Source organism: Zosterops lateralis (assembly GCF_965231275.1).
Source record: "Zosterops lateralis genome assembly, contig: HAP1_HAP1_SCAFFOLD_52, whole genome shotgun sequence".
In the NCBI taxonomy this organism is placed as follows: domain Eukaryota; kingdom Metazoa; phylum Chordata; class Aves; order Passeriformes; family Zosteropidae; genus Zosterops; species Zosterops lateralis.
The window spans coordinates 991,407-1,063,495 of NW_028154612.1; the positions used below are offsets into that span (position 1 = coordinate 991,407).

Here is a 72,089-nt window from a genome sequence, read left to right on the forward strand (position 1 = left end):
AAAACTTCACCTTGCATGTTAGTTGAAGTAGAGCCTTTTTTTTTTGCAGCTCTGTAAGGGCTCATTGCAGTGGGCCAGGATTTTTCTAATTCCTTTTAACTTATCTAAAATGTAATATTCCATTCCAGTGATAAAAAGCTTAGTAAATCAATATAGACCAAGTGTTCATCCAAAAACACCCACACCCTGGAAGCTATTATTTTGGCATTATTTTTTTTTAACCTAGCCTTGACAATTTTGGAAATACCTCCCCAAAAACATTTCACAACTGATGTCTCACAAAAGCCCATGAGAAATTTGCATGTTGTGACTTTGGAATTAACAATGGATATAAATAGTACATGTCCATCACCTCTACATCTGCAGTATCCTGGCATGCCCAACTTGTCACTCAGAATGCCTTCACTTCTAATTAATTTTACTCAGACACAAAGCAAACTCATCTGGTCAAGTTCATAGAAGAAAAATACATGCATTTTTAAACAACCACCATATTGCTGGGCATGTAGAATATTTCTGTTAGAAATATTCTTTTAGAGGTTTAGAAACTTCAAATGAACTGTTACAACATGGGCTTCCACCTAATACAGAAAACAACAGAATACAGACGTTTCACAGAATTCAACCAGGGAATGTTGTCAGAGAGAGATTTTGAAAGCTCTGTCATGTCCTAATGCTGAAAAATGTGGATTTTCTCTCATTAGCCATTCAGGGGCTTCTTCCAGCCATCGGAGGTGCAATTAAAAGAAGGCTCTAGGGGGTAGGAGCAGGAGCAGGCAAACGGATGTGGCACATCTTTGAGGGCGTGGCACAACAGTCTGCAGAGACAGGGCAAGCAGGCAGGGTTGCAACCATCCTCCTGCTACCAGGGTATGTATTTTGTGTTGGAGCTTTGTTTGTTTTTAAGTTATTTTTTATTTTATTTTTTTCAGCAATGGTCTCCAAACAATCAAAAGCCATACCTTATAAAAGTATCAACCCAAACAGAACGCCCTAAGAAGGATGCATCTATCCAGATCCGTTCCTGTAAGGAGTGTTTGAGCCTGTCAGCAGCACCAGGGACAATGCAAAATATGCCTGCCTGGAGTGCAAGGTGAATGATTTTTCTGTTGGCTGAGCTTAAGGAGGAAGTAGAAAGACTAAGGGGAGTAGGGAAAGTGAAAGAGAAATAGACTGGTAGAGTTTCACCCTTCAATCCCTGAGAGAAGCCCACTAGGAGTCAGAGGACTCCCATGCCTCCTACTATCAGGCAGAAGGACGTGACCTAGTAGATGAAGGGGAGTAGAAATGGCTCCCTACTCACAGAGGTAACAAAAACTCCTCCTAGCCCCCATCACCTACCCAGGTGCACTTCAGAATATGTATAAGGCCCTGGATCCTGAGGGTCAGACAGATGACATTGAAGAAAATAATGGAGAGCCTCCCAATTACACTTCATCTGTCAGATGGATCACTACCTCTATAACTAACCTAACTGACTCCCTTCTGAGGGGAACAAAGGACCCTATATGCTGCCCAGACCCATCCCACAGGAAGGTCTGCTGCCTCCCTGGGGCCCAGGTACAGGATATTACTGAGAAACTTCCTGGGCTGATTTAGCCCTCTGATTATTACCAACTGCTGAAACTCCAGGCTGACAGCGATGAGACTGAAAAGAAGAGCACTAGGGCAATTAAAAGGGACTTTTGGGCACTGGGTTGAGCGGTTGATGGGGCAGGACCACAGGTGGTGTTCTGCTCCATTCCTTCAGTGGCAGGGAGAAATGACGAAAGGAACAAGAGAACCCACATTATCATCAAGTGGCTTAAGGGCTGGTGCCATCAGCAGAATTTGGGGTCTTTTGATCATGGGGCAATTTTTATAGCACCTAGCCTGAAGCTAGATGGGCTCCATCTATCTATCTAGCTAGCTAGCTATCTAGCTAGCTAGCTATCTATCCAGGGCAAAAGGATTCTAGCCCAAGAATTGGAAGGACAGGTTTAATTTAGGTTTAAGAGAGGACTTTAAACAAGGTTCAAAGGGGGAAGGATATGCAACTAGGTTCTCCAGAAACAAGCCCAAGGGTGGTAAGCCAGAGGCAGGGGTGAAATCAGCAGCCCAGCTGAAGTGCATGTACACTAATGCATGCAGTGTGGGTAACAAAGAAAAAGAGCTGGAAGCCATGGTACAGCAAGAAAGCTATGACACAGTCATCATCACAGGAACGGGGTGGGACAACTCACATAACTGGAGTGCTGCACTGGATGGCTGCAAGCTCTTCAGAAGAGACAGGAGAGGGGAAGAGGTGGAGGGGTGGCTCTTTTTATTAGGGAAGCTCTCAATGCCATGAAAATTAAGATTAATGATGATGAGGTCAAGTGCCTATGGGTAAGAATTAAGGGGAAGGCCAACAAGGCTGACATCCTGGTGGGAATCTGTTACAGACCACCCAACCATGATGAAGAGGTGGATGACTTATTCTACAAACAGCTGGAGGATGATTCAAGATCACCTTATTCTTGTAGGTGACCTTAACCTGCCAAATAGCTGCTGGGAACCCAACACAGAGAGAAGAGGCAGTCCAGGCGGTTCTTAGAGTGTGTGGAGGAGACCTTCTTGTCACAGTTGGTGAGCGAGCCTGCCGGGAGGGACTGCACCAGACCTGCTGTTTACAAACAGAGATGGACTGGTGGGACATGTGGTGGTTGGAGGCCATCTGGGGCACAGGAATCATGAAATTCTAGAACATTCAATATATGGTGAAACAAGGAGGGGCATCAATAAAACTTAGACACTGGACTTCTGGAGGGCAGACTTTGGCCTGTTCAAGAGACTTATTTGGAGAGTACCTTGGGAAGTAGCCCTTAAAAACAAAGGACTCCAGAAGAGATGGGTGTGCTTCAAAACAGAAATCTTGAAGGCACAGGAACAGACTGTTCCTATGAGGTGAAAGATGAACCAATGAGGAACCAACTGGCCTGGATGGGCAAGGAGCTTTTGAAGGAACTAAGGAAAAGAAAGAGGGTGTATCACCTTTGGAAGGAGGGTCAGGTATCTCAGGAAATGCTTAAGAGAGTTGCTAGGTCACATAGGAAAAAAGAGAGGCAAAAGCCCAGTTAGAACTCAGCCTGGCCACTTCTGTGAAGGACAATAAAAAAATATTATTTTAAATACATTAATGAAAAAAGGAAGAGCAAGGACAACCTCCATTCTCTATTAGATGCAGGAGGGAATTTAGTAACCAAAGATGAGGAAAAGGAAGAGGTACTTAACACCTTCTTTGCCTCAATTTTCAACAGAGGCAGGTTGTCCCCAGGACAGGTGTCCACCTCGGCCGGTAGATGATGTCAGGGAGCAGAACAGTTCCCCTGTTACCCAGGAGAAGGCAGTCAGAGAACTGCTGAGCTGCTTGAGTGTTCATGAATCTAGGGGGCCAGATGGGATCTATCCTAGGGTGATGAGGGAGCTGGCAGATGAGCTGGCAAAGCCTCTTTCCATCATTTATCATCAGTCCTGGCTCACCAGGGAGGACCCAGATGACCAGAAGCTGGCCAGTGTGACACCCATCCACAAGAAGGGCCAGAAGGAGGATCCAGGAAACTACACACTTGTCGGCCTGACCTCGGTGCCCAGGAAGATTATGGAACAGATCATCTTGAGTGCCATCACATGGCACCTACAGGATGGCCAGGTGTCATGTGCCAATTATTAAAGTTATTAGAAATGCCTCTGCCCAAATTAAGGTGAAAATGAGACCATATGCCAGTGACAATAGTATGGATTTTATTTAATAGGAAATATGAGAGAGAGAGAGAAAAAGCAAGAGAAAAAAAATAGAAAAGAGGTGGGGGGGGGGGGGGCGGGATAGAAAGAGAGTGACAAAGACAGAATAAGGAAAATATCACCACTCTGTAGATCCAACGATTTTCCATTAATCCTCTCCAGATGGTCTTCCCCTTGGTGAAGATCCCCCCAAGAAGCATAGAATTAGATGGGTATATATACACTCAGGCCAGGTAGGAAAACCCAGGCACCACGCTGGGAAGGGGGAGTTTGTCATTGTCTCTTACAACAGACTCTGAGTTTGTTGTATCACACGCAGTTCTGTGGCACAAGGCTTCAGGAATGATTCTGGGGAAAGCTTTGGGGGGCCTCTGATGGATCATGATACCCCCTCAGCTGCTTCTCACATGAATGTCCCATGGATGTGGCCTTCCTGGGGTGGGGGTTTTACAGTAAGGGAGGATGGGTCATTGACTCTAACCAGAAGTTACACCCGCAACCTCTTCCCCCCATGCCTGTTTCAGGGGGAGGCAGTGTAAACCTGCCTTTTGTGGGCTGCGGTTTCCCCCACCCTAAACCAGACAGGAGAGAGTTTCTGTTGCATTTGGCTCTCTTGCAGATGCATTCCTTTCCCTCAGCCATGTTCATTTCTCCCCAAGCCTGAGATGAAGAGAAAACTCTTCATCTAATCTCAATAGTTTGACTTACAGTCCAAAGTTCTTCAAGGAGGTTTCTGTGGTTGTAGATTCTTTATACAGTTTTTGCTATAATGAGCAAAATTTTCTACCAATGTTTAAGGCATGAACTATTTCAGTCTCTGACACCGAGGGAATCAGACTCAGCCAGCATGGATTTAGGAGGGGGATATCATGCTTTAACCAACCTGATCTCCTTTTATGACCAGGTGGTCTGGATGTGGGAAAGGCTGTGGATGTTGTCTACCTGGACTCAAGCAAATCCTTTGACGCTGTCTCCCACAGCATACTCCTAGAAAAGCTGGCAGCCCACAGCTTGGACAGGAGCACTCTTTGCTGGGTTAAGAACTGGCTGGAGGGCCGGGCCCAGAGAGTGGTGGTGAATGGTGCTGCATCCAGCTGGGGACAGTCACCAGGGGTGTTCCTCAGGGGTCTGTGCTGGGGCCAGTTCTGTTTAATATCTTCACTGATGACCTGGATAAGAGGATTGAGTCCACCATCAGTAAATTTGCAGATGACACCAAGCTGAGAGCATGTGTCAATCTGTTGGAGGGCAAGAGGGCTCTTGTAAAGGGACCTGGACAGGCTGGAGAGATGTGCAGAGTCCAGTAAAATTAAGTTTAACAAGTCCAAGTGCCGAGTCCTGCACTTTGGCCACAACAACCCCTGCAGTGCTACACTGGGACAGCGTGACTGGATAGTGCCCAGGAGGAAAGGGACCTGGGGGTACTAGTGATAGCAGCTGAACATGAGCAGCAGTGTGCCCTGGTGGCCAGGAAGGCCAATGGCATCCTGGCCTGGATCAGGAATAGTGTGGCCAGCAGGAGCAGGGAGGTCATTCTTTCACTGTACTCGGCACTGGTGAGGCCACACCTTGAGTGCTGTGTCCAGTTCTGGCCCCTCAGTTTAGGAAGGACGTTGAGATGCTTGAAAGTGTCCAGAGGAGGCAACGAGGCTGGTGAGGGGCTTGGAACACAAACCCTGTGAGGAACGACTGAGGGAGCTGGGGGTGTTTAGCCTGGAGAAAAGGAGATTCAGAGATGACCTTATCACTCTGTACAACTCCCTGAAAGGTGGCTGTAATCAGGTGGGGGTTGGTCTCTTCTCACAGGCAACAGCTGACAGAACGAGAGGACACAGCCTTAAGCTGTGGGAAGCTTACCCACGGGAAGTTTAGATTGGACATCAGGAAAAAAATTCCTCAGTGAAAGAGTAATTGGGCACTGGAATCATCTACCCTAGGAGGTGGTGGAGTCACCATCCCTGGACACATTTAGAACAAGACTGGACACGGCACTCAGTGCCATGGTTTAGTTGATCAGGAGGTGTCAGGTCTTAGGTTGGATCTGATGATCTCAAATGCCTTTTTGCAATGAAGTTCATTCTGTGATCACCAAAGAAAAGACAAAGCTTGTCATACTCACATTATAAAGTATGAGAGATTATAGTCAAAGTAACAAATAGTTAAATAGCAGCTACAGTATATTGCTTTGAGCAAAACTTTATAGAAAACAGGAAGTCTGTAAGAAAGTCTAGCTCTGCTAATATTCTCATTTAAAAATCAAAATTCGTTCCACTTTCCTCAGAGTAAAGTTTAGTATTTTCTTGAGGATACTTGGTGTTTATTTCCCACTCCAACTTTGTTAATGAGCTATATCTGATAAGACCAAAGTAAGCAACTGTAGCTTCTATATTATCAGCTGTGACTGGACTCAGATGTTTATAGAATCTGATTCAATAGGAATGTGCAAATACTATGGCACTGCAGAGCCTGGTTGCAGTACAGCTTTTTTTCTTTTGCCAAAGACTGGGTCTCCAGTGAACCTCAGGTCCAGCTTAAAGCTTTCAAATACTCCCAGAAGTGACTACAGATTAAAATACAACACAGACAAGCACTATCCAATGAACTGTGCAGATCATGGCTGTAATTTCAGTCTGAAGGACAATTTAGCATGTGTAACATCAGTACTTTTGTGCAGTACAAGAACTCAAGAATACAGTGGCCTAGCACTTCATTTCCCTGACACACTGAGACTACTATATTATCAACATAATCTACATTGTCCTAAGTAACGATATACCAGTGCCACCTTAAAACATTTATACACAAATTACTGTATTTTTAGTATAAACTAAGAATTATTGAAGGAAAAAGTCATGATGCCTAAATTATGAATCTGCTCAGAAATCAAAACTTCTAGAATTAGCACAGCATTTTTGAGACTAAAATACTGGTTTGTGCTAGAAGATTTTAAGTCCTAAACTACAACAATTTTATTTTGCTTGTTTTGTTAAAGACAAACTTTAAGCAGACCTTCACTCCTTGCTTATCAAGAACTTTTATTTGTTAAACATCAAAGCTTCTGTCAGTCTCAGTGGTGTGAGCAAGGGAATAGTACCAGAAATTGAAAGAACTGAAAAAAAAAGTAGTTCCTACTAAAAACACTAAAGAAACTCCATTTGCATAAAAATAGGATAATGTAGGAACACATATCAATATTGAGATCAAAATTCTAATTCTGCAGAAATATTCTGCTTAAACAATAAGATCTGACAGGAAAGGTCAAAGAGCTAATGAAATAATAGAGCCTCAGGATGGAAATAATAAATAATACACAATTTTATACATTATTATGCAGCTTTATACAACAAGGCACTTTGTAGAAGAATTGATCATGACACTACATGAGAAAGTCGTAAGCCATCAATCTGGCATCAAAATGAGGGATTATCATTTATTTGGAGAATATTCAGATGTGACCCACATAAGTGTTCTGGGAAATGTAGTATAAAATATCCTCCAGCTAAAGTATTAATGCTGAGGTGAAAGTCATAGAAGTCATTCTGAAAAGGTGAGTAATTGCCATAAAGAGGAAGAACTACTTTTAATCATTGCAGCTACTTTTAATATATTTACATTCTAAAAGGCTCTGCACAAAATACTGGACTAAAATATGTACCTCTTATCAACAAACATTTCCACAAGTTCACTCTTTTTCCTCAACTATCATAACATAAGAATGACAAACAGAAAAATACATGTCATCTGCCTGTCACTGCACAACTCCTGCAATTAGGTTCTAAAACCACAAGGTATTAAGCACTATGAGAAATCTACCTCAATACAAAGATGTTTTTTTCTTTGCCCATGCTAAAATACTCATTTTAATTGGAGAGAATTGTTGCCAATGCAAATAGAGGGTGACAAATACAAGCGCCAAGAAAAGATTAGTTGCACTGATGTCATGTACATTGTACTAGACATCAATATCTTTTTTTTTCTCCTCCAAGTCAGACTTCTCAGAATCTATTTATCTTAACAAGGCAGAATTGAATAGCTGAACAGGTTAAATTAAGTTGATCTACTTACATCAAAGTATTTTTTCATTCTGACCACCTATATTTTTAAAATGTCAAAAGCACCTGCATGACAACGGCTTTTTTTTTTTTTTTTTGGATAGGCAAAGGAGCAATTATGTTAGCCATTTTAGTGTAAAGCAGTACCTTGCAAAAACAAAAAGGTAGGGTTGAAAAATGTTAAATGAAACCCTGCAAGATAAAATTCTGTCTTGACATTTCAGAAAATGGCAAATTTTAAGACGTGACAACCATCACCCTCAACTACTCCTTACAAAGCTACTTATTTTAAAGATTCAGGATAACTCAAGTATTTTCTGTGAGGACTCCATAACATCTTGAAGGCATGAGCATCAGAAGCACAGTGACACAGGAAAAGTTAGCTTACAACAGAGCCTGGTCACTTGATAGGGTGACTGGATGTAAACACTGCAGTTATCACAGCCTTGAACCATGCTTATAACTACTTTCTTGGAGTTAACTTCAGATCAGCTTTTATAAAACAATTTCCAGTCACCTCCAGCTTCATCATTCCTCTTAAAGGGGTGGTTTTGTCCTGTGGATCCCAGAACAGAGATATACCTCAGGAAGTGGCAAAATAATCATCTGTACTCAATGTGTGATGTAACAGCATATTCCCTATGCTTTTAGAGGTAAACATGACTAAACACAGCTACCTAGGTAAATAAAGCTGTCCAGACAGTGGAAATGGGATATTATTAATATAAAACAAGAAAGCAATTCTTCTTCCCCTCTCTAGATTTTGCCAGACAGGGAAAAGATTACAAAGTAAACTGAGAAAGATGCACTACGCAGTCACATTCTGAAACACAATGACTGCATAAGAGACATTATTAGATTATCTCCTTTAGAGCTGTGATTTTTGGCTGACAGATGACTGTATTTTCATTGAGTCATCCCCCTAACTCTGATGCAGTTTTTTTGTTTTCTACAAATGCACCTTTTTCCTGCTGGCCAAAAGCAGTCTCTTTTGTGTTGCAGTTTTATCTTTATTCCCTGCAGTGCCTGACAATGGGTTTTTGAGACAATATTGTTTAAAACGTCTCACGTAGCGCAGTAATTATGAGTTTGCACAAGTCTATGTTGTCCATATCTATCCATTTATTCAAACACATACCAAAAGCAATAGGGTGCACTAACGAGATCCAACTGAGTGTGTAAGAATGTTATTATAATTCCCCTAGAATAAACATCTACTGCTGTGAACAATTCAAAGTCTTTAAATGCCATCAGCATGTGAGAAAATAGAAAATTACAAATCAATGTACACCACAGATTTCAGTGTATTTTCCAGCTGCCAAAATAAATTACTCTCATATGCACAACAGAGAACATCTGAAACAAATCAAGCCATGCAAATGCCTGATTGAGTGAAGTATACAGCATGGAGAGACTCCCTAACACTGGAACACTGAGTATGTCACTTTTTGGAAGCAGTGCAGCCAAACAACTATCATAATTCAGTACTGCTACTACAACTATGACTACTACTACTACTATTTACAGTAATATTTATAATCTATTCTTGAGCATTTTCTCTAGCACCATAATGATTTATGACGTTTCCATCTTATCAGAAATTTGCTGCTGCAGTGCACATCTCGCTTTTTATTTCAGAAAATAATTTATTTCTTACTACCTGTTAGAATCATCTTTAAGCTATCACAAGCATTGCATACTACTTAAGGTTAATCTGCTTACTGCAAGTTACATCCATTATGCCATATTATTGGGCTTCAACATAAACTGGACTATTCTTGTCCATCACATATATGAAATATTGTATAATTCTGTCACATTACTGCTGTGCCTCATTTAACCTCATCACATACATAATACCCTGTCCCTTGGCTACCTTCAGATGCTGCATATCAATTTCAGAATCAGTGTAGCCTGTAGATTTAATTCCTTTTTTTTTTTTTTTTTTTTTTTTTTAATTCTGGAGGAGGACTTTTTAATAACATCTCAGAATGTTTACAAATTTTCAGCCTTGGGGCTGCTTTTTCTTTTAATCCAATTATTTAACATTTCATTGTGCACTGTGCAGATCCATTAGAAGAATACCCAAATTAACATTTTGTTTCCAGTTCCTGAATTGTATCAACACAGTCCTATACCAACACATTAGCCCTGTGTTGCCACAGCTATACTTTTCCTTGAGGCTGCACACAGTTCTACAAATCCATACTAAGGAACCACTTTGCCAAAGGTTGCACTGCCAAAAGTTTAATACAAATTATGAGATTTTCCAAATCCATAATAAAAATAACACTTGGGATTACTCCCCCAAAACTTTGCCTTTTTGAGATTTTTAAGTGAAGCAGAACAATTCCTGAATCTATCCAGCTTCACGTGGTACAGAAAACTGAGCAGTTCTAAGGGTGAACGAGACAAAAAAAATGTTATGATATCAAAGACAAATATCTAAGTCATTTGCAGAGCATGGATGATGAAGAGTTTTAAAATTTATACAAATTGTTGGTTCACTTCAGATGAAGATCTGCTGGCAAAAGAAACATTTCAAAGCAATCGCTTGCTTCAAATTAGCTGAGCAACCATAATAATGAAACAATAGGAAGTGAAATACAAAACACTTTCTATGCAATACCTAGAAGCAAAGTTCAACTCTGACCTCTCTTAAACATTTTACAGTGGAACCACCTCAACTCTTCCACCCAAAGAAAGTTTCATTATATATCCCATAAAAATTAATGCAGCAGGATATAGAAACACTGGCATTGACTCAGGTATAATGAAAATAGGGAGCCTGGAATAGAGAGGAACTGCCAGAGGATAGATGGATTGCTATAAAAAAGCTGTTTAGAGCATGGCGCTGAGTAACACCAAAGTCACAGGCTCAATCACAGGTTCAATTCCAATAGAGGCCATTCACTTGAGTTGGACTTGATGATCATTGTGAGTCCCTTCCAACTCAGAATATTTACTGAAATCTGTGAAAACATTATTCAAGACAAAAATGCAAAATCCCCAGAGTCAACAATGAGTGTGCACTAGAACTGCACACTCAGTAAGTGGCTCTTCAATGAGTGACTCTAGGGCAGTGATAACCAAGCACATATCACCAAATAATCCTGACCTACAAACTAAAGATTGTTCACCAGTGCAACCCTACGGGGAGAGCATTTACGTAACCACATGGGGAGAGCAGAAAGGACATTTGCCTGACTACCCCTGGGTTTACTGCTGCAGTTTCAGGATACATTGGCTGAAAAAAAGAAAATGGAAAAGGACATTAACACTTTGCTTTGCCCAGCTAACCCAGAAAAATTGGAGCAGCAGTTCAGCTACTTTTAGAATTCCTCTCAGCATCAATTTCCAATCATTAAACTTCACTGCTCAGGGGAAAAGAAGTGTTTTTCAGAGATACTCCACAAAATTACCCTTCTCATAATAATCTGAGAAGGTAACCATTACAAGGAGATGTATTTTACCATTCATTGTATTACATGAACTGCAGGTGCTTTAAGACAAGATCAATGCATCCTACGTAATGCTACAAAGATAAAAAAAATTTCCAACGAACACAAGGATACACCTTCTCAAAAACTCAATGAGGGAAACGTGAACACGGAAAGTAAGTTATGTATTGACTGAACTTCAGACATTTCAAATGTGCGCTCACATATTTAACTATGCTTATCACTTAAGCCCTGCTGGGATCAAACCCTTTCCCACAGATATGCTTCTGTCAATATTCTCACTGAAAAAACCCCTGGGTCCTGAGGAAAAGCAGATGGTGAATTCATTCACAAAAATCTAAACGAGATGTATGCATAGATACTCAAAGAGATTTTGTAGAAAACACCTTTCAATTCACTGTTTAAAATTTAGTCAAAGAAATTCAATATAGATTTCTTTCATTATCAGATAAAATATGCTAAAATATATATAAAATACTTCTAAAATTTCAAGGCAGCAGAATAAGATAGGCCACATAACTGAAAAGCAGGCAACACAGGCATGAACTGCTTGCATGCCAAAACCTCTCTCCCGACAGTTAACTGAAGAAAGTAATGAACCTGCAGGTTTCTACTACTGTGGAGTGGAATTTCTGGATGATGATCTAATTTGATTCATCATCCTTACTATCTCTAAAAGCAAAGCTGAAAGGACATCACTGGGCAGCTACTTGCCTGTGTCTGAAGGTGACACTCCCAGGGTGAAGTTGCTGATACACCCCACACCATTCTTGACCCACTTAGAGTATCTCTGCCTAAAGGAAGTACTTTCCACAGCCTTACATTCACTCAAAATGCAAACTAAGAAAAGCATCACCTATAATATCAACAGGAGTTTTCTAAATCCAATGAATAAAATTAACCAATTTCAGTGTCAATTACAAAATTCCTTTTAAGCTAACTCATTAAACTCACTTATGTGCTCCCATTAAATTCCCCTTCATGCGAACCTTTTTTAGTGGCAGGAACACACAGACACAGACACAGAGAGTCTCAGAGAAGTTTCTTGACTGTTACCATGCATGACAAGCTTCAGTCTGACCAGGTTATATACACCCTGCCAGAAACCCACCCAGAGTGTGGTTTTTCCTGGGAGTAGTGGGTCTGTGAGAGGAAACCCATCCTGGCTGGGATGCCAGACAAGGTCACTTTCCCGGGACTGAGTGTCTTTGACATTCCTCTTGTGGAAATGATTTTCCTACTGGATACCTTTTAGTGATCCTTTGGGCAAAGCAAACCCAGGCACCCCCGAGTGAGAGGGGCTTGGGGAACAGAAGGGGGAATGTTACTGCTTTTGTGTACCTCCATGACAATCAGGAAGGTGCCACAGAAGCTAAATAGAACTTCTTCACAAAAGCATCCCATCTTTTATTCCTTCCCTATTTCTCTCTCTCCCCTGTTCTGCTAGATGAGATAAATCTCACATGCCTGTGTGACTTCTCTTGCTGCCTCTCAAAGTTATGGAGTACAATGTGAAAATGAGCATTAGTTGAAGTTTCAGGGGAAAAGTGATGGTTTATGATTTATGTTCTTTAGAGAACAGATGACTAGAAAGTTCACTGTGTCACTGTTGCCAGATTGCAGCTATATATTAAATTAATGTTTCAGTTCACATGTTCCTTACAAATGGTTGAAATCTGTTCCATAACCTGTCCAATTCCGCCAGTAGTAAGAAGATGCTACCCAAGTGACATACCCTGTATAAATTTTACTGTTTTAAAAGTTTATATTATACTGCAATCTTCCGTCTCTCAGTTGCTGTAATCTACTGGGCAGCTACCGTTGTTTTCATCAAGGACATCTGGAATTGCCCCCACAACTGCTTAAGACAGCTCCACGCTTGTGGGAAGAGATCAAACAAGATTTATGGTAGTTGCTATATGGCAAGACAATTTGCCTGACACTGATGAGGCTAAAAGAGATAAGGCAGCTCCCAGCAGCAAACCTGCCAAATAATTCAGCAGATAAACTAACCCCTCCATGAATCCCCTCTATGAATACCACCAGGATTATGATAAGACAAAGGCAGAATCTGATGTAAGTGTAGGAAGAAACAGGTAAAGAAGCAAAAGTAGTAGAACAAAATAAGAGAGAAGAGGTAGGGATTGAAGTGCAGAACTTTTTTCCACCTTCAGCTGCAGCCCTTATCCATGTTGTTACATACAGTGATCTGTATCTTGCAGAGTCCTGCTGCGGTTTCCAAGCTGCAAAGAGTAGCATATGTTGGCTACATTTGTTGTACCAGTCCTACATCACATTCCCTGAATTCTTATGAGTGGCTCACAGCAAAGGAGATGGGTTGTTAGCAACACAAATCACAGAAAGGCTTGTCAAAAAAATCCATCAAATTACTGCTCAGTAAACTGCTTCTCGGCAAACTTTGCATTCTGAGAGATATGCTGGAAATAAAAGAAATTCACCCCTCCATAAGGATTACAACAGACCAGTGTGTTCCATGGGCTATCCAAAATTACTTTCTGCTTCTACTCAAACTCCTTCACTCTTTTGGGACTTGTCCCACAACAAGCTCTTTACTCTACCTTGATCCAAGAAAGTTCATGTCTAAGGCTCAAAAACCTTAGATGTATCTCACCTGCTGCCATGAACCTTAGCGGAGTTCCCTGTTACTACAGTCGTTTGCCACCTTCATGGGAAAGAGATACCTGAAGGAAGCCAAGGCGGGGGGAAACATTCCTTTTCCTCCAAGAGCAAAACTTTGGAACTTGAGCTCTTCAGATGAAGTAAGTCTCAGCATACCACAGGAAACATTGGTAACCTGTGTCTAAAAGTTCTTAGGTTTTGCCTACACTATAACCCCTTAGTTACAAAGAAGGTCTTTGCATTCTCACACCATCTTTACAGGAAATAGGAGGAAATGAAAGTAGCAAGCAAGCATCTGCAAGACAAAGTCATTCAACAGAAAGAGATTACAGATGGCCAGACCATCTTATCTTAGACCAGCTATTTAGGTGTCTTACAAAGCACCCTAATAGTAGAAAAAATGAATGCTTAACCTGCAGGTGACCTTATACAGGTGCCAGCTGCTGCCTGTGACAGAAATAGAGTGAACCGTCATGGGCCATTTTCTATGAGCAAGGCTTTGTGTGCACACCAGTGTATGTTCTGCACCACATTGAAACAAGAAAAGGGGAATGAAAGGATTAGATTGCTCTACACTGACATGCCGGGAATGTCTAATGCTTGGTGCTTCCACAGGGCTAGAATAAAAAATCACAAAGGGAATAAACTAAGAATTGTTTGCTACAATGATGTGACATAGGCCTCCAGAGAGAGAACGAAAAAACCCCCAAAAAACCCAACAAACAAACAAACAAACAACGAAAAAAAACACACCAAAAAAACCCCCACCAAACAAACAAACAAAACAAAAGAGAGAGAGAAAATGTGGGAAGTAGGCAGGAGACATAGACATCTTGTAGCTTAAAATCACATTGGGGTTTTGAAAAAAAAAAAACAACTTCCAAAAACTCGGTCCTTAGAAAAAGATTCAAATTGAAGATTTAAAGGAGGCAGCAAATTATTTACAGAGAGAAAAAGTTAATATTACCTGTTCATCAGTTTTCACAAACAGATACACACATCTATGCTCTACCTAAATAAGAATGTCTACACTATGAGAATATTAATCTAACAAGTGCTTGACAGAAATACTTTATAATTATTCATTAGGGATAAATCAACTTCTGTTATTATTCTTTTTAGAACAGAATAAATTACTTTTTTGAAGAGGAATCTCAAAGAAAGCTACAGTAGCTGCTACAACATTTGGATGGTATACAATGCTTTCAGTAGACTAAGTAATAAATTTGAGGTAGTCTAGTAAGTTTCTACAGAGATTCTGGGCAAAAAAAAAAAAGCAAAAATCAAGACTGTTTTTATTTGGCTATCCATGTATTATTTGGAAACAAACCATTTGCTTAAATAGAATTTTCAACAGTCAAGACAAAACTATCAACAGAAATCAAAAATTTTAAGCTTCTTCTTCCTGAATGTAATTTTTCCAGCTTCACTTCAAGACAATTTATTTGAGCTCTCACAGAGATAGGCCATTATAAAGGGCATCTACACTGGAAATCCTTACTGCTGAATTAGTAGGAATAAACATAAAGAGCTAAGCTAAAGCTCCAACCAAGACTCCAGTTTTAATAAATCCTGGAATAAATGTCCCATGTAACACAAATATGGATGTGCAGTCTGACTTGCAGATGGGACTCTCTTTGGATTTCAAAATTTGCAGACATTTTCCTCTTTGCACTGTAATATCACAGTACACAATTTGCACAAAATCACTGCAGGTGCAAAATGAGGGACCAAGGCATAACAGAAGAAATAAAGGAGAGCTCTGTGACTGTAAATTTAAATTCCACATATAAGTGCACCGAGTAGCTAAAATGGAAAGCCCCACATACATCAGCAATTATGCTCTACTTGCAAACAGTGATTGTGGGGAGACGCCAGAAAAAAGCTTCTGCCTCTCGAAAGTGATAAACTTTGTGACAGTTTTTTTCCAGTTCTGCTTGCTGGCTAATGAGAATGAGGCAATGTACTTATCAGTAATGGATACATTCTGAATCCATGTTTTTTAGAAAGAATTCACTGCAGGTTGGCTCTTAACAGAACAGAGCTGCATAAAATAATGCAGCAAACTTGATCACATACTGTTTAACAACAAATAGGTTAACTACCACCTCAATCAAAAAGAATACCCTAAACCAACCCACAGACAGAGGTAACCAACCCACAGACAGAAGTCTCCAGCTGCATGAAACTGGAGTCCCAGTCCTTATGATTGGGACTCCAGTTATGATCCTTCAGAAATACTGAGGAATATGGGTAAGAATCCGTGTGCTCCACAAATTCCTACATAGTTACAAAAACTAGTGAAAATTGAAGGCTAAAATAACTGCCTTCTGCTTATGCTTTGAGTATGTAAGTTGTAAACACGAAATTCTGAGTTTCTAAAAAAGAGCACACTATCAATTACTTCTACTGTTTTTTAAAGACAGTCTTATTTCCAATTCAGTCTTTACCATGTGTCCTAAAATATGTGAAAGCAGGTGCAAAACTTGAAATTAAAAAATTACTAAGTAATTGTATTACACCATTACTTGTTCATTACATGTCTCTTCAGGATGGCAGAAGACTAGTCTTACAAAGTTCTGCCTTTCCTCACACACAAGTATTCCATTAATTACGCTGCAGTAGAATTAAAACTGAAATTTTAAGATCCTTATATACATGTCATTAGAACAAAGCATGGTGGACATGTGGTATAGTTGCGCTGATGAGGGTTTTTTCTCAAAAAATTTGTTTTATTTACCATCTCATCCAGGTAGCAAGCCCAGAATAAATTTTTTTTAGTTACAGAGTACTTTACTATTCTTTCAAAGTTTTTCTTGAACATTTTCACCAGGTACACATGTGCACCTGTCTTTGCACATTTCTATCAGAAAAGGTGAATTTGTAAACCAAGGTATCAAAAACAAATGAGAAAACAACGAACAAAGCAGCACTGACAATCACAAATAAGAATAGCTAACTTCATTATTTCCAGGTTTTTCCAAACATGGAGAGTTTTCAGTATACTAAGGCTTTGGGGGTTTTTTTGTTTTGGTTTGTTTTGGTTTTTTTGGTGGTTTGTTTTGTTTTGTTTTGTTTTAATCTATAATCTTTATTTTCAGATTCTTCCAAACATCAAGTGTTCTGAGAGGTAGAAGAACTATAAAAGAAAGGCTTCATAAAATCAGGCCTGCTCTATTAAATTAATAGCTAGCCTGTCATCTCTTCTAATCGTAATTAGGCAATTTTCAAGTTCCCACTAGAAAACAATCTTGGTATGAAAAGTTCTTTAACACGACTACGTATTATTGGGTTGCAAAGTAAGTGCATCTGTGTAAGCAATAAGATCTGTTCCATGAGGAAACAGATAAAGGAAAAAAGTAAACAACCTGAATCTTAGCATGTACACACAAATCACCTTCTGACCAAGAAATGTAGTAAGAAAACAACCAGCCAACAGGTGTTGCACACGAGGTCTGTGAAAACTGTATGAAATAAGTGATGTGAATAAAGAATTGTCCTTTCCCACATGAAGAAAATGGAGTCTCAGCTAACTTATTACAATAATCAAGAGGGGGTTTTCTGCCCTATTTCTAAGTATATTGTTTCTTTGGTACAGAGGAGATATTGATGATTCTGAGCTCTGATATGCTAAGCATTTGCATTAGCTTGAGGGGTTTAATGGTGGTATCTTTTGTTCAATGGTTAAATACTTTCCAATCCCTGCAGATTAAACTGTTTTATAGTATTTCAGTGAATAAACAGGGCATAACAGGATGATTACATATTTTTCTCTACCTTGCATTTTTAGGGTAACATTTCATCAAGACAGCTGAATTTAACTTTATGACTCATTCAGGATGGAAATAATTGTAAACACATATTCTAAGTGGCTTATATGCAGAACAAAAGTAATTCCACCTATCAAGAGATGATCAGTGTCTGACTCAGAAGCACATTTCCCTTCAATAGGTTCATCTCTCTTCAACTTAAACCCAGAAAAATAACTTCCATTTTAATTTTCTTCAATATATTTAAAAGCCTTACAGTTTTAAACTTCATTACAAACCCTTCTACAACTGGAGTGGCATTAATGCAAAGTGTCATTACTCCTTTTTCACTAACATTTTTAGAGGCACAGACTGAGAAAAAAAATTTAAGCCATTTTAGAGTCTGAGAAAGAATAGAATAAGCAGTGCTTTGACATTCAGAATGCTAAATTCCTCACCACACTCAACTCCCTAGTCATCCTTGTTGCCACCATTTCTCCCTCTAATTTATGATGGATGCAAGAGACAGGAATTAACTTTTCATACTAATGTCCTTCCAACTCACTACACACAAACAGACATTAAAACACATCACTTGTTCTCATTTTAACTTCTTGAAACACTATTTTTCTGTACAGTTTCTAATGCAATTACTTTTGAGCTCAGATCCAGTTATCAAAACTTAGATACAGCAGATCAACTGAGCCATAATAATACACAACAAAGGCAAAAGACCAAATGCTTTTACCTAAATCTCCTTCCAACTGTTTGAATACATTGAACAGTCTGGTAAATACAAGGTAGGCTACTACATAACTGTTGCCAGGCAGTAAATCATTCAAATATACCTAACATATAAAACTTGATCACTTGCCTAGGTTCTTAATGTGAAACAGAATTAAAGCATTTCAGCCGATGGTATCCTGTTCCAGAATTTCTGTTGAGCACCCAATCCCTAGTATCAGGTAGCCATGTACCTGGGGGGGAAAAAAAAAAAAAAAAAAAAAAAAAAAAAGGAAGATATGTACTTGCTTTTTGAGGCAAGAACTGACAATGAGAACAAAACATGGTGTTGATTTCAACAAAATCAAGACTATACCTAAACACGAAGTGAGATGAATGCAAATCAAAACACACTTGCTAAAGAGGGAGAGAGGCCAAGCAGGGAAAAGCAAAGTCAATGCAACTATCCACCATACAGTTGCTTTCCACATTAAATCAAAGGTACCAAAAAGCACATTGGAACTGAAATGTATTATAAAAGCAATTGCAAAAAAAGGGAAGAAAAAACAAAGCAACTGAAAGGCCAGTTGGAAGAAAAATACTGCGATTACTTGCCTATGCTACAAAGACTTCAGAATATACAGCTGCCATTAGCTTCCCACTATAGTAAGCCAACTGCAGTAAAGAACACTCTGATTCCAGAGTGGCACTCTTAAAATTAAAGACAATTGTTCAGATGATATAAACCAACAGTTCCAGCTTGTATCAATGGAAGATCACATTAAATGCCAAAAAATATTAATGAATTGCTCATTGAAGACATTTTCTCTTTAGAAACACCTCCTAAAAATATTTTTGTAAAAAAAAAGAATACAAAAGCATTTAGGTACACAGTAGACATCTGGCAAAACAAGGATAAATGGCAGGATTAACATTTAGATGTAACTCTATTAAATGACAACTCCTTTACTGTTACAATAATCTAATGAAAGCCCTTTCACTAAATCACTCTTTCACACTGATTCCTTTTCAATGCAATTTAAACTCCTTATGTTAAATGAGCACTATTATATTTGCACTAAAATAAACATAAGTACTGTTTATATGCTTGCCTACCATGCAAATCACCTTCTAAAAATATCACATTTCTATCTGTTGCAGAGTACTTAAACATACACATTTAGATGTTGGTAGGGGCTGCTCTATTTTTAATTGGATGAGTTGGTACCTGAAGTGTACAGATACAAGTAAAATCTTTAACTGCAGGTGTTCATACTTCCTCTCACAGAAATTGTCTTACTACTTGTATAAAGGATAAAACTACAACAAACACATTGTTCCGTCTTCAGTACGTAACACAAAATTATTAAAAGCAGCTGCAAGAAATCCTGAGGCATTAAAGAAAAAACGTGCTATAAGGCTTATTGTCACAACCAGTTGTGACATGACCAGATTTCAACTGGTGTTTCCATCTTTCCTGCTTGTTCTAATAATTGTCTTTTATACAACAAGAATCTTTTACTGTAGAGTGCAACTCACTCTTATCACCTTTTGTACCAGGTATATAAAAAGGAACTTAGAAGACTAGATGATTTTATCAAAGCATCAGTTTTTGGAAGAGATGCTTTCTTTCACGAAACGGACCACTGCAGTTGACCTAATGTAAACCCTTTCCTCTGTGGAGGTTCTTATCCTTTGTGGAGGTTGTGGAGTGTATATCCTTACATATATAATGAAAAGAAGATGCAAATTGAAGAAATGGAAGCTTCAGTTAAGGCATATGTAACTTACTAGGTTTGATCATACAGGTGGTACCTACTGAATTTGTGCAAGTTAAAACCAACTGAAATCAAAGAAGTGGCATAAATATGGTATCAAGTTTAGGTCCATCTGAGGCCTGTTTCAGGACACATCCTTCATCCTTCATATAATTATAGTCAGTGAAGATACAGGAGAATAGCTCTGCAACAGTTGGGTCCATTTTTTAAGATCTTGGAACAGTTTGCCTGGGTTTTGCTGAATACACGTTGTTGAACAGCAGAAATAAGCCAGCCCAGCAATAACCTGAGGAAACTGCTCTGCCTTGTATCACCTTTTAGGTTGACAGAGCTGCTAAAGACTTATTCTCATCCCAATCAATTCAGTTAGTAAGCTTTCAGGCTACTAGATTAGCCTGTCAGGGGTAGGGACAGCACATTCTCTTTTTTCACTTCCAATAGTGATGCCAGAATTTTCTATAAAACATTCAATTGTATAAAATACTCAAATACTTTATAAATTGAAATTGCTTATTAAAGGAAGTATTTTACTTTTATTAAAAGACCTCTAAACCCAGAAACATTGGCAATACAATAAAAATTCAGCTGGAATGAACAGTGACAGACCTCTCACCATTTGATGGCTGCTGGGTGCCCATTGACTTTGATAGCTTCACAGCAGGGAAGAGAACATACTTGCACATTTCAAAGGAACAATATAGCCAGAATAATTCTACATTTTTGTTTACAAGCTTAGCAGGAAGGCCAATGCCTAAGAAAACTTTAGGACTGAGCTACCATTTCCTTGCTAAAACTGGTATCTCAAACGTTAAATTTGGGCAAAACCAAATATCCAGACTGGCTGCTTGTCTGTGCAGATCACTTTCAGTGTCCGTTGTTCTGGCATTCATCACACCCAGCCCACATGTTAAAACCTTTATATCACTTCAAGGGATCCCTGTTCCCATCAGCATCCAGTAAGAAAGACGACAAAATGCAGCTGATCATTCTTGTTCTGGCTAATGACCAAAGGTAGAAACATTTCCACTGTCTCTTTGGGTAAAGTTAACAAGGTGAACTAGAACGGTAACAGCCTCAGCTTATTGCCTTTGAAAGTCAAATTAACATACAACTCTGTGGCTGTAACATCTATCTACCTCTGTAGCATGGAAGACATGCTTACATATAAACATTGTACAAACCAATTAACGTATGTAAACAAATAAAGAGTATTTATTTTTAAGGAAATCATTACCATAATAAAGTCAGAGCAGTCAGCTATGTAATTGTCCCTGACAGGTAATGACATTGGACTCTCAGTATCGTGTAATTTTTTGTTTTGTTTTGGGTTTTTTTTGTTTGTTTTTTTTTTGTTTGTTTGTTTGGTTGGTTGGTTGGTTGGTTTTTTTGTTTTTTAAATACAGGAAGTAGAAAATTTGATCCTAAACTTACTCCAAGGAACTGGAAAGACCAGGCACATATATTCAATTTTCAATTGTATTCATATTGTTAGATAAACTATCAGATATACATTGTTTCCAAAACAACTGGATGTTACATAAATTCAGTATGAACAAACACCAGCTGAGGTTAGCTTATAATTGGGACACTTACTCAGAGGCCAATATGTGAGGCAAGTATCTAGGCTCAAATCAGACAAGGTTAGAACATGGGAAAACAGAACAAACAGGAATTTAAAGAAACGTCATAAATAGGTTTTACACATTACTTCCTTAACAAATGCCTTGACTGACATATTTTTCAAACCTGACTTCCCATCTACCCTTTCAATCTTTTACTAAAATATATTTAAGTGACGTTTTTCTGGAAAAAGCATTTAACAAAGCCTGTAATTTACCAGTAATACTCCAACAAACCTGGAGCAAACAGCACACATGCTGTTTTATTACTAAGCATTAAAAGTCAACGTTCTCAAAACCAGTGCAGCTTATGTAAGGTAAGGCATCTCCACCGTATGGCTCTCAAAAGAAGCAATTCCTTAATGACAGTAACATGTGTCTATAAAGAAAAAAACTTCCTAAAAATAATTTAAATATAGCCAGCGAGAAACAGACTAATGTTCAACAGAGAAGAAAGCCTCTCACATAAATCAATATGTCTCTTTGATCCCTCAGTTGCCTATTAAAAAAATTTAGGCAATTGCGCTTATTACTGGAAAATTTGCAGTCTTGCTCGTTGGTGTCAATCTTAAATATCAGTTTGTGGTTTTTTTATTGTGGGAGGGTTGTTTGTTTGGTTTTTAAAGCAAGGAAATTAGTGACCTAATTAAGTCAGTAATTTGTTCCATACCAGCTATTTACCTTTTTGGTGCTTACATAAAGCACCAAACTGACCACAATATATTCCTTGGTTTCTTCCAACCACACAAACTCAACACAGACTTTACCCTCTGAATCTGCATAGTCTGCAGTATAAATATGACCCATGTAGTCATAAAGGCCAGATGACTTGGTAGACAATCCCATGTGGACTGGAGCACTAAAACACCAGAAGGGCTTTCCAGTTTCATCCAAGAGAGTCAGATCCATCACAAAGCAGTCCTACAAACACAAGCAGAAGAGATTATTTCCCCATGGCCCAGTAAGTAGATCTGTCCCTGATGTTAGAAGAAATATAAAGGGTTCAGAGGGTTTTGTACAAAGGTTAAAACCTCAAAATAAAATTGATAATGGTTCACTGACCTATTGCAAGAAATACTTACTTAGAGGTTTTCTACAGAAATCAAAATTGCAACCCACAGACATGAAACACTGCAGTACAGAAGGTACCACTGCCAAACCAAATCAGACATTATTTCTTGAACATTTTTCAGCCCTTAACATCTGTTTTTCTCAATTATTAGTTACTTTACCATTCAAATGATTATAGTCCCTTCAATATGAGTAAGCAACCTAAGCTTAATGTCAGTTGCTAAACTTGTGTGAATGTAGCAATGTTTGCAAAGATACTCAGGGACCACTCAAGGCAGAGCACGCAAAATTACCCTTCCAAGCCAGCTGTATACAGTACTTTTTGAAAGGCTCACAGCTTCAGTTCCCAAAAAGGTAATAGTAATAATCCTGATGTAATTCCTCCTCTTACAAATTCTTGAAAATATTTCTTTACAAGATTACACAACTAGATAATTTAAAAATGTTAATGCCAATTCTTTTGTCTTTGCAAACTGATAGTTTCCCATATCCCTTAGAAGCACAGGAGTTGTCTGTCATGGTTAGTATCAGCTGTTCCTTATTCTCTTGAGTTCTGAATCACTAAATGAATCAAATTATCTTAATTATGTTGTATCTGTGGTCCAAAAGCAGAAATAAACCAAAACCAACATATTCCATGCCAAAAAAATTCATTTGGAATGCTTTATTTCTCTGTACTACATAGTTGTGTTTCTGTTGCTCTAACATTGCTTTCACTATTACTTTACTTCAATCAAACAACATAAGGGCAGATGGCACAAACATGAGGCAGTATGATACACACAGTTTCCCTAAGCCTTTTAATGCAGACTATGCTGAAAATACAAAATTCAAACCAAACCTGATAATGATGGTATCATAAACTTATATGAGCTACAGAATCACTGGAAACCAGAAAGAATTACAATTTTCTGGTCTGACAACTTGCATATATAAGGCCAATTACAAAATGTAAAGTGGGATGGTGTTGGGTGGTGGGATGGTGAGGTTTCCATGCATTTCCTTCCTGGTTCTAGTCAGGATCAGGTTAATTTTTGCAGCAGCCAGGAGGTAGCGTGGCTAACACAGTGACATTGTTCTATACCACCTCATCTCATTTCCAGGAGCAAGGAAAAGGTTTTCTTCTCAGTCAGGCTATTGTGGCATGGTCAGGTTGAGTTCCTCCCTTCACATGCATGTTTGCATGTTAATCACTCGCCTCTCTTGTACCTTCTTATTATTAATTTTGTTGCTGCTACTCTCCATTTTCTTCTCCCATTGCTGTTTCCAGTAAACTGCTCTTATCTCAACCTTGACCTTTGTGCCTCCAGTTCTCCCCTCCAGCTCAGCACAGAGCAGAGGAAGGGGAGAGAGCCAGTAGAGAGTGTGATTTGGAGTGGTTACAGTGAGAACATTAAATTGGAGAATACCATTCCTAAGCCATGACAATTTCCAACTATCTGTACTTCAGCAATTAAATTTTTTACTAAAAAACCCAGAAGTGCCAAGAAAGCTTTTGGGTTTTTTGGTTTTCCTTAAGAGTATTAAACAAAATTCAAATAAATTCCAAGTACTGGAATGTCCTACTTCTGTGGCTGATGTTATTCGGCCTCCACACATTTTAAGAATTTTAGACACTTATGGTAAAGACCACAGTGAATTCAACCCATGGCTATATGCTGACAAATTCTATCTGTCACCCCAAAATGAGGCATTTAAAAAAATTGTATTCTTTATTTTGTCGTAGAAACAAACACTCAATATAATTTATGCCGTATGCACATAGGAGGGAGACTAAAACTGAAAAACTAAAGACTACAGCCACAGCTGTTTCCTCTGTCAGATAACTTCCTAAATTCTTATATACTACTCAGGAGTATTTTCATGGAAAAAAAAAATCCTGCCAAGCAGCTGAATCACAGATTAGACTCGGGTTAAAATCACAGAATGATTTGGGTTAGAAGGGACTTACATAAGTCATCTAATTCCAACTCCCCTGCCTCACCATGCTCATCATGGGCGAAAGAATTTTTTTGCCTTTTTTTGTCAATGTCCAATTTAAATCTACCCTCTTTCAGTTTAAAAATATTGTCCCTTGTTTTGTCAACACATGCCTCAGTAAAAAAGTCTCACCTTATCAAACAATATTTCATTCCACATCTATACATGATTGGCAGAAACAGCAGTTTTATTAATTTTGAGGGTCTTTTCAAAAGACGTGCCAAATTTGAAATCAAGTGTTGAACTAAGTGATTTTTCAGTAGTGCTTAAACTACATTCATCAGAATTTTTACAACTTCTGAAACATTCACGCCGATAAAGTACATTTAAAAATATGTGCCTTCACCACTATTGCAAAAGGTACAGAAATAATCTGAAGCTTTGTTTGAAGTAACTCTTTCAGGAATTTTATCCAACAGAATGTGTGAGCATTCCTCTAAAAAAATAAAAAGTTAATCCAGCTGACTGATGTACCTGACTGGAGCTAGGTGCTGACTGTGTGGATGTGGTCTGTAGTTTCTCCCTGTGGCCACTGGCATTTTAACATTCCCCAGCAGTTCCTAACTTTCACTGCATACACACCACAGAACTGCAGAGTATTTCCCCAGAGGTTCAAGGCTTATTGCTCACAAACAAACCCCAACCAACCAACCAACCCAAAACAAACAAAAAACCACAAAACAAAACAAAAAAAACCAACCCACCCTCACATCAAACCCAAAAAAAGCCCTCACAAAAAGTACATCTGCAGTATTTTTTCTTTTTTTTTTTTTTTTTTTTTTTTTTTTTTTGTCCAGCATTTACAAGCAAGGCTGGTCAGCCACAGCATCTTTGCTGAGTGGAAAGCACTGAAGTGATAACACACATTACATGAATGAGTCTAGCATGCAATCCACACACTATGAGAGAAAGCAGAAAATGTTTTTCCTCAAAATTCACTTATTTTTTAAAATATTGGAACACAGGTCTTTGTCTAGTAACAGACACCTTCTACATATCAAAAAATTGTTTTAAAATTAGCATATTTAAGATGCACAAACATAATTCTGTTTTGAGATAAGCATTTCCACAAACAAAAAAATATTTCTGACCTTTACATTGCCTTTAAACACATCTGTTTCCCAGCATATGCCAAGTGTCCCAGTAATAGGAAAGTGCTTCCTATTATCCTTCAAGTTTACAACTCTGAGCCTCAGGTATCCATTTTCAATGTCACCTGAAAATATAAACAATATACAACATTACAGCAGTATAAATCAAATTCAGTCCAAGTACGCTGTAAATGTTCTCCTTTTCATGTCTTTTTCATCTCACTCACCAATAAGAAACCCTGCCATACACCAACAGCTAAATATCAAGCACTTCATAGAGGAATTAAGTTGCAGTTCGAAGTTTGATTCTGTGATCCACAGCAGAAATAGCAGCTAAAAATTCTTTTGTATTTTTTAGCATAAAAATAGGAATGGCACCTAAAGAACTTACACAAGGATGCAAGGAGTAAATTTCATATTCAACACTTCCATCTCTAACTGGAAACTCAACCCAACAAAAAGGGTATACAGGTAACAATTTCTCCTTAGAAAGGATATTGCATCATTTAAATTGACATGCATTATGATTTGATTTGAATCAAGTTTTTAAATTATGAATTTAATTTTTTTTAAAGTAGCTTTCCAAAACTCCTGGTTCTTGGGGTTTTTTTGGCAGAACTACTATGATTTGTGATTTTTTTATTACTACGTATATCCATATTTCTTTGGTATCTCTTCTCTCAGAAGAGATTGACTTTTTTTTTTTTTTTCCTTTGCTATCAGAGGAGGAACCAGGGACTCCAACATTCTAATTATAAGTTTGGGAACATTATAATGAACACAATCTGACTACAAAGAAAAGTGAAAATAAAAGCATCACATGACACAAGCAGATTTCTTGGTAGGACATCCCTTAGACAAGTTTCCTTGAACAAGAGATTCTCTCTCAAAAGAGCAAAACAAAAGCACTAGAGACCTCAGTACAAAAAAGAAAATATCTAGGACTTGCAGGAGACAAATGAGAAGGGCGAGAAGGAATTCCCAGGAATATAATGCCTGTCAGGATCCAGTAGCAGGTCCTGGATGGTAAGGTAACAAGCTAAGGGACTTGCAGAGGTTTAAGATGGAAGTGACAGAGTGAAAAAGGAAGTGTTTTGCCTGTGATTCTCCTTTGATCAAGCTGAAGTAGCAGCATGAGGCCACAGACAGAAGAAGCAACATCAGAAAGGCTGGCTGTGAGTTAAATGGCTGCATCCAGCAGGCAGTGCCAGCAAAACCTCTGCTTGGTGGCTGCTTGAAGCAGATCGTTAGAGGCAGTGAAGGAGAAAGAAAGCCCACACTTCAACACAGAGGCCAAAAACTTCTCTGAACTGGTGCTGTAGAGCCAAGGCACAAACCAATGCTGGAAAGGCATCACTCACCAGTGGGGAGTCCAGAGAATACTTACTCTGGGGAGGAAGCAGCCCAGCACATGACAGAGAACAGCAGCTGCAGGTTTTTCAATACAGACACTGTCTGGAATAGGAGTGTGAATACAGTAACCAACGTGACCATGCCCAGGGAATATTTTGTAGGAAATACTTTGTATGGTTGAAGGAAAATGCAATCGTCCGGACCATGATACCCACTGTCTTTGCAGTGAAGTGCAAAAGAAATCAGTGAGAAAAATGTAAGCAGAATTCGTTTCCAGGACCCAGCTCAAAGTAGAAAAAGGGCATTAACTTGATACCTGTCCAAATGGTTCAGTTCCAAAACCTCAGTAAATCAAATTCAATGACAAAATGTCATTCAAGGTAAAAATATTTTACTTAGTTTACTAACTAACCACTGAAAGATCACATTTAAAGTTGAGTTTTTGAACAAGATTTGAAAACATCAGTCAACAAGCATTTTTTTCTAAGATGACTATTTGGTTATCCACAATTCCAGTCTGAATGGAAGTGGCCATTTCTCTTACTCATTCAAATCAAATGAAGTTTGAATGGATTAAAAATGGATTGAAAAAAGCATTCTGCTAATAAATTAATGAAGCCCAGGACATCACTGCCACTGCATGACATTAATACACCACTGCTAGATAGATCAGCTGGCTAAGGTGTATTATAGTTACTTCTTAACTTTAGCCAGAATGGAAATAGGCAACAGATCAAGAATCTGAAGGCTAATTATTCATGGGCTGGTTAATCCAGTCTTTATATATGGGTTTTTTTAATATAAAAGCTCCATTGCAGTCTTTATATTCCAGAGGAGGGAAAAGTCTGCCTAGAAACAAGCAAGGAACTGCAGGCTAAGTACTGAAGTCTTCCCTTCCTCACCCCAGTCACATAAGAAAATGAAATTAAAGGACAGAACAAGCTATGTTAAACATATGAAGAGAAACACAGAGAAAGCAAATTGGACAGGGCTTTCTTCAGCCTGATCCAGACTTTGTTTCATTGTCCCCTTATAACATCTCTAGTCCTTGGTTTATGCAAGACACGCATAGCAGCAAAGCAGCAGAGTAAGTTATAGGGAACAAATATTTCCAAGTAAAGGTAATAAAGAACATATATCATGTAGACAAACTTCAGGGGAAAGAAACAAATAGACCAATAGTTCCGGAGTACTTTTTTTAGCTAAAAGCCAAGGAAGTTTGTTTTGCTAACCAAGCCTTTGTTGCAAATTGTCATTTGATTGGTATTTTCAGAGGAAAAGCTGTGCTTAACACTAATTCTGGTGCCAACAACCAGCCTTAAGACACTGAAATGGTTATTTAAACTTGCAAATTCAAGTTTAAAAAAAACTTTCAACTTCAAGGTCAAGCAAAACATTTCAAAAGCTTGATATGAAATTTTACAAACAAATCTTAAAAGCTCTCTAAATACACAAAAATCAACTCTCACATTTTGCAAGCACATCACATCAGTTTACATCAACAAGAAATGACATTGAAAAGTCAAAGCTTAAACTACCATGTGGGTACAAAGCTGTGCTTAAAAAGTTGAAAACCTAGGTAAATACACTTCAAAAGTATTTATTAAGAAGCTGGATTCATAGCTTCTGGGAGTCTTCTGGGAGAAAAGCCTGTCATACCTTCCTGAAAACAAGGAAAGTTTTCTAAATATTTTCAATTCAGTTACAAAGTATTTAGCATATTCACCCTACACTATCTGCCAGTGAGACCATATTGCCAATTCTGTTTACATGAAAAGGAGAATAAAACAAAATGCTAAACCCCAGCCCAAACAGTGGCAAACCAGCTAATTACTGTAATGTAAGTATTAATAACAGAAAAAAAATCTGAAGCCATATACACTCCATCTACTTGGTTCAATGAAGTGTGACATAACTTTTTAAATTTAATATTAAGAATTCTGCAAAAAGAATTGCAAACAGAGTAGCAAAATGAAGCTCAATACTAATAGACACTAACAAAAAGCAGATAAATATTAATATTGAACAAATAAATCAGTTATTCTGCAAAATACAAATGGGCATTCTCTGGTAACCTAGGAAGGCCTAGAGCTCCCTAACGAAAACCAATAAATAAGTAAAAGAACAGTATAATAGCTGACAACTGATCTGTGCCTCAAGTTGTAGAAATTGCCATGGGCATGTCTATAATTTAAAATAAAACTGGACTCAGTAGAGAATTTTCAAAAATAGCAAGACAAGAACATTGCAGACTTCCATGCTTCAGAGTCCTCCCAGAGGAAGGGACAAAGAATATTATTAGAAGGGAGCCTAAAACCAAAACACAAACCAGCAAACACAACCAGTCTGGACAAACCTGGCCACCACATTCAGCAACACCATGTTCACCAAAATGAGAAAAATGAACAACAACTTAGAATGAAAAATGTGACAGCAGACAACCATATGCTGCATCACTACACCATTTCAGGAGGAAGTCAAGCATTTTCCACAAGGAATTATTGTGTGAGCACATGGAAGGGACAAGTTGACAAATGAGCTTATTGTCTGCAGAACCATGGCTTCAGCTGCCTGATGTCCTGTGAGACCAGAATCTGGTGGCTGTCACACTGCTGAAGGTCACAAAACCAGTAATTCAGAAAACACTTGTGAGCATAAAACAGATTCTGTAACTTGCAAAGTGAGATGGCATCACAACTGTAGCTCAGGGACATTTCCTAAAATTTGCATAAAGATCAGCTTATCAGCTTAATCTTTTGTGGAAGTAGCTTCTAAGCAGCAAGAAAGTGGTATCAAGAAAGGAAGTATGCCACATAATACTTTTTCTTGTGCAACTGTATTGCTAGGAGCATAACATTTTCATTTTAGAAAACAAAATATGACATTCAGCTAAACCAGAACAACCAACACAATTCCAAAAACTCAATCCTCTTGCCAATTTTGAGAAGTTTTGGGGTTTTTTCTGATAATATAAAGAGGATTCTTGTACTACACAACACTTCAGGTAAGATTTCTTGCTACATGCATAGACTTTCACTGAAGTTTTAGCCGTAGAATTATTCATTTAGTTTAAGCTTGCAACTTTTCTGGAATCTGAAAAATGTATTTCAGGTATATTTCAGGTTCAAGGACTACTACACTCCACACTGCACAAGGCTGCCATCTAAATGACAGCTCTTGGAATCACCAAACACCAACGAGAAAAACCAAACCAAATCACGGGGAAATTCTGTAGCCCGGTAAAAGCGCTCACGTCTGACAACAGTGCCCTCTACTGACCGAAAAACAACATGTTCTGCAATCCGCACTGCTCAGGAGTGTGGATAAAAAAAATTACTGCCGATACAAAAAAAAATTATTTGGGAGCAATAATTAATTTACAGTACTTAATTCTAAATTAAATTCATGACAATGTCTAATTTTAATATTTTAATCTGTCTCTGCTTACAGAAAGACAGCTATGTAGCTGTAGGAATTTATGCTGAAGTTATGTCAAAAGAGAGATCACACATGTATTTTTCAAAACCTCAGTACAATTATGAATTTGGGCTGTATGAGAATAACAGGGATGGTCAATCACGTCTCATGGAAAGAAGTGCTGAAAACAGAATGAAGCAGCAGTTAAAAAAAATGACTGAAATTGTTTACCACACAATGACGAGATGCCAGAACAGGCAACCTCAAGCTCACCAAAAAAAAAACTATAGATCTTAAAGTTCACAGTAACTTCTACAAATTTATCTATATTTTCAATCTGTCTGTGCATCCAAAGTATACTCAAGGAGAATTCTACAGAAATAAGCTTCCAAATTGTACGAGGACAAACTGTCTCTCCTTTATAAAATACAACTGAAAGAAACATCAGCCTGCACCAAGAGCTATGCCACCGCATTATTAATGCAGCAGAGAACTAAAAGAAAAGACCCTGACAATCTGAAGAATTCAGTCCCAGGCCTGACACTATAAAAATGTAACAATGGGCAGACTTCTTACAGAGCAGCCTTAGGATGCCACACAAAGCACCATGCAGATATAAAGAAACCACACAACTAACAGACATCTTACTCTTAAAATTCCATTTCAGTTTCACCCCTTAAAAGAGAGAAACTGGATACAAGAAGGAAAGACAGGGATCATTTCTAAAACAAACATTATTGTTCTGTCAACTTTACGTTTTCTGCAGAAGAGGCACTTGAATGATCCACACAGGTACATGCAGGTTCTGCCATGAAGGTCAAGATGCAGGTTGTACTCATGCAGTCCATACTCTGAGTCAATATCATCCAGTAAAGGTTGATTAGGTGGAGGAGTATATTGACTTGAAAAAAAGAAAAATAATAGAATTTAGCAAGGGGGAACATGACTTAATAGAGATGTAACATACAGCCCTACACTGAGACTGTCATCTTAAGACAGTTTTGAAATCAAACATCTCTAGTTCATCACACTTCTTTTAAACTAATACAGTGTCTAAAACTGCTGATCAGCTGTTCAGCCCAGCCAAAGGGAGAAAATATGGCAGTCAACTTTAAAAGGTACATCTGTTAAACTTCAAAACACGGATTTGTCTTCAACAAAGAAAAAAGCATCAGCTTAACTACAAATCTAAAAGCCCACTAGCTCTAGAGACTTCTCTGAAATAGCAAATATTGAAATTATTTTGCCTGTGCCTAACTAAATAACTACTGCACATAAATGACCTGAAGTGACCACATGCCAGAGGCAACTGAGCAACTTCTACACAGGATCCAATCTGGTACTAAGAGAGAAGGTGTTAAATCTTACATTCTGTGAGAGAAGAGCCACACTGAGTTATAGTGGGCATTTAAGACTACTGGTAGATACAAAAGTATCTGACTAGAAAGCGGAGTGGCAAATAAATTCCCCAAATACTGTTCTAAAGCTAAAAAAAAAAAAATTGTATTTTTAAACAGTTTATAATGTATAAACAGGTATTACATTATACACTGCAATATACACATATACAAACACTTAATAGGAAACCCTGCTACTCTCTGAATAGGACTAAAAGATAATTGCAAGCACCTCACCAGTTTACCAGAATTTTTCTCCCCTCTTACACAGCCAAAGATTACTTCTCTACTTCCTGAAATGTCTCCCTCTTTTCTATCACTGTTTCAGATAGGAAGAGGAAATAAAAAGACTGCTTATGAAAAGGGAGAAAGTATGGGCAGTGTATTTCTAACTTTCTCAATACAGCCAGTACTAGTACACTTTTTTAACTAAATTATCTCCACAATAGCATAATGATGGCAATATTTTAGTATGAAAATGCTTCTACATTTTTGTATTTACTGTAACTGTTGTTTATATTACACAAGAATAGTTAATTACTGCCTAAACATAAGCATCTTACCAGCAGGCAATTTTAATTGTAAAACTCAAAGCTTTATTCAAAAGGTTATCTTTACTTCCCACAAAGGAAAACCAAACTTACACAGTAGCAGAACCCAAAATGCTTCTCTCAAGAAGTTGATTATAATGAAGATTCGCCATAACAAAAGCAATTTCATTTTTCTCCTGAAAAGTTAATTAAAGTATATGTATTTTTATCTGGAAATTCTTTTTTTCACAAGGTCTTTCTGAGCATTAAAATTCATAGATAAATGCTGCCGCTTATTACTCTGCCAGTTACTGTAATAATGTTAGTAATGGCTTGCTTTAATACTTGGACTCCTAAAACCTTTACTGTTTTTTCACAAGAGTACAGAATATACATAAAAGATTACAGAATTTCTGTATTACAGGGAAAGAGAGGGAAACTACCTATGTCTAGGCAAAAATTATGAGAGCTCCAAGAATTGCCCCTAGCTTCTAATAACCACTTTTAAAAAGATACCTAAACAAAATCAAACTGCACTTACTCCCAACTGCTGAAACATCAAGATTATTTTCCCATGTAAAGAACTATTTCCAAAGAGGGCTAACATCAGTGAGGAATACAGAATTATTCAATAGAAACTGTGAATTTCAAAGTAAAAAACATGTCTTCACCAGACTATTTAGTCCTAGGAAAACATTAAAAACATAACCTTCTACAGATGTCTATACAGAGAAAACATCAATGCGAAAACTAGAGACAGAGGTATATATTTACTTCAAGAACACAATACTAGGATATCAAGTTTTTTTTCTCTTTAAATGCATTTTTTTAAATCCTGCATTTCCAAACACAGAAGTCAATAGGAAAATAATTCCCTGCCAGAAGTCTATTACTCTCCTGAAATGTGGGCAACTACTGTTTTCATCTCTCTGGGTTACCAGAAAATGACATCCTCTATTCAGACTTTTGGCTTTTTAACTGCTCCTGTATTTTCAAAGTGCAAAATTACAGCTATAAAAGATTTAACTAGGGAGATCTATCAATCTCATAATTTCTCAGTCTTTCTCTGTCCAAATACCAGAAGGCCCACGTAACCTGCCCTTGGTTTCTGTTATGCAGATATGTGCAAAAAACAAGATGTGTGGCATTTACAATTATTACACCCACTGACACTTAACTACCTCATATTACTCTGCCTACACAGAGAATAAGAACTGCTGTTCAGAAAAGCAAGCAGGGAAAATATACTGGAGTGAGGCACTCGATTCTTAACAATGATGTGAAACTTGGTTATGACTGAACCATTTCCAGGTGCTGAAAGATCTCTCTTTCTGAGCATGGATGGGGCCAATGCATGAGCAAGACCAGAGAGCCAACAATACAGGGGCACCCATCTACAAAATGTCTGAAGATAAGAGAGAAATGGCTGTTCACTTAGCAGAGATTTTCACAGACTGAAACAACCAATAATGGGTTTATGCCAGTCAGGTTTTCAAGTTTTCCAGGAAATGGATTTTCACTCTTACCTTTAAGTAGGAGTGAAAGAAATAGTCCTTCTGCACTTTTAAACATTGCCTCTGGCGATTGTGTACATTTGAGGCAGCATGTTTGCAGCTGGAGATTAGACACAACTTTGAGGAACTGCTCACAGCCTCCCTTAGGAAAGTTCCAAATAACCTAAGTCTACATCAAGAGCATGGCTGAGGGGAGGAAAAAAGGGCTACCACCTCTCAATTCAGACCAAGAGCAGAACACCTGAAACAGGCCTCCATAGCACCCAGACCTACATAGCCACAGGCAGACACAGAGGTGCCAGTGCATCCCATGCAAAGATGCAGATTCCTTCTGAAGTCGACTTCAGATGTTCGGCACTGCCCTCTAAAGACATTCACGTCTACACTTACCCTACAGAGGCTAACTGCTTAACCTAGACTCTTAATACCAAGAATTTAATACCTCCAAAAGGGCACCATTTACAGCATTCCTGCTGCTGGAGCAGGATACAGCTACCTGGTGATGTAGATTAAAATTAAGTTGCTATGTGGGAACTCATCACTTTGAGTGGCATGGGCAGGTAATGGCACGAATCAGAGGAAGAAGCACTTCTTTTCTCAAACCATTCCATTTAAAATTATTCTAGCATATCAAACTTGGGCATGTGAAGACTGTAAAATAAATAAAATTGAACACAGCATCTAATATGGAATGATAGATAACTGATCTCTTAATTAGAAGTGGATTTTTAAAAAAAGTATATATACTCCTGTGACAGCTCTTCAGGATACAATAAATCTTCCACTTACTGTCCCTACATGTGTTTTGTGGTTACTAGTTTAGACAAGATCTTTCAAAATCCAAAGGGGAAAAAAAAGGAAGATTAAAAAAAAAAAGCCCTCCTCAAACCCAAACTACAAGCCAATTTTTTTTTTTTTTTTCATTCAAATCATAATAAAATACAGAAACAAAATGTTATCTTACCTTCCAAATTCCTACTAAGAGTCCTGGACTCAGACTGAAGAGCTGGACAAGCTCATCAGCACCAACTGCGACACTACTTTCAGTCAGGTTGCCAAGAGGGTATTCAGCAATCAAGGAAAATCGACGAGGTCTTTGAAAAGAACATACAGAATGAAGTAAAAAGGCTGTGTCTCCTTATTCATGTAAAAGTTCAGTTTAATTTCATTTTTAACTGTAAAGTCTGACCAGCAGCACATGATGAAAATGGTTTTGAAAGCATTTGCCATGCAGAATCATAAACCATACATTTGAACAACCACAGTGTACTAGCAGGATCTCAACCCCTAACAAGAAAAGAAATAAAAAACACTATGATCTTCTAAAACATGCTTAAAAAAAGAACTTACGTACTTGCCCAATTTTTCAAGATACAGAATTACTTTATAACTTGTTTTTCATACTCTATTGATACTAGATGAAATCACTGAGAAGCAAAATTCAAAGGAAAGTATCAAACTGTACATATAATAAATTAAAAGTATGTGCTACAGGAAGCGTTCCTTTTTTAGATTTTTTTTCTATATTTTACCTATAATTAAAGCCATTAGCTCCAAAAAAATCTTAAATATAAGTTCATGAACACTCTTATTAACTAATGATGCATTTTAAAAAAGGGCAGTAAGTAAGAGTTTGCATTACCTACTCAGAATGAAGAAGTCTTCCTCAAATCCTTTTCAGACTCAGGCTCTTACTATATTCAAAACAGTTCCTAGACTTCCACATAGTATCACTGTAATACCACCTACAATCAAACACTGAACACTGTCTGGGATGGGGCATCCACAACCTCCCTGGACAACCCATTCCAGTGTCACACCACCCTTACAGTAAAACATTTCTTCTTGATCAACATCAACCTTTTCCATCTTTAAGTCAATCAGGCCTGTCCCTGCACTACTGCCTTATAGTCTAAACAATGACATACTGAAATTGGTGAAACCACTGACTTCATCTCTAGTCACAATTTCTAAAACTTGTAACTCTGTGAAATAAACACATCAACTGCCTGCAAGCTTTTTTATTTTCTACATATGAATCATCATCTCGGTAAAACAACTACATTTCCCACATAATTTGACTGCAAGACTTGTTCAGTTAACTTTATACAAAAGGCTTCTCTTGATTTATTTGTTTTATAAGTATATACTCTGCTCATGGTTGAAGAACCAGATGTTTTGTAGGTGACCAATTCCCTCTTTTCAGAGCTCTATGGCCAGGGGCTTTGTGTAAGAAGCAGGCAGCTGACTCTGTACCTACTATACACACAGGCTCAGATGTGGGCAAAACTCCTTGACAGCAACCAAATACCTCAAATAAACACTTTTCATTTATTTTTTAGAATATAATGACAAAAACCACTGTACACATGTAAATTAAAAAACAAGGGACATGCTGTGGACTGTGTGACTTCATATGCATGTACTGAAGACTGCACACATAGTTAAACATCAAGTTCCCTAAATTCATATACACACCTACCAGACAGAAAATAAATTTTAACAACATAGAATACCTGACTGTAGCCACATAAATACTGATTAACTCTTCCAAGCTAAATTTCTCACAATAAAGTCTTCTAGATTTACATTTTTCTTTCATGCTCTAGGGCTTAGATTCAGCTTTCCAAGTCAGGACCTATCAGCCTGCATATCACATGCCAATTAACCTATGAATTAATGCCATAGCTTGCTGGATTATACTATTTCTACTATTCCTCTCTAAAAAGCTCTACCAAAGAGAAGAACATAGAAAGAACTACTGCGGGGAGGCTTTCAAATGAAGGGTTAACTTATTGAATCAAACAAATGTCAGATAGGTCCTACAGACATATTATCAATCAGTTACACCCAAAAAATCCTCAAAAATCCTATATTAAAACTCACCCATTCTTGCTGGGAGGTCTGTTTTGGTCAGGAAGCAATGGTGTAACTCCAAACAGTTTTAGGGTTGACAGGATGTCCAAGCATGGCCAGTCTGTACCATACCAAAGTATGGTAACAGATGTGTCCTTAAATGATAGTTTTGGATTCTCTACTACATGTTCTTTTCCATTTTTGTCCTTTAGAACAATTATCCAACTCAAGCCAGAGACTCTGTTATTTAGGAATTGAGAGGGGAGAGGAGTGTTTAAAAACAAATTCTCAAAGTGATAAAATTTAAACTATGCTTTCAACAGAATTTTTACATTTCTACTAACTGCGACTCAGTTTCAGTCATTTATAGATTATCATTGTATCATTCCATTATGATATACATTTTATAGCTCTAATTCTATACTACTCCAAGCCATTAATGTTTTGTACATTGTTCTGAAGTAAATCTTTGTGACAAGGCATTGCTTACTTCATAGCTTCTTTGTTTTTACATGGAAGACCTGTGTAAGGATCTAGAAATTTAACGAGTCGCATTACTCTAGTCTTGAAGGCACACGTTTGTTTGAAGATGTATTCTTTTTTCCAGTACCCAGGCTTTTTATCATGTAGAGCAGCACGGCCCAAAGAAACAGCTTCTGTTTGTTTAGACTTCATTTTCCATTTTGGTTGCAAATAATTGGAATAAAGTTTCAGCCAAATTCCACTGAAAATAAAAATAGAATAAAGAGGAGTAAATTTCAAGAATAGTCACTTCATTTTTACATGCACATCTCAGCTACCACTGAGCACAGTGTTAGCAAAAAACCAGTCTTGTCTGTCTTCTCAAAAATATGGGATCCAGGATGAAGCTCTGTGACAGCACAGTCAGTCAGCAAGTAAGTGAAAACTGATAAAGGTTAAGCAGAAATTTTTGAAAATTCCACCCTAAAACAATGATGTGTCCTCCTCATAGAAAATCAGCTAGTGGAAAAAGTGGTTTAATATCTCCTATTCAAGAAAGACCATCTGTAGACTTCAAGTTTCTCAGTTCAGCTGAGGAGGACAATTAGAATCACCTTTGTTTGGTGGTACTAATGTAATTTCAATCCTTTCTGCACTCTCTTTGGAAAAGCCCAGAGAAGACATGACTTTCTGAAGTCAAAGAAATATGTGACTGTAATGATGGGTTCATCTCTTTCATGCCAGGAAAACTATTAGTTCACATTTCAGCCCCTCACACCCCAGTATCTCTAGCACACCCCAGTATCTCTAGGACAATTCACAGAACATTGAGTCCAGGAACCTACAAAAATTCAATCAATAATCTGTGAATATAGGTTGCCAATAAGTTTTCTAATTTTGAAATGCTAGACACACAGTGTACATAACTGCACTGAAGAAAATTACTAGTGAGGGCAACAAATAGTTGAGACATTTTCTACCATTTATCAGCAAGGCTACCAGTTCTCACTTATCCTCAGGCAAACTTACACTAGCATGTATGGTATGGCATCTTCCCTTCTCCTTAAAGTATTCAAGGACTAGATCCATCCCACACTGCCTCCTACCCATCAAAAGCATTCTCAATTCATTAGCTACTGAGAATAACTCCCCACATATTGAGAGCCAGCTCTGGTTATTGATGCAAGCAGACCCAGGAATTTCGCAAAAACCTTCCAGCCTGCTGCTCTGCAGATATAGACAGAATTCCCCACTGCCATTTTTTAAGACAAAAGTGTCTAAAACACACAGACCAATAAGTTACCATAACTGGTAAAGGTGGGTTCACAGTCAACATGAGTTTTCAACCTTCCATTCACCAAAAGCAGAGTGGGAAGGGTAACATAAAGAACAATCCCCATAACTGAAACAAAGTTTTAAAATCCTTCTACTTTAAGACCATAAAGGGTAGCCAAGTTACCAGACAGTATAAAAACATTTCTGATGGAGGGGGAAAGTTCTTTTTTTAACTCCAAAGCAGTTTAGAACTGTCCAGTCATGAAAAAAGGAGAGATGTCCTTAACATAACATCACATGGGGAATTTGAGCTGTGTATCATCCAATTGGTCTTCACCAGCCTAAAACACCCAGTAAAATAACCTCCTATAAAACTTTCCTGATAACTAGAAACTCCTTCCCAAAAAAAGATATCCTTTGATGGAGAGAGATACTCTGCACCTTACTGTATGATGCTGAAAAGACAGGGCTTAGTACTAGGCATTTCCTGCATTTTGAAGTTGCAGGCTCAGGCAATTTAGTTGACTGAAGATAGACTAAGGACAAATACCTACCATGTTCATCCTCACTCTCAGAAACATATTGCATCTTCCTTTCCCAAAACAGTGTTGGGCAAGCAAAGAAATTAGTTCAAGAAACTCAAAAATTCAGCTAGGGCAGGGAGACAGAGAAGAAGATGAAGGAGGACTTGGAATCACAAGTGTTTAGGAAGGTATCACTTCCCCTTCATCCTCAACTTCTGAAGAAGTCAGGGCAGATAAATCAAAAAGGCATCCAACAGGGAAGCACAAGTTTGCCTCTTTCACAGCAGAATACATGCCCTGCCCTTCTTGCCTCAAATTGTTAATACTCATCTCAAGGTCTCTTACTGAACATGACTACAACAAACCAAACAAATCTTCTACTGCTAACTCAGATGCCAGAATCAGACACATCATCATCAGTCATCACTTGACCACAGTGGCAAAGACTTTGCCCTGTGCTCTCACTTCCTCTCACACAAGCACGTTCTGCTGGTGATCAGAATCCTCAGGCCTTCACAGGCAGACCATACCCATGAACTTCCCACACTGCATGGTAGGAAGGCTGGAATATCCCATGCTGTGACAAGGAGGGTACAGAAAGGGAGGGTCATAAACATTTCCTTGTCCTCAATAGTTACACTGGAGAGACATCAGTGCCAAGAACTGTTCAAGTGAACAGCCCAAAGACAAATCACTGCATTAGGCAGCACAGACATAGCACAATGAAAGACTGATGGTCCTGTTGCAACAAGGACAGCTCCCTGTACATCCAGGACACCAGAAATATCCTAAAAACCACAGTCAGATTTGTCACAGAAATATGCAGTGACTCCCATTAAAACTTCTGTTCATTCACTGCAAGATTCAGGGTCTTGAGAAGGTCCAGGAAAATCCATCAGGAAGAAATTACCTGGTCCCCCCTGAACCAGTCAGGCTCCTAGATAAGAGAAACTAACTCTTTCCAAAGTCTCATTTGTGCACGCACACTAATCTCTATTGAGATTAGAAAATGGAAACAGACATTGTCGAGATGGAGACAGATGAATCATCTTCCCCTGGACAGCCACAGTGATTTTATCCTGCTTCACCATCCTGAAGTGGAAAACACATACCAAGATTGGTAATTTGTGTCAACTATGCAATTTTTATCTACCCTCAAAACCTAAATCTGGATTACAGATCTTCCCTTTAAACTCATCAGTTCTAAAGGTATTAATGCCAAGGTAAACCAACTAATTCACCACACAATTTTTAGTAAATAAGGGAGAAATAGACTCATACCTGGTACAGCAACTTCCTATAGAGGAAGACATTTTCTCATTCAAACAACACTAATGCAGTAGAATCCTACAAAGAAAAGGATGCCCAGATCCTAGTTATCACACACCAACCCAAGTCTCTCCTCTTTACCCTTTCACAAAATTATCATGATATTGGTTGGAGCAATTTATGAACTCTGTATAAGCAATCCTTATTAAAAAACGTGTCGGTATTTATCTTTGTCTCTTTTGTTCTCATTTAGACGTCACCAAAGATTCACAAACAGAGCAACAGATAAAAACCACTAGTGGATCATTTGATTGAATCAATTCCTCTTCAAAAATCTAATGAAAGAATAAAGCATGCAGGACTTCAAAATTGTCAAAGCTACAATTCCATAAAGCTACTGGCAACACACCATTAAGGATCACCTGAACCGAAAAGTTTCTGCAGGTCCATGTGAATACAAATAAATATATAGAAATTTTAAAATTAAAAAAGTGCTAACACCAACATTTCAAAGCACTGGATTTAGTTTTTGCGTCATAACCCCCAATAAACAACAGGCCCTGCACAGCTAGAATTGCATGCAACATGTACTGTACGCTGTGCAGGGCAATTTCAGCAGAGTAACTGCCCAGAGGTGCTCTGGCATCAGAGAAACTGAACTGGAAAGACTCATAATTCAGGTAAACACAACTAGGGCACAAACTGAGACCTTCTCTCTTCCTTACTTGTCATTGGCCAACTCATAGAAGCGTCTATTCACACAACCAAGAGACAGTAGGGACACAGCATCTAAATAGGAAAATATCTTCAGCAGCATTTCTGATGGCATGCTAGAAAAGAAGAGAAAGAGGAATTCTGTTAGACTTGCCTGCAAACTCCAGAAATTACAATGGCAGAGAATTTTAATTTCAAACCAGACAAAAACAGAAGAGGTGGAAAGCAGCAGGTTGTAAACAGATGAAACAAAAAATCACCTAAAGAGTTAAATTGTGGAGTTTGGGCTGTAACTTCACTCTTTGGTATGTGGCATTTGCCTAAAATAATTCATCACAACTTATTCCAGTGGCACAGCACGATTACACAAAAAAGTTGTAAGTTTGAGGTTTTATTAGACTTTGTTAACTTTAACTATGTTTGATATGAAACTATCTCATTTAGCTTCAGTTCCTTACTGCTTGTACCATGATTTTAACGTTTATTCCACAATCACCAGCATTTGCAAAACTGCAGATACATTCACTCTCCCTTTTGACTGCCGCGTCTGGCCTGAGAACGCACCAGGACAGAAATGTCCTAGTCTAACAGCAAGATCATGCTCTACCTCATCATCATCTCCAAACTGTACGTGCTCAGGGGTCTTGTGCAGTTTTCATTTATGTCAGCAGAAAGATGTGAACTTCAAAGTAAGAGCCAAGTGATATCCTGAAAATGCCAATGTCTCTGCATCTGGAAGGCTGCCTGAAATGCAGGAGCCAGTCTAGGCATGACAAGCAGAACATACCCTGGGATTGAGCCAAAGTGATTTTTGCATTAGCAGACATGAACCTCATACAATTTGAGCAGTAGCTCATAGCTGCAGAGTTTAAAATACACGCATTTTATACTCTTAATTTTTTTGAGCATTGAGTATGGCCACATCAAAATCACTGCTGAAAATAAAAGGTGCTGTGAAAGTCAACACCCCATCTGTGCCTCTTGTCCTTTTACTACGGGGTTATTTGCAACACTTGTTGATTTATGACACTGTTTCAGAAGCAGAGAGCTTTAAAGGGTAGCACAACAATGCCAATACCTCAATGTTTGTATTAAACTCACAATCTTAGTTACATTGACATAGAAATAACATGCAAAAACTTGCACTGTTATTATGTGAAATAACTCATAAACTCTAAGTCCAAAGCAATTAGTGCACTCATTCCAGAGACAATTTAGAAGTGATACCTTAAAAAGCTGCAAATTAGCTAAAATAATATACTTGATCCAGAATTTTCAACAGCAGTTTTTACAGCTGTATTCTTTCTCCTTTGAAGGAAGCTGATTTTTTTTTCTTTTTTCTCTCACTATCACACCAGTCAGACAGCACAGAGGTGCTGAACTGGCCATCCAATGCAAAACAGAGAAATCACTACACAGTAGTGATCAAATGTATAAAACTAATTGCTTTTTCAGGTAACATAGTCTTAGAATATTTTTTGTAAAAATGTAACTGATTTTCAAAAAGAAAACAACTCATAATTATATTGAAACTACTCTTTCACTGCCAAACAGCAAGAGAAACATTTACCTTGCAGTAAATATGCAGCAGCCAGTAATTCCTCCCTCCTTTTATCCCAATCCACCATTCTCAGCCTCTCCATACACTAAGATACACTTGATGACAACCAATAACCAAGAGAAACACATGAAGTTTAATTCCAATCTGGCTTTTATTGAAGTAATAAAATAACAATTTTTATTCTCAAGGAACAACACTGCCCATGACTTCCAAAGAAGTTGCTGAAGGCTTCACATGGCTTGGAAAACCTACATAATCCTTATGAACCTAGCAAATAACACAAAGGAGAACCATGCCAGAAAACATTAGAAGGTGAACACAGGATCCCAAAGTAGGCCAGGAAAGAAAATCTTTTCAACTCAGAATATTTGACATAGAAATCTCCAAGATATGAATACAATTACTGCAAGCAGTCAAAAGGCAGTTTACAGGGTGACTTACTCACAGACATACTCACCTCTCAAAGCTCATGTTTCGTTTCAGTTTTCTGGGAGGTGTCAAATACAGACTTTCAATGCCAGCATTTACACTTTCAGAACATTCCCCAGGCCTGGCAGCAAAGGTCCTTAACCTACTTGTAAGAAGGAAAAGCTGTTAACACATATTCACAAAATGAAGAAATACGCATATTGCGCACACCTAGACACAACACTTCAACCAAGGCAGGATGCAGGGAATACACCACGTGGCAATCATTATGATTTGAACAATTACACCCAAGTTAAAATACCTGGCATCAGGAAGATTCAGATTTAAACTCACAGCTGTCAACCCTGTGATTGATCTCTCACAGCAGGCAAAGGCAATAATAGTGTTGCTGCTCCCCCAAATCAGTTTGAATCTGGTAGAGGTTTATTACCCTTAGACAGCTGCACCCCTGTGGCCACTACAGCCAAGCTCCACTGAGGCCCCTGCAGCAAGTCAAACTCACTGATTATTCTTCTGTTTCACAACATTACTCCAGAGACATTTTTGAGCCACTCAACTTTGCTAAGCGATTAAAAGATACCAGATAAAAACAATACGTTGAAACTTCCTCAGAAACTGCTGAGGTTCAAAAAGAATTTGTATCCTTTCAAGCATAAACAAAAAGAAAGGAGATTTAACCCATGAAACAGAGAGCAGCTAACAAGGTCTAAGGGATGTCTAGGTGTTAGACAGACAAATTACTTGTCGGTAGAATTGCTTTAGTAAGGTTTATGGTTTGACACGCTTCAAAGATTTCAGATGTAGTGAGAGGTTAACAAAGCTTGGGAAGAAGGATGACCACTGAGAGTGGACACAAAGAATGCAGAATTTACAGGCCAGAGGGATACCTGGAACAACTCCCAAGATAAGGAAGAAACTATTAAAGCCAACTCAGCAATTGTGCTGAAATCAGCTACAGCTTCCAGAAATGTGAGACTGCCACCACTGACTCAAAAAAGAGAAAGACTGAGCATGCAAACTAATCAGCATGAGAAGCAAGAGAATTGTTAACCAACAGAAGATAGAAAATTAATTAATAAGAGAATTATGTAGCTTGTAGCCAAGGAACTAATTCCTTCCTTTGCTAAATGCCACCCAGCACTGTGCAGAACTGTAAATACATCAAATAACTCCATGTCTGGATTGGTCTCTTGCACACCATGGTGAAAGAACCTGCTCTGGCAACATTTCCACATCACAGTTGGGATAGAAAAGGAAGAAACGTTGCATATTTCTAACACAAATTCTTACAATCCAACTGCTCACAGATTTTCCCAAGTTTTCTGATAGAAAGGTCTTTGTCAGCTGTAATTGCAAACAAATCCTATCATTAATCCACAGAGAAAGATGGGGACAGAGTTTCAATCTTAAACCAAATCCTTACACTTCATACCCTCGGATGCCACTGAACAAGCAGAGCTCCCCATTCACTGCATTACTGACGCTTTAAATTGCCAGCAGATTTCCAACACCTGGTCAAACCAGCTCGGGGTTTCTAGGCAACCAAACCATATGGAGGGGAAATAGCTAATTTTGAAGTATATGGTTATCATATACATTTAATAAGTTCTTGATTTAAGATTGATTTATGCTTAAAGAAAAAAAAATCAAAATAAATTAACAGCGCTGGCCTACATTGTCAACTGTGCTATGTAAAACAAAACAAAAATATCCAAGACACTTTACTAAGAATTGTTACAAGCTTAACAAAAAGACATGCACATTTGAGCTTGGGTGCTAACCAACTACATTAACAACTACAAAAAAGTAGTCTTGTAATAAATACAATCTGGAGATCAAACAAAGGGTTTTACTAATGTATCATTATCAAAAACACTTAGATGATGAGGCCCTAAACACTTAGATGATGAAGCAGTAACAAACTGCTGTTAAAGGGATTTAGAGACACAAGTTGTGTTCAACAGCAGCAGAGCCATCACTTCTGTATGTTCCAGGGCAGCACATCCCAGGCTATTCTGCCCTAAATCCATGCTGAAAGCAGAGAGTTTGGGCATACTCTCTAGGGACGCAATTTCACAAACTCCAGGCACAGAAATAATTCAGATACGAAGCTGGATTCTGGATTTTAAAATAAGCTACCTTGGACAAGCATAAACTGCACAGACTGTCCTTCTTGCTCATTTTAACCACTAACCTCTCCCTTCTTCACTCCAGGGAGAAATATCTGAGGGAAGAAACATTTTGCCCGTGGGTGCCTTGAAAACTTTAATGTAATAGCTATTGTTTTTGTAAGCTTCAATTTTAAAAAAAATCTGCTGAACTTTTGTATTCGCCAAAACAAAAATATTCTCAAGGTGTGAAGAAACAAACAGCAACCGAATCCATAAATTACTTTTCAAGTACTGCGTGTGCTAAGATTTTAAATTAGCATTAACAAAATGCTTTTAGGTTGCATTGACACAGTTTGGGCAGATTAGCCTAAGATGAAAGTCAATGACAGCTGTTACACCCCCTCTTTAGAGACTTCTAGAACTGAGATGATCTTACTCAAGAGGCACAACTTCAATTGCTTTTTCATTAGCTTTCAACCTGTGGGGCTCACTTTTCCAGTATTTTCATTTTCATACCCTATAATACTTGCAATGTGCCTTGGTTTTTTGATGGTCAGCAAACAATTGTCTTCTGAGAAACATTTCAAATGATGTACACAAAGTTTTAAGTAGTGAAAAAACGTGTCTCCTCCACCTCTGTAAGCGTATGCAGGGAAAAAGAAAAATTACAATGATGTTTTGGCATGGGTTGGTTGTGGGTTTTTTTTTTTCCTTCAGCTGTCTATTTCAATTTAATTTTTAAAGGGTGGATATTACCCCAATCCATTAGCAGGTTGAAAAAAGGCAAAAAAACCCACCCAAAAAACAGCAGGGGGAATGAAACTGCTATGAAACCTAAGGCTGTAGAAATGGGTTAGCAGAAAAATCTGTTTTCTCAACTTTGCCTCTAAGACTGATGCTTTAAAATTTTGAAAGCCTACCCTGTACTGTAAGAATTACGGTAATCACACCTTCCACAGCGAAACCCTCCTATTTATCACAAAACCCAAACCACCCTGGACGTATAAAGCAGCCACTAAACTAACTTTGTGGGTACCCATTACAGCATCTCCTCCAAGCTGAAGGACACAGAAGTTTAGGCTCCCCAGGCAGGAAAAAAAGTGTTAACCCCAGGCCTCTGTGCACCTGGCAACACCAGCGTTCTCCACTGCAAGGCGTCCACTGGGCCAGGAGAGGAGAGTACCATGCCCACAGCCCTCGCCGCGAAGACTCGAGAGCTGGAAACCAGAGCCGTGCAACACGTGAAATAAGTTTTTCAGAGGAGCAATGGGAGCTGAGGGAAAACAATTAAACCCCCCTCCCCGTTAAAGGTGAAGAAGGCCGAGCGGGCGGCCCCGGGCCGGCAGAGCCCACGGTTACCTGCCCCGGCCCGTCGCCATGGCCGCTCCAGCATGGGACAGCGCCGGCCTCGCACCGCCCGCGGGGAGGGCAGGGAAGGAACAAGGGCAGCCACCCCCCGGGGCACGCCCTGGGGCGGGGTGGGCCGGAACGGCGGCGCCCGGAGCGCTGGCTGAGGGCGGGCGGGGCCGAGGCGGGGCCGAGCGGGGCCGGGAGCGCTGGCTGAGGGCGGGCGGGGCTGGAGCGGGGCCGGGCGGGCACGGGGGAGGCGGTAACGGGGACGGCGGAGGTGCCTGAGCCTCGCCCCGGCTCCACGGCGAGCTCCGAGCTCTCGGGCACTGTGGGCTCGGGTCTCAGAATCACATAATTAATTAGGCTGGAAAATACCTCTGAGATTACTTTACAATTTATGACCAAACACCACCACGGCAGTTAGACCACAGCACTAAGTGCAGATTCCAGTCTTTCCTTAAACACCTCCAGACCCGGTGGCTCCACCACCTCCCTGAGCAGCCCATTCCAATGTCTAATCGCCTTTTCTGTGAAGAAATTCTTCCTAATATCCAACCCAGACCTCCCTAGTACAGCTTGAGGCCATTTCCTCTTGGAGAACAGGCCGAGTCCCACCTGGCACAGCCCCCCTTCAGGCATTTGTGCAGAGTGATCAAGTCCCCCTGAGCCTCCTGTTCTCCAGGCTAAACATCCCCAGCTCCCTCGGCCACTCCTCAGACTTGTGCTCCAGACTCTTCACCAGCTCCACTGCCTTTCTCTGGACACACTCCAGCAACTCAATGTCCTTCTTAAATCGAGGGTGTCAAAACCGAACACAGTACTCTCAGTGGTGTGGCCTCAACAGTGCCAATACAGTGGGACAATCACCTCCCAGTCCTGCTCACAACACTGCTTTTGACACAGGCCAGGTCACCACTGGCCTCCTTGGCCACCTGGGCACACACTGATATCATATTATCATATTCAGCCGCTGTAGATCAGCACCCCCGGATCTTTTTCCCCCAGCAGCTTTCCAGCCCCTCTGCCCCAGCCTGTTGTGGGCAGGGCCCGACACTGGGCCTTGTTGAACCTCGGGCCGTCCATCTCGGCCCACCCATTTAGTCTGTCCAGATCACTCTAGCCGGCCCTATCTGTGGAAATGTCAACTGCATCTCTTTAACACATATGCGTGTACAATGATAAAAATAAAACAGTAAAAAGCCACCTCAGTGGCACGTGGCACCTTTCCTCCCAGACCACCTTAAAAACAGGGAGCCCGTTCCCGTAGAGAAACTCTCGGGCGCTGCGCCCCCCCATCCCAGGTCGGAAACGGGGCGAGGGAGCCGCGGCAGAGCGGCCGGCTCTGCCACCGACAAGGAGAGAGGAGAGAGCCGGCTGTCCCGTCCCCACCCCGGTTCGCCGCGGAAAAGCCCCTCTCCAGCCCCATCCGCGGCCGGGAGCCGGCGGGGGAGAAAACCCAGGGTCTGCAGAGCCGCCCGCAGCTGCCATGCTCCCCGGCCGTCCAGCCCACGGAGCCGCCCGCAGTCAGGCGCCGCCGGTCCAGCGCAAAGAAACCCCGGCCGCCCCCGCCCGCAGCCGCGGAGCAGCCTTTCCCCAAGCCCCAGCCGCTCCCCATGCCGGAGCGAAGAAAAGAGCCGCGGCCGCCTGTCTGCCCGCAGCCGCCACGCGGTCAGCCGCCTCGGCCAGATGAAGCGTCCCCAAGCTGGCCGGACCGCTGCCCCGCTTCAAGAGAAAAACCCCACACCCGCCACGTTCCACCTCCCACCGCACAAGCCCCGGCCCAAACCCCCACAACGTTGCCGCCGCTGTGAAGCAGCGTGAGACCGAAACGCCATTGCTGCGGCAAAGACTACCACGTGGCCGCAAAGAGCTCCAAGTGCCCGCCCCGGTGATCCCGCATGCAAATTAAAAACTCCAGAAGCGTCCCGGGATGAAATCTAACATAAAAAACCCCTTATCAAATAAAAACCAAGTAAAATTAAAACGGATAAGAACTAATACTCAGCCGTGTAGACCCTGAGGAATCAAAAGAGCTAATTTCTCCGGTTTTGCTTACTAGCCGTAAGTTAAAAAGACCAAACCAGAGATGAGACCACAGGAGAAAACAAAGAACTGACAGGACTCTGGGGTTTGTTCCCAGCGAGGGTCGGTCCTCCAACTCTGTTGAATTGCATGCAGCAGAGCTGATAAAGCCCTCCTCCTCCACGGCGACCAAACCCCTCGGGCAAATATTAATAAGAGCTGATTAATAAAGGCGTTTATGGAGATTGATATTTTCTCCGCCCATTTTTATTCATAACATACAAGACCAAGAAAAAACACAGGCATGAAAACACAGCTTTAACGGCGTGACGGGCACGGCAGGCGCCGCCAGCAGCCCCTCTGTGAGGGGCGGTGTGTCCCCGCCCGCGGAGGGCGGGCCGTGGCCCTGGCGGTGGCGGTGCTGGGCACGGCGGGCGCTGTAGTGACCTCGCTGGGAGCCGCTCCCGGCGGCGGGCGGGAGAGGGAGCCCGCTCAAACTACCGCTCCCAGGGCCCGCCGCTCCGCCGCCCCAAACATTTCCGCCGGGGCGGGGGCAGGCAGCAGCGGCCGGCGGCAAAGGTTCGGGTGGGCTCCTGAGCTGGGGCAGCGGCCGCTGGGGGCCGGAGGCCGCCCGGGCACTTCCCCGAGGGTTCCCCGGGAGAGCGGTGGCAAGCGGCACAGAGTGTCCATCCGGCGGGCCTGCCCCGGCCGTGCCCCTGTGAGGCGGCGGAGCCGTGCCCGGGATGCTGCCCCGGGCCTCCCTCGGGCGGCGCTGCCTGGGCCGCTGGCTGCTCGCCACCCGCGGGTGGGCGATCCTGGGGACTGGTACCGGCACCGGGGCCTGCTCCTGCTCCTGCTCCTGCCTGGGGCAGTGGCACCAGCCCCCGCTGCTGCTCAGGGCCGCCCGTCGGGGAATCGGGACCCAGGCAGGAGGGCTGAAAGCTGCAAAGCCTGGCGGCGATAGCAAAGATGTGTCCGTGCAAAGGGCACTGAACGAGGAGACGCTGGTGTCGGCGGCTCAGAAAGGTAAGGCGCAGGATGCTGTACGCTGCTCAGCTAAAGTTTTGTAGTTCCAAACATCAAGTATCTAGGAAAAAAAAAAAAATAAATCTCAGCACACCGAGCCGGTTTCTTTTCGCATCATATTGTTTGGAGCAGCTATTACATTTCTATATATGCGTTGCACAATCAGAACAAATTATGTGATTTCTTCTAAATAATCTGTGGATTTAAGTAATTATCAGGCACAAGGTGTAGCAGACTCTCATTTTCCTTTTCAGAAGGAAAACCTATCACATGCAGCCTGACTGTAGGGCTGTTGGGATAAATTCACCTCCAACCAAATCGTCACTACACGTGATGGATTGCCTTCACTCATTCACTTCAGTGAAAAGTGATTACTGCATAATTAGCCTCAGAAAGTTTAAGTACTTTGAAATGATTTACAAAAAACGCCTTCAACTAATTAGAAGACTGCAGGAGAAATAGTTACTAACGTTTCCTCCTTAACTTGTACTCCACTAAAATGCACACTGCCACTAAAAGATAGTAGTCTCTTTCCAAATACTCAAATATTTTGAAAGAGAGACTCTCATATGACTTACTTTGAAGTATATACTGACACTTGTACTTTAGATCAAAATTGAAAGATAAAAACTAATCAAACAGCAGTTAGTTTTGTTAATAAATAAAATATTGTTTTGGGGCTAATATTGCCCCTTTTACTGTTCTATTGATTGCTAATTCATAAAACCGGTTATTTTCAGTGTGTGTGACTTTTAAGCTTTCACTTTTTTATTTTTACTTCTTTTCTTTGCATAAGGATTGCAGTGATTGTGCGTTTAGGTGGTAGTGTGAATACTGCAGTGCTAAATGCCTCATTAGTTCCTAAAAAATCTAGCTCTCACGTACCCAAGAAGTAGCAGTAATTGCTACTTTGGATCTTGCAAACATCTGGCAAACCGAAAGTAATAAGGCTTAACACTGACATGTAAACATGACCTGTACAATGTAAGAGATGTTCCTTGGCCTGTTTTACAGCAATGTGGCATTATGGAAACTGTTACTGGAATTTTTTCTTCTGGTAAAACGTTGTTTGAACTACAGACTAACAGAAGAGCATTTATGTAAGAAAGGCATACAAGTGTTATCCAAGGCTGCAACTTATGTGTTATTATCTTTTTTATTTCAGTGAAAGGAGCTGGAAGAGACTTTACCTATTTTATTGTGGTGCTTGTTGGAATTGGTGTTACAGGTTATTTTTTTTAAATTACATTCTTTATCAGAAGACACTTTTCGTTAATTCCATCTGGTTTCATAAGTTCTCATTTCATCTGCTGTTGTCTCTGTTACAGGTGGCTTGTTCTATGTGATTTTTAAAGAGCTATTCTCTTCTTCTAGTCCAAATAAGATCTATGGAGATGCCTTGGAGAAATGCAGATCTCACCCCGAGGTTGGTTTTTGAACTTCAGTCATCAGTTTGTGTTTCTCAGTAGTTACTGCCTTTCTTCAAGTCAAAACTTCACACTAGGAATCTCACAAGCTACTTGAAGACCCGTGTGGTGCTTTAGCAGTTCTGCCAGTGCTTTTAGCTGGGATGGGGTGGGTCAGCTCCAGAGCAGAGCCTTCATCAGGACAGGTCAGTGCAAGCATTGAACTAGCCTGCTAGAAGCCAAGTGAGTGTGCCACAGCATAAAAACTGATGGAAATACAGTCTGTCTTTCAGAGCCTGGGCTTGTGTCACCATACAGAAACTCTTAGGGACTTACCTAAGTGCCTGCTAAATATAGAACTTGAATTCTCCATGTCAGAGAGGCAGCTAGTCCCACTAAGTTGTGTAGATCTAACCTGCTGCCTTTTCTCAACACTCTTACTCTATTGTGACACTTCCCTATGGTTCTGTCATTCTGTGAAGCACTGCACTGATACCCAGGAATTGAAATTCTTCATTTGAAGCACAGTTAGCATTCCTTTGGCTAACAGGAAAACAGGCAGAGAACAGTCATGGGATCACACAGTCATCATAGCTAGGTGTAAACAAAAAAATCAGTGTGAAACTAGATTTTAAAAAACACTACTTCAGACAAAACATCCTTCAGAAAAGATTGTAGCAGATGCCTTTGAAGGTAACCTAGAAATGAAGTGACAAGTCGTTGCTCTAGTAACAATAAAAAGACTGCTTTGGAACAAGTTTGTAGAATTAATACTTCTTTCCTGTACTTGCACAGTAAAACTTCTCTTCTTCTAACCAAATTTAAAGTAAGTTTAAGACTATGTTGATCTACTCTGATTTTATAGATCTGAAAAAAAAAATTACTGAATTTCTTATTCAGTCGTGGTTTTTAGATAATAGGAAGGGGAATGCATTTGCATTTTAAACTTTGAAACATTCTCTTGGAGGAGACATAGGCAAATATTTTGTGCTTTTTTTTTTTTTCTTTTTACACAAAATGTCAATTTCCACATCTTCATCTCAGAGAACAGTACAAATAGAAGATATCAATAGGATTTATTTTAGGCATTTAATACAGAACTGTAAAAAAAAGACTGGAATACAGAGGCATTTTTCTTAAACTCTTTTTTTTTCATAAACACTCCTATTCTTGACATGTTAGATTCTCCAGGGGCATTTTGTTAAAAGAGGGTGTATTCACAGCAGAGGCGTGAGCTGATACTGGAATACCTGTTTGTATGTTATCCCTTCTGACAGCTCAAACCTCTTTTCTCTTGTAGATAATTGGTGTTTTTGGTGAATCTATCAAAGGTTACGGAGAGGCAACAAGAAGAGGAAGACGACAGCATGTCAGATACCCCTTGGTGTTTGCCCCATAAAGACATCAGTTTCTGCACAGCAAAGATATTTTTGGATCACAAGTTAGTTCTAGAGTGATGAACTGTACGTAACATATCCTGTCACTTTTGATCAAACATAGAAGTTTTTTTGCAGTGCCTCTTGTGTGCCATATATCACTAAGTACAGTGTACATATAATATAAAATGCCAATTCTGAATGCCTCAGAACAAGCAATGGTCATCATGGTAAACATAGAGCTCTCCAGAAAATGGGATGAGCCTGAAAACAGTAGTGCAGAGGCCTAGGCTTGCATGAGGAGAGCAGTAATCTGACAGAAGTTTACAGTCTGAAACTATACTGAGCTGATACACAGGATGCTTTTTGGTACTTGAAGCAGCATCTCTACTGCATATTTAACAGAACGTCTATCACCTTAACCTCTCATGAGTGTGTCTTTTTATTACTTTCCTTTTAAAAGAAACAAGAAAACTATTTCTTACAAAACGTAAGTCCTCCCTGCTTTGCCTTTATTGGGTTATTTGGCAGGAATATATTCAGTGAGGTTTCATATAGGATGAGACACATAAGCCCAGACAGAGGTTGAACCATGAAATTGAGATTCCTTGTTAGGTCTGAGGAAAGTGGCTTTTCATCATTGAAGCTCTATCTCTTCACCAGACTCAGTGAAAAAATGTTTAAAGTAAAGCTGCTAAATGAAATCAACGTGCACAAACATCTTGAGCACCTGTCTGTAAATAAGTAAATGTACTATGAATCAGCTTTCCTAGTATTTAATTTCCATTATTTTGAATGACTAGTATCTTAAATAAATTTTTGAGATGAGAACTGTGTAAGATTGTAGAGTTTGCATCTGCAGTATAAGAATGATCTTAAATGTCTCAAAAATCTACAGGTTTTTTTTGTGTATGAATACCCTGAATGTAAATTTACTGCAGTAAGGCTCTTCTTTCATATTTGTTCTCTCTACCATCATGTCACTTTAAACTATATTGGAAGTTTATTTCACAGTGTGTACCTGGGCATGACTGATGGAAATAAGAGATTGGTGCTAAGCAGCAGTTAATATTTTCAGTAGGAAACATAAACCAGAACTCTAATGGGGTCATTAGTTTCCCAAAGTGGTCACTTTGAAAGTGATGTGCTATTTATTTAATACTTGAGCGCAACCCAACTCCAGTCTGAATACCAGCATTTAGGTTGGAGATCTCATATCAGTGCCAAAGTTACACAATTTCAGCAGAACAAAATTATTGCCAAAGTAACTTTGCACATAGTAAACTGTTTGTTTTGATGTGGTTTAACCAACCTAATAATTAATTTGAAAAAATATGCTGTGTGTGTTTCGGTTTGATAACTTAGTTTAGGTGCCTAAAATAACTCTGGAATTCTTGGTGATGTGGGGTCCCTTTCTAGATGTCAGGCTTCAAATCTGGGTTTTTTTAGAATTAATACAAGGCATTTCCATAGTCTTCAGCACTGGATTGCTTTTCAGTTTTGAGGGGAGGACTGGGGTGAGGACATTTAAGCATTTCATCTCTTAATCCTCAGCAGCTAATTAGCTCTTCTAACTCCACTAGTCCTTAGGCACTGACAGTAAAGCTTGAGAGGAGCAGTAGAGAAGGAACCCAAGGTAGAGTAAGGACACCACTGGAATACACTTTCTTACAAAATAAGTAAGCAACTCCTCTAAGTAAGTTTAAATTTGAAGTCTTAACTAGCATATAATCTGTATTCTTGCTGGGTGGTTGGGTTTTTGTTTTCTGTTGCTGTTTTTAGTCACATTGAATACGTAAAGGACGGACTGAAACATATGCGTTTGAAGTTCTATATTGAGGGCATTGAATCAGGGAAACAGGGAACGGTCCATGTGGAAGTCAAAGAGGTATGTACAATTGCTTGATACACCTGACAACCTGACAAGTCATGAATTTAAACTACCAAAGAGAAAAAAACACTCTGAATTTTTTTCTTTGCAGAATCTTGAAACAGGAAAATTCAAGGTTCACTATATTATTGTGGACGTTGAGACCTATCCAAGAAGAACCATTGTTATAGAAGACAACAGATAGCCAACGATCAAAGCTGCTGCCTTATCTCACATTGGATAATGATGTTGTAGCCAGGCTACACATGAATTGTGTGGTGTTGCCAATTGTGTCTCCCAGCTTCAGGGCTGTGTTATGGGAAGTAGCCTCTCAGGACCTCCACTAAGGACTTTTGATAATAACAGATAAGGGATTTAAAGTGAAACCAATGAAATATAGCAGAACTATCATGGAAGATATTCTTGACATAGGAAAATAATGCCTCCTAATGAACAGTCTAATGATCGATAATACTTCTGCACACCCAAAACCTGAGTTTTTCAAGGATTTAGGTTTGGATGGGGAGTTTTTTGTCTTCCTTGGCTTGGATTTCCCACTACCACTGCAATAAAGAAAGAGGTAGTTTAACTGTAGACAGAACTCTACTGTTTTCATTTTGGATACCTTTGTAGTAAAAAGGTAAAGTAAGAATGTTAGTGATGCAAAAGAGATCTAGGCATGTAAGGGTAGGAATGGTGGAGGCACACACACCCATGGCAAACAACTGAAGATAAACACTTTAATATTGGTGTCTTCTAAATAAATTACCAGCAAGCAGAACATCACTACCATCTGCTCTTTCCGGTGTTTGCCATGCTGCTCTGCATGGTTGTAGCAAGGTGGGGATTGGCCTTTTCTCCCAGGCAACTAGTGACAGGACAAGAGGACATGGCCTCAACCTCTGTCAGGGGAGATTTGGGTTGGACATCACCTTCAAAATGTTTTGAAAACCACAATATTTAATTTAAACTTCTCTTTGCCACCTTGTCTGTATCTACATCTGATAAACACCTGTGGTGTTTATCATGGCATCTTTGATCCGTAAAATGTTCCACATTATTTTCTTTTACTGCCTGCATCACCTTGCTAGCTGAGATTTACCAGGATGCTTCTTTATATTTCATGAATGAGGGACACAGCTGTGAAGGACATAATTTCTCCTGTGTTGTGAAAAAGCTGAGAATATTCTTGATAAAATTAAGACAGAAAAAGTAGCAGAAGAAATCCACCTTTATCTGACCTTAATGTTCTTAATTTGAATGAATTACAAATACAAGGCTCAAATGCTTTCCAATCTCATTGCAGGAAGCTTTTTGTAATCTTTTTTCTAGGAACATCTCATCAGTGAAGAAAAAAAAAAAACACTTCATAGCTTTGTTTGTCAACTTTCTACTAGCTGGATACCTATCACCAGCAAGATTATTTAAGCCTCTTGAAACTTCAGGAGTGTTAAAGCTTTTTAGAAATATAGATTGTCTGCAGAAATAAAAGTCAAACATTTTTTGCTAACAGAAGTCTTATGTGAACTGATTACTTCTTTCCATATTTCTCCTGAGGCTGAAGTTCTCTTTGTGGACTTGGCTGGCACCCATGCTTACAAAGCTTTCTTAAATTCTGTTTCATACAAATGCATCTATGGAGACACTGTAATCAAAATTAGGTGAAGATTAGTTGAACAAGACATTTGGAATACTGAACATTGATCTCTTGTGCAGTATCATCTTTCCTGGTGGTAGTTTGCACTGGAGGGGAATAGCTGTGTTCACTGAGTTTAAACAATGTTTTAGAACACCGCTTTGGTAATTCCAAAGAGTGTTAGCCTCAGTTTTCCATATGGAGCTGCCCCTGCTTCACTGGATCATTGTACTACCAGAAAGTCGTGCAGAGATCCTTCTCCATGGCAGAGCTCAGTGTTCCATCCTCTCACTGGAGGCTGTTAGGCTGGGGAGACAGCAAAATAACTGAAAGATTCACCTTCAGTTGTCGGTAAACACAAGCAGTAACCATTTCACTATTTCCTTTTTAAAGCTCTCACTTCTTTTTCCCTTGGGAAAACAAAATTACAGCATCTGCCAGTTACTTTCTGAAGTAAATGTGTCATGTTATTGTTACTCAAGTATTGGGGGAAAAAATCACTGCTAGCAAGTCAGAGCCAAAGAAATTAAGTTTTCATAGAAATTAAACACATTTTTCAGAGTTCAGTTTTGATTGTTGCAGAATAAATAAAAGTAGTATTCTTAAAACCCCTCCTTTAGGAATCGGAAATATGTTACTCACCAGTGAAAGGTTGTTTTTCCAGAAACACTGTGTGGCAGACTATTCAAAATGTGTTTTAAGTAGGTGTACAACTTGGTCTTAAGTTTCCCATCTCTACATTCATTTTTGTGGATGCCAAACCCTATGTATGCTTCATAGGCAGCCAATATCCTTAGAGGTGGTTTATGGGAATAATGTTACTGTGTCATCTCTATGACCTGTGTTTGATTCTAGATCCTGTGTATACTTGCTGTATAGCAACAAAAAGAAAATCCCTCTAGGAAATGAACTGAGTGGAAACTTTAAAATATATATATTAAAAAAAATCCAAACAGCAACAACAGCAAACAAAAAATAAATAAATAAATAAATAAGAAAATTAAATAAATAAATGAATTAAAAAACCAATAACAAAAAAAAAAACACTCAATAAGCTTTGATAAACAGAAGCTCTTGTAAAAAAAAATGAATGTAGATTGGGAAGCAAAGGTGGTGTTGTGCATGACTGAGTTTAAAAATAACCTTGTTACCTAAATATTTCTTGCACAGAATTCAAGTTTCAGCAACTGATTTAGGCAATGGAGTCATGATCTTAGAAATGGTTGTGAATAAATGCATATCTGATACAAGAAACTTCAACAAACTCATTTAACAAGCGAAGAAACAAACAAGACAGGAATGTGAGTAAGACAATTACTGTATCACGTGCCAGATGCAGAGATAAAAAGCCAAAGAAAATGTGCTGGGAGTTTGCTTTCAGCTTTCACTTTGCTCTCAGTCTCATTCACTATCACAACAGATGCTATCCACCCTAATACTTACAGGATTATTCCACTGTGTATATTGTCAGCAACCAAACATTGCAGATTATGCCCAAAAATCATCAAGGACACATTTTGAACCCAAGCCCACTTTTATGATTCACTCCAGCTTGTAAACTGACAGAAGTCAAGCTTAAAGGTGACAGGGCTCACAACTGGTCTCTGCATATGGGGTTGTGAAGTCTGTCTGAAGATCTGGGGTACAGTTGGCACTGGAAAAACAAAAGTTTGAAAGCAAAGCCAAAAAATTTGAAAGCAAAAAGATCTTCACCCTCTTTTTTTGAGAGGGGGAAAAAAGGCCCTAGAGAGTCCCTAGAGAGATGTTCACTTGCTCCAAATAGGAAATAATAGAACTCCAGTAGAAATTTTCCTTAGGCATCTGGGAATGTATGTTGTTATGGTATACAGTGATTCCAAACAGTACAATAAATAATTGAACAGCAGAAGTATTTGATAGTTTTTCTTAGTAAATTCTCAGGGTTTTTTATTGTGTATGTGTTCTGTAAAATAATGTATAGGAATTCTAGAAAAATGTGAATTAATACCATCCTGTATTCAAATTCAGTCTATTTATATTTTTTAATGATATATACTTAAAAGTTGAAAATGTAGCGAAGATGTTTTGCAATTTAAAGGAAACAAAGGAAACAAAAAAGCTTTTTGGAATTTTGTTCTTCTTGGGAGAAATATGCTGTATTTGATTCCCTTCCTCTATATAGGTTATTGTAGAACATTTGTAACTCAGCTAATCAAAAATATTTATCACAAATACCCATTTCAGTAAAAGAGATCAGTGTGGAAAGCCTCTGTTTGCCTCTCAGGGTTCAGTATCAAACTACTGCATTTCGTTTTAATATCCATGTAAAAAAATTCTGTCAGTTCTGGAAAAAGCGTAGTATGGGAGGGATGCCCTCACCTGCTCCAGCCCGCAGCCACCCTGCAGCAGATCAACCTTGGCCAGCACCCAGAGCTGCTCCCCCCACAGCAGGATGGGGGTGGAAATGGGGACCAGCAGAAATGAGAAATCTTGGGGGTTGTGAGCAAGACAGGGACATCACTTGCCAGTTAAGTGTTGCAGGTGAACTAAACTTCAAAATGAGCTCAATTTATTGCCTTTTGCTGGCCAGAGCAGCAGCGTGGGCAGTGTGCCGCAGTGGTGAGCACTTAGCAGGGCTGGCAGCAGTGGTGTCTCGACTTCCAGATCACGTACAGGCGTCTGCCTCCACATCTTAAAACCTTCCCGTACTGTGCTGAGAAACCTTTTCAGGATAATCGTGTTTATCCAACCTCTATTTAATTACAATTCCCCTTTATCAGAATCACAATTATCTTCTCTAGCACGAGTTGCTGTCTTGTATTACTCCCCACAATTAACTCTATTAACCTTTTATCCAAGCACATTTTTACCCTTTATGGGAACTGGGTTGTTTTTCAATTTCAATCCTAATTCTTCTTTTTTTCCATTAAAAACATAACAATCTCAGCCATAACAACATTTTATTACAGTTATACACGTACTAAATCATGGCTATATTCCCTGAGATGTGATTTGCTTCATTAGTGCTACAACCTCTGTAGAGGAGCTGGAAGTGAATTGCTATCTTGTATGCTGTCTGGGACCATGCATTTTCCTGTGTTTTAATAAAACAGAGACAAATCCCAGTGTCGGAGTGCAGATTTGCAAAATGCCACCAGTTGCTTTTTGGTGTGATACCTGGTGAGGTACAGATGCCCTTGTCTCCTCTGTGTGGCTGCAAAGAACCACATTCAGGGGTCTGACACTGGAGTTAGGATAATAGTGTTGGGGAGAAATAACTGAGACATCTCAAGATTTAAAACAGCAGCTTTCTATCAACTGCCTTGAGCATAAAAGCCTCATAATCTACAACTATTTTTCCCTGAAAACATCTATGCAAAGTGTCCTGCTGTGCTAACTTTTTTGTATTTTTCACACTTATTTTCCTTGAATTTCTCTTTTAACACCTTTTTTTGTGGGGACTCCTTCCAGCATCTGCATGTATTTCTCTTTTCCTTCAAATTACTGTGTTTAACTTGTGTGTCTGCATGTCTCTCCTTTACCTATATTTAATTTAGCAGAATAAAAGCTAATCTCCCTCAACTTCTCATCGTAAGATATTTTCTAGACCCTTTGTCAGCTTCATTGCCCTTATACATATATAGACCCATGCATAAAAACATTATAAATATATAATGTAGAGCATATATGTTGCATAATATATATTACACAGATTTAAAAAAATACATATCTCCATATATGTATATATTTATGTTCCTGACTTCATCTCGAAAGCTTTTCAGGTAACATCAAAATAAACCAGCTTCTAGGGCCATTCCAAAACAGACACTTCCCATTACTGACCAAGTCATGTTGCAGAGCTGGTCTCCAGAGATGGTCCTGAGAGCACTGTGATCCTCATAGGAATGGAACAAACAACTCTTGAATTCTGGGTGGTGGGTCCGATTGACACCTTCATTTTTAGCTGATATCCCGCACCCCATCCAAGCGTTGGATGACTGACAGCTACAAAAGCTCCAGGTATCTCTCAGTGGCAAATACTTCAAGGTGAGTTATGAAGAAATTAGATAAGCAAAAGGATGTGAGTTGTGCTAAGATTAGAGCCAGTCAATTCTAATCTCTTCTGTACTGAGTGAATCATGATGGCAATTCCTTCTTGATAAGCCATCCTGCATTATAATGGTAAAGGCCAGTAAAGTTGTCCTGCCTTGCTGGTAGTTGTCAGCTTGTCAGCCTTTGGGATGGGATTAGAAGTGGAAGTATGTGAACATGGCTTTTGTGCTTTTGTAAAAACATGCATTTTTCGTGTGGGAAGTATCCTAAAGCAACCATCAATGTCACAGTCAGCCCCATTTATCCACAGGCTATAGCTGTCATGCTGTACTGCTCCCACAAGGGATGTGACATAGGGACTTCCTTTTCCCAGAGGACAAGCTCTGTGCGTCCTAAACAGTGTTCCTGCATAATGCCTCTAAAATAACTGTACACCTCAACATAAATACCAATGCATACACAAAATCAAGGGAAAACTAATGCTTTAAAAAAATGAAACATGAAGAAAACAATATGGATTCCATGGACTGAAATCAATGTTTTTACATTTAGCACATTTCTGTGAACATTACCAGGTAATGCTGTAATCAGTGAGCAATCTTGCTCTGTGAGAGGATTAAATACTCTGCTATGTGCCCATTTGGATGTGGTTACATTGCTGTCCCTTGTCACAGAGTTCAGGAGCAACCAGCACATACATATCCATGTTGAGGTGATTGTGATGGTTTTTATAAAGGGTTTTGCTGCTGTGCCAGCTGGTGTCCTGCTCATGGGAGTCTCCAGCTTTCAAATGGCAGACATCTGATGCTTTCTAAAAATACATTCTCCTCACCCTTGGAGCCCCAGGAATGGTTCTTGTCTAATTCTTCTCTAATTCATCTCTTCTTAAGGAATAAGAAGCCGTTTGCTGGTTGGCCTCTTATTAAGCGACCAACTGCAGGCAGGTCTTTCAGACCTCTGCATACCACACATGTCCCTCAGGCCATGCTTTCTGAAGCAATTCCATGCAGATGTCACTGGATTTTAAAGACCAGAAATAACATGGGTATTTTTGGAACAGCCTGTACATTACCACTGCTTCATACAGGGTTATGTGCAAATCACACTTTCACACTGAAATAATTTACTTAGTAGAAATAAGGACATATTAGTAATGATACAGATTTTTTTTTTTTTCATCACACAGATAGGTAGTGAGCACAGATGGCACTCAGAAAATACTGATTGTATGATAAATTCTATCACCCTTCTCTTCTGTGGACCAGGAGTGAGTATTGTTGTCTTTTTCTCTGCTATAATAATCACTTCTTGCAAATGTTGTGAGAATCAGGTAAGGAACTGAAGCTGCAGACAGCCTGGTCAGGTAAGCAGGAGAAAACAATGAGTCTGAGGACCCCAGAAGGATCAATTTTCAGAAACCCTTGATTTCTAAACACATTTCAAGTCAGTACCTGAAACTATTTTTCCAGGAAGAAGATTTCATCACTTCTGTCTATCAAAATGATGAGTAAAGAAATTGTTTGATAACGTGTCACAACATTAGGGAAACAAACACTATTGACCTTTATCTCAAGCCATTCCTCCAAAAAATCCATTGTTATGTAGGAAGTTTCATAGTAAACTGAGAATATTAGCACTGATGATGAAGGGTGGAAGTGTCCAGTAGCCCAAGCCTGGTATTCCTGGACATCCCACATGCCTGCACTGCAATTAATCTCTGGTTTTAGTGAAAACATCTTCAGACTTGAAAAAGAATGTGACCAGAAGCAGAAGCTCAGTTTTAAACTCAGGTTAAAAACAGCAAACAGAAGAATTTTATGCATAGCAGAACAAAACTCATCACTTGAGGACAGAATGAAATTCTTTATGCATATGAAGAATAAAATATATTTTATCCTGAGCTGGATGCAGCTTGCTTATGATGCAAACAGCAGGCACAGTCCTATGTGCACATACATCACTCTACATTATAAACAGCCTAGAAGCCACAAAGTTGAAAGCAGATCTTGATTCTCACATAATAAAAGTAAGAGATGCTGCAGGAAGGATTGAGCTTTCCTGACACTGGACTGGGAACTTATCAGGAGATAATAAATAATAGTATCCTAAGCTTATTCACCTTCTCCTTTTTTTTTTTTTTTTTTTTTTTTTTTACTTCCTACAGCATTCCTTCTGCAATCTTTCTGGATTTCTGGATTTTAAGAAACGGCAACAACCATCACTAAGTCCTTTAGCTGCAGGGTATGCAGCTCCCTCAGCTTTTTCCATAATTTGTAGTTTAGCACCACCTTCCTAGACACCAAAGAATTGCAGCTTTGCACTGCCAGAACATTTGGCTTGAAAGCCTTAGAACAAAAAGGAAAGTGCAAAGAAAGGTAGTTTGTAGTAAAGCATTTCTCACACCCAGCAAGTGTTTTCCATAAAGGGAAAGTTTAAGGCTCACCCCTTAAGGTAAAGAGCCCAGATTGTTCCCTACCCTTCTGACAAGGGTTGGCTGAGGGCCAAGAAAGAAGCATCTATTGGATCTTGTCACTGTTCTTCAAACCCTCTATCCCTCTCTATTGGCTCTAAGCCAGGTTATCCCCCCTAAAATATTAAGAATTTAAGAAAGAGCACAAAAGGGAACTCTAGGCTTTTCAAGGTGTGTTAGCAGGGTGTCTGAGGTTTCTCAGGTGCCTATGCACAACTTATTATTTGTTTTCTGCAAAGTTTGTTATTTTGTTATTTTTTCTTTATTAAACCTTTTGGTTTACAAAACACCTTCGAGAAGCAGTCTCACTGAAATTAATTACAGGCACTTTTCTGCCAGGCTGGACCCTCAGAGTGTGAGGCAAACCCACAGTGGTTATTTCCATATCTGTTTTAATTATTAGACCTTTTTAACAAGATAGCATCCTCTGTCCTCATCAACTTTTGCAGTTCATCAGTTTTCAGAAACCATCCCACAGACCAGTGCTCCCTGTAGCACTTCATTTATGGCCCTATAGCTGCGGCTCTATGCTGTCATAATTTCAGGGCCCATTGCTTTTGTTTCCAAGTAATGAAAACTGAAGTTTCTAATGTAAACTGTATTTTATGCTGAATATAGTGTGTTTTAATGTTTAAAAATGAGCTTGTGAATGCTTGATGTGAACATGGTATTTTCACTCAACATTCATAGACAACAAATTTCAACTTCTTTTTTGCAGTTCATGATAAATAGCTGTTAAGGAGAGAGTTTTGATGTCTCTTTGAAAAACAGGATTGACAATGGTAGTCTGTAGCCTCATAGTACAAAATATAAATATTTTCTTCCATAATCCGAGGAGTTGGTAAGAAAAATGGTAAAGGTGACAGACACATGGGTAACTGACCTGCTGTGGTGTCAAAGACAAACCCATACCTCAAAGAACATTCATGCAAAGCATGTAGATTTTTTTAAAAATTCATTATTCAATTTTCCCTTTCTGTGTGTTTCCCCAGCATGTCCTCACTTGCATGGGGTATGACCAGGATCAGCTACCCAAGAATAAGCTTAATCACAAAATTACCTTACAGTCACCCCCTGCAAAACCTCCTTCTACACTGAGCTCCTTATCTTGTGACCCAGAAGCTGCAAATACCCACCATGACATGACCTGTTTTGCAAAATTCTCACATATTGATCCCTGAAAACAAGCTAGAGGTCTGTGTGCTTGGTAATTGGCTTGGTGCTTCCCATCAGCACTGTATGAGGAAGTCCCAGAAGGTGCTCCCTAGTACGTTGTCACAAAATTCTGGGTGGCACATCACCATCCTCTCTCAGTTTGGGTGATTCAGGTGATTAAATGATTAAAAGTCCTTGGCCCTCTAAAAGCCCCGAGTCGCGTCACAAGGAAAAAAGCGGAGTCTTCAAGGTCTCGTTTTCAGGTTTCTCGTGTTGTTTATTATTTGATATCTCAAAATTTTTCTCCACACCAGCCAAGATCTGAACAGTGACTGGGACACCAGGCGACTGACTGCTGATGGAGTGTCGCTTTGCTTTTATACAGATAACTACATGTTGGTTATTTACAATTTCATACCAATGCCTAGTGCCTATACTAGAAGGGTCATTTCTACTTTGACCCAATCGTCTCAGACTACTTTTTGTCATCATCACCTCAGAAGATGGAGGAAGAGGAAGAAGGAGAGGAACTCAAGGAACCACCCTAATTCCTCCATTTTGTCCCTCCACTTACCTCTATTCTAAGAACCCCAAAACTACTAAATTTTTCATCTTGTGATGTGCTAAATTATTGTTTTCACACTTTTGTGGTTTTTAATTCCTCTCTCAGTGTTGGAAGCCTCTCCCATGGACTAAAATCAAAGCCAGTGTCTTCCTGGGCTCTGTGCCAAGGTCTCCAACCCCTCTGGACTGGCTCCACACCCTCCTGTCCAGGGTTCAAGCTCCTTTCCTCGGATCCCAGGTCATCCAAGGGGATGCCCTGGACTCCAGCAATCCTCCCTATGATTCTCTGGACAGTCCAGTGGCTAAGCCGCTCACTGCCATGTTGGACACTGAAGCTCCATCCCCTCTTAAGCCTTTGCTTCCCTCTACTTTATTCACCAACTAGAAAACACTTCTGTTGTTGGGGAGACCTTTTTGGCATTTTGTTCCTTCATTTCTTTGCCTGTGAAATTACTCAAGTGTATATATACACGAGTATATATACACTGTGAATATAAAACAACACCTCATTTTTGTGTCTTTGAGGGAAGAAAAAACCCCATGATATTACATATTAAGCAACATTTTCCCTGCTAGGTATCCAGCCTTATATCACACTTTCCCAAAATCAGTACCTCAGTGGCAAATTATTGCAGTTTTAATTAAGTCAGTGAGTTGAGAAATGGGCACTCATTTAACATCTGCTGACTGTGGGCAAAAACACACAGAGAAAAATAAATGATAAGAAAGGAGCTGTAGGTGTCAGTCTTTAAAATCTTCCCTGAGTTCCACATGTGAATCAGGTAAGGTTGCTTCAAGCAACCTCAAGAAAATGCATGTGAATGAGTCTTTTAAGGTGTATTAGTTTAATTTCTTTACACTTTTATCTGGATATGCTCATTCAGAATTTAAAAAAAAAATCCTAAAGTGGCCCTAATTTAATTTATTTAATTTCCAAGGAGAACTAAAGCAGATTGTATTAAGGAAACTGAAATTCTGGGTAGGAGCGTCTGTGTTATGTTTTTAAATGAGGTTTAATTCTTGACTTTTCAATTCACATCTTTAATTTCCTGGGGCTGCATTTCCAGTGCAGCCCTGAGAAGCCAAATAACAAATACATTACTGGGAAGAGTGTCACGATAGTGTGCAATGCTAAACAAATATATATTAATTTTTGTCCTATTTAATGGATTCTACAAATATTTCCACATACACTGCTACTCAACAGAGGCAACTGCATGAGCACATGCAACTGTATGTTCATATGGCACGTATTTTTTATGCTTCTGTTAAAATTTGAATTTTACTATAATTGTGCCTGGAGTTTGCATAGAAAATGTGTTATATAAGAGTATTCTTATATAACACATATATCATATATGATATAAATATCATATATGATATTTACCTTCACAGGAGCTACTCATTTTTATGCAAACTTGCCAAGTGTAAACAGATTAGCTCCTATTCAGCAGGGAAACTGGTTTTAGTTGTCTGTAATTCCCTGGCTGTCCAGACCTTCTCAGACACCAATCATTATCTCTAAAACCTCTCTGAGATTCTCCAGTATCAGATGCAGCCCAGCCACAGTGTAGGACAGGTAGTTTAGTCAGAAAAGCCGTGGGGTGGACTCAGGGCATCCTGGCATTTTCCAGTCACAATATTTATATCTCCTGTTCATGAAGCTGATTTTGGTAGGCTCTGGCTTCTCTTTGTAAAACATTAGCTCTGTAAGTGAGTCAGCAGGTGTCTCAGAAGTATTAGCACTGGACAAAAAAGCCCTTTACAGCTGTGGTCCAACAAAAGTCACAAGCACAGCCAGCCAAGTAGGCAGTCGCCCTGGGCTGATAGCGCTTCTTCTTCCTCCCCATCTTCCTTCACATGTAGCATTGCTGGCAGTGCCAGAGGCCAGCAGCACCTGGGGACTCTGAGGTATTGTGAAAAAGGAGCCTGGAGAAGGATCTGTGGGTTGCCCATGAGCAGGAGTTATGGACCTCAGTCACTTTGATTTAATGCTTTTCTTCAGTATAGTCTATCTCTTCTCGTAAGTGACAGATGAGGAAGTCAAACTATTGTGAGCAGGGAGATATGTCTGGTGAAGACATTTGTTTGCCAAGCAGTTTTCCATCTTTCAGGTAAGTGAACTTCCCAATTAGCTCCTGAGCATGGTATTTGTATGAAAATCGTTCCATTAATGACACTCTCTTTGTCTCCAGCTGCTGCACTTCAAATTTGATGGCATTGTGTGTTGTTAGAAATTGGAATAGAACAAAAAGCATACAGAGAGAACAGAAGGCAAACAGAATTAGCAATTATTGTTTGATGAATACAAAGTAATAGCGCCAGCTATAAAAGCTGAAAAAGTTGTGCTTACAGTTGCTTAACAACTTGGAATTAAATTTTACACAATGAGCATCTGTTATCAGTTGATTTTCCCCCGTACTCCAAAAGCTTCAGTCAAGATAGTTTGCCCATTTTTGGGGCCAAGGCTGAGGAAAAAATATGTCACTGCTTTTCCTCTGCCTGATGTAAAGTACCAAGACCTTCTATCAGCTCCAGCAACCTCAGATTTGAAGTAGGGATTTGGACTTGCCTGCAGACAGTTTGTGCAGCAGAAATCTGCCCTTTTATTCTCATGAAAATCCAGGTAAACTTTTCCAATAAATAAAAAAGTGATGATTGCACTTGTCTGCTTTGCACAGACCAAATGCCTTGGGGCACCCAAGCACCTCTGGGTGACCATGCCCCATGCTGCTGGGTCATATCCATGTAGATGTCCTGCTGGGCAGCAGAAGATCCCCTGGAGCTTTGTAAATAGCCTTTCTCCAGCATCTCACCCTTTCCTACAGCATTTAGAGCAAGCAACAGGGAATAGCCTTTCTGTGAACTGGAGGGCAACAAAAGTGCTGAACAGCTATAAAACAAGTGTCAGAAAACGACATCAGAAAAGAGCCAGTTGCAGTAAGATGCTGGAGACATGCTCTTTGTCTCTCCTGGTCTGTCACAACAAAATCTAAATGTGGCTTTGGGTCATTCCTTCAAGCTGTAAAAAGCATTATAGTCATCTTCTGACTTATGGTGAGTGGTGGCAGAAAGAGAGGTTGTACTGTGGCTGCTTTGGACTACACATTCATTTCAGAGTGATTCTAAGGATAGAATTAAAATGCCATAGTATTTCTACAATATCTGAATAAATCTGATTCTTGTCTTAGTGGCAGTTTTAGCTCCATGGCTTTCTGTGTCCACAGCTATTTAGACACAATATAAAATATATTGCAAGAATAGTCCATTCCCCAAAGTGGAGCTAAGCTAAGAAGTGAAGAACCCAATGGAATGCTATATCTTTTTGGATGCAGAGGGCCCCAGAGCACCCACAGTTATGGGGATGACATCTTCCAGGAATTCAAGGAGCCAGATAAGTTTAGTCAGACCTATGTACTGTGCTCTGCCCTAATATGTGTCTACTGGTGGCAGGGAGGAGTGCAACCTTTCTGCTCCTAATGCTCGCTCTCCATTTGCAAAATACACACCCTGGGGCAGCTCACTGTGTTGGAAAGCATTGCCTAGAATAGGTAGGTCTCTGGTGTTGAAAATAAAACAAAAAACAACTCTTGGAAGGCATTTGAGTGTTTATTGAGGGCGGGAGCCAGCAAAACGCCAAGCTGGCTGCAGCACTCTGCCAATGTGCTCTGCCAGTGCAGCTTCCAGCTGGGCACTGGGGCTCCCCTCTGGGCCTGGTGCTGTGGCAGGGGTCATGTGAGGGGACCGTGTACTCTTTAGAGTGGCCATCTGCTGGCACCGAGCACACGAGCAGCTGGAACAGCTGCCTGCAGAGCGAGCACATCGCACTCTGTCTGGCCCAGTGCTGGATGCAGGCAGAGCAGAGCCCGTGGAGGCAGAAGGGCACACAGGCCGAGTCCTTGACATCTTCCAGGGAGAGGGGGCATTGATGGGCTCCTCCAGGCCTGCCTGTGGCACCTGCCTCATGCTGCTGTTCTTTGCTCCTGCAGGTCTGGCTCAATGGTGCCCAATGTCATGTCCTGCCAAGAGAGACATGCAAAGTGCTGGAGCTTTTCTGGTGCTGAGAAAAGAGGAGCAGATAAAAGCCCAGAGAGCTGTGGAGGACACCCAGATGGATCTCCTCAGCAATTCCTCAGCTTTCAAGCCCCCTCAGGCAAGGTGCCTGGGGCAAACTGTGGAGAGCTGTTGGGGGGACATGAGGGGAGAGCTGGAGCCTCCAAGCCCCCAGAGCACCGTGCTCTTCACCAGACACCAGCTGGATTAGCACAGGGCGTGTGCCTTCAGGAGGTGGTCAGAAAATCTGGGCAATGTTTGGCATGGCTGAAATCCCTGGTGCTCTCGTGGTATGTCTGGTCCCAGGGCAGGCAACAAGGATTCTACACAGGCCTACACAGCTGAATAGAGGAGCAAGAAGTGCTGGAAGTGGGTTTGAACCTCGGGGTCTATGTGTCATGTGGGTCCAGTGTACTAAAGATGGAGACCCAGAAAATAGGCACCCCACACTACAGTGGGGGAGCCCTGGTGAGCCAATGGAAGGAGCACCCCAACTTAGCTCTTCCAAGGGCTTCACTGGAGGTAGAAGTGCCTGACCCTTGTCCCTGAAGTAAAAAGCTCTGAGATGACAGTTGAGGTTGGAAGGGACCTCTGGAGGTCACCATGTCCAAGGTCCCCACTCAAGCTAGGTCAAGATGTACAAATACAGGTGTTAGAGGGACTTGAAAGTAAAGAATTAGAGGTTTTATCTCATAAAATTTTTATCCTATTCTGCCAGCTTCTGTCTTTTTGGTCCTCCTGGTGCCAGTCTGCAATAGAGTGATCAACAAAAAATACAATTTATTGCTTTACTGGAAACAGGTCCTGCCATATTCAGCATTTATTATCCTTCATGAGCAGCAGCAGTACGTATGATGTATGTGTTAATGAAGTCTTCATCCATTAGATGAAGATGGATGCTGAAGGCTGTGAACATTTTCAGTGTAAAATTTGAAACAGACTAACACACACCCTGAGTAACTGTTTTTCCCACTTTTCTCTGTCATCTGCTCTGACTTGCCCTGTTATTACTTCCATGCAGAACTGCTAAGTGCCAGCATTCCTTGCCTGGGTGACCAGTGGCAATACTCAGGACCTGACATGCTCACTCATATATAAAAATAAATGCTTTTTAATTATTTCAGTGATACAACTATTTGTCTTTCTGCTACTACCTGAACTTCTGTGGCCTGTGACAACTTAGTTTCAGGCTTCTGTAAATAATATTCTTGGTAGGTATTAAAATTATTAATATTTACATTATTACTTCTAAAGTTATTACCTCTGATTAGCACTTCAGAACTTACTGAAGAACTGTGAAATATAAAAACTAAATGTTTCTATTTTCTATCTACTCTAGAAGACCAGTAATTCAGTAATATTTTTAATAAATGTAAATGGATCTCTCATTATCTGCTCTCCTGAGACTTTGAAAGTGTCAGTAGAATTCTTAGGTCCAACCTTACCTATTCCAACAATCTTTGTGTCCCTATATGTCTTTCTGTCATCCTTGGGTCCCTGATGACTCTTAGAGACGTGATGCATAAAAGAACTCTTCTTGTCTTCAGATGTTTCAATGAAAACTCCAAAAAAGAAGATTCTTCATAAGGAATAAATGTTACATTTCAAAGGACATTTCTAGATTTAACAACCCCAGAATTTAAGACTTTGAAAAAACATTACACTTTTAGGAAAATGGAGCTTTATCAACCACAGTTTTTACGATGTGATTGTTTTGTTGTATCGCAACCAAACACTGCCTATTCACTAATCATGGATCAGGGCTCTTGAAAAACATTTCTAATCCTTTTGTTTTACTTATATATCTCTTTAGGCTTTGAATTACATGTCAATGTGCTCTGATTTTCATCACAGTCACAAAGCCTACAAACTCATAAACTGAGAATCTTGGATAAATCACTTGACTCTAGAAATTGAAGATTTATGTGGATCTGTTTTTAAAATGCAGTGTTGCAAGTAAAAGCCTATAAACTAAAGGGAAAGAGAAGTTTATAACCTATTTCTAATCAAATTGAAGGACAAGAAGACGAAGTAGGAAAACTAGATTAGGTAATTTAAGTATTTCTTTTTTCCATAAGAACTCTTGGTAGACAAGATGAGGATTATTTATAACTGAAAGTATAATTTAATTGTTTAATCTTCACTGTTGTGGTTCCACTGAGAGTTCCTAGTCACATGTGTTGGCCATGGAACATGAGTGTCTTGGAGGGCACATAGGACAATGAAAATTTGGCAAAACAAATGACAATTCCTAAAAAAGTAAAGCAAGGCTTCTTACTTCATATAGAAGTACAGAAAGCCTAAGCTCACTTCTCTGGAAATGGGAAAACCTCTTCCCTTTGGTTGTTTTTTTAGGATTTATGAAATTCAGAAGAAGGCTTGAGTTTAATGACAGCAGAAGGGATCACATCAACCCTACACAGTGATGTCTGCTGCCTCAGATCTGCTGATCCTCCATTTTGAGGGGGATTGATCACCACATAAAAAACAGTCCTGTGGATTATGTCTTTGCTTCAAAAATGTTTTGTGCTTCCCACTACATTGCAGTGTTGCAGTGACAGGCATTTTACCCTGAATGAAAAATAGATGAAAGGTAGCTGGAAATGCAGTTTCTTGAGTTTTTTTCCTGAACAATATCAAAATTCTTTTCTCTATTCATAACTTAACTTGTTCAGCTGATCTTTACAAAGAGCAGGTATAGGATTTCATAGTACTTTGTGTACATCATGCATCTCTTTTTACATAGCTACAGTGACATAGTATAAAATGGGAAGATAACTTCCAAACAATGCTCACAGGTTTACAAACTTTCCCTGATAACCAGCAAATCTGGCTAGATGCTTAGTGATTTTCTTTCCAATGCCATATGTCAGCAAACTATGACTCATACCAAATTCACACAGCCCCTAAGAGGATAATATTAACTCTGGCTGAAGCCAAATAACTCAAAGTCTTTGTGTGTGACCAGGAAACAGATTCAACACAATTTTTTGTTAGATTAACATAGCAATGAAGGGGCTACAGCAGGCAGAGGAATGAGCTGTTGGGTTGGATATGCCTCATGGTTTCTCAGAACTGATGAAATGTCTTTCAGAGCCTATGGGTATTACCAAAGAATCAGCAGGACATGGCAAAAGTCCTACTGATTTGATTGAACTACTGCTGACTGGATAGATGTTCCCAGATATTTAACTGCTGACTTGCCCAGAGTTCATCCTGACAGGTCAGCCTGCAGGCACTGATCCTGAATAACACGGAGGAATTTGTGATAGCTATATCGACTACATGTTGTGTACTGCAAGCATAATAATAAAATTGTGTTACATTGCACAATAACCATAAAGAACATACGCATGAAACCATAGTAACTATTGAGAGTTAACAACTTTTAATCTTTCTCCATTTTGCTGGTACTGCAGAAGTAGCCTATTAGTTCAAAAAATGCACCTTTTTTCTAGTGTAGCTGCAAAATATTGTAGTGTATCATCACAAAATTCAAAAGAAAGTGTATACTAGTTTAAATTACCGTATACTGAATATACAAGCTCTGCAATAGTTCTTAATGCAATTCTTAGCCAGCAAGGAGAAAATGTTAAGACTATTAAAGGAAATCATAGTAGCTTTTAGGTCTTGTAGACTCCCCTGCTAATTTCCTGAAATACGATCATCCATCTTTTAAATTAGTAAATACTTTCCTAAAGTATTTACTAATTGGAGTATTTTCACAAACACATTTTTTTCACCCCCAACTTTTACTACTATTGGTTTCCACAATGAAGCTATGCAGCCAG

General features: G+C 39.6%; 2 protein-coding genes across 2 annotated transcripts; one reads left to right on the forward strand and one right to left on the reverse strand.

Moving 5' to 3' along the window:
- Positions 1-22,408: 22,408 nt before the first annotated feature.
- LOC310923422 (F-box only protein 15-like) lies at positions 22,409-46,717 on the reverse strand (the record flags this gene model as incomplete). The annotated part of the gene is made up of 10 exons (XM_083885436.1): positions 22,409-22,705; positions 25,927-26,051; positions 31,452-31,597; positions 32,738-32,820; positions 35,102-35,231; positions 37,024-37,233; positions 37,484-37,717; positions 41,249-41,353; positions 43,256-43,369; positions 46,698-46,717. The coding sequence occupies 10 exons, from the start codon at positions 46,715-46,717 to the stop codon at positions 22,436-22,438; spliced, it is 1,437 nt and encodes a 478-aa protein (XP_083741562.1). The 3' UTR covers positions 22,409-22,435.
- Positions 46,716-55,903, forward strand: LOC310923417 (uncharacterized protein; the record flags this gene model as incomplete). Its single annotated transcript, XM_083885433.1, has 8 exons — positions 46,716-46,816; positions 47,956-48,356; positions 49,434-49,736; positions 50,902-50,964; positions 51,065-51,162; positions 52,443-52,514; positions 54,299-54,406; positions 54,501-55,903. The coding sequence occupies 8 exons, from the start codon at positions 46,716-46,718 to the stop codon at positions 54,591-54,593; spliced, it is 1,239 nt and encodes a 412-aa protein (XP_083741559.1). The 3' UTR covers positions 54,594-55,903.
- Between the last annotated feature and the right edge of the window lie 16,186 nt (positions 55,904-72,089).